We start from the raw sequence: 54,946 nt of genomic DNA, 5'->3' as shown, positions 1-54,946 counted from the left end.
ATTTTAATTTGTGGGAAAGCGCCAAATGCAACCTAAGAGTGAAATTTTCTCGAATAGCGCTATTCGCACTGAAGAGAGTTTACAAAATTCTTTACAGGCGTGATTTATCACGATATATCCCTTGTAATATATCGTAATTTTTTTCACCCTTCTTCTCTTTCTCTCTCCTCGCCCGTCTCGCTGTCGCCACGCCTCTTCTCGCCGCTGCAACCTCACCGCCTCTCGCCGCTAGTCTTTGCCGCATTCAGCAACCGGTGACCACCCAAACCAACCGAGGATGCAGTAGGCGGCGGCGATCGGCAAGCGATAAAGGCGAGAGCGAGGCGGGCGAGAGAGAGATAGATGAAAGAAAAAGAGTTTTGGGTGAGGAGAGAGAGAGGGGAAAGAGAAAGAGTTTTGGGTGAAAAAAGAGAGAAACAGAGGAAAGAGAAAGAGTTTTGGGTGAAGAAAGAGAGAGACAGATGAATGAGATAGTTTTAGGTAGAGATGGGAAATAGGTAGGCAGGGCCGCCCTGCCTGCATCCCGCTTGGCCCACCCATTTGGTGGGCCGAGCTGAATTTGACCTGCAAGGGAGACGGGCTGGGTCGTGGGCCTGGCTGTCTGGGTCGGCCCATTTGACATCTCTACAATTGGATTTACTAAAGAGAGATTTTTTACACCAAATTTGAGGGTAAATTTGTAATTATAACACCCATTCCATTGAATGGGAAGACTTTGTGATGAAAAACTTTTCCCTCAATTTACGGGAATGGATCATTCCATTCATTTATTGCAACCAAACATATTTTGTGAGAATTTCATTCATATTCCAATTCTCTCGACCCTTATTCCATCTAACTAAACATGACCTAATAGCCAACTACTCAATAGTAGGTGATCAAATTTATATTCTATCTCAGAACAAGGGAACCACTAATTGACTACATTAGAATAAATGACCAAGTTTTCATTATGCCACGAAATAGTAGAACATAATAGTAGACTACTCCAATTATAGTCGAACTAATTCAAATTGACTTAAAAGGAAGGAGATTAAATGTAACATCCAGCATTGAATGATAGGAATGACTGAAATAACTTACCCTGATAAGTCTACACAAACTTTCTAGGGGTCACCCATCTTTAAGTTTCCTCAGTTCAAGCACGTTTAATCTGGGAGTTTTTTACCCTACATTCAGCCCAAAAGGTATCAAACTGGTGTTGTTTCATTCCTTACTTATCCTCGATATATACTACCATTCTTTGGTCTATTGGGGTATTATATTCTCCCCCCATTGAGCACACAATTCCTCATCATCGACCTTACAATTGGTCCAAGATCTTCTCCACTTAAGGGGCAATCATCTTAGAAACTTGCCAGGAACCATTCTTTGTACATGCCCTCGAGCCCTGACGCCACTCTCCACCCTCATCGGACCACATTTACCAAGGGTCGGCTCTGATACCACCTGTAATATCCCTCATTGTGCGATAGAAAGGATCGGAACAACTTACCATAATGAGCCTGCGCAAACCTCCCAAGAGTCACCCATCTTTAAGCTTCATCAGCTCAAACACGCTTAACTAGAGAGTTCTTTGTATACATTCAATGTGACACCCCGGCCCCACTAACGGGTGCCACCATAACCTACATTACAACCCCGGCCTGCTCGAAGGACGGTTATGCCCTTACCAATATAAATCTTTAAAATAATATGGGCGCCCTGGGTGGGGTCCAGGCTTCGCCGCCTTCGACCGGACGAGAGCTCGGGAGTTAATTGTGAGGACAACGAAAACTCACCCGAGTCTCGTACCTAATTAGGCCCTTGGAGCATAAATCCAATTTCAAACAAATTATATTAACAAGCCCAATAAATTACTTCAACCACCAAACATAATTAAACATATCTCAGCTTTCGGCTGTAGCCGACAGGTACAAGTTCCCTACCCTATCGGGTTTACTTATAGTGGGAACCTTAACTTGGTTTCGGTTTACTTCAGGTTAAGCCATATCCGACACTCATAGTTATCTCACAGTAGTTAAATTATATTATTAACATTTGGGGTTAACCCACACCCCCACGGTTAACAGTCACTGCCAACTGGCGGCTCATCTATTAGCACCGTCTTTCCTTTCTCGGATCCCGAGCCACTTGTTGGGTTAGTGAAAAAATACAGGAGTGAGTCCCGAGGACTCAGTAAGGGTAATATGAGTTGCAGTAAATTAAAATGCATGACAATTATAGAATAATGTGAAATGCATCATGCATGCTGGCTTGTCAACCTCACCCTAAACCGGATTTTGGTGGCCCCATTGATTTCATTCAGGACCCCATCTCGAGACTCACACGGCCCAAATCTACAGCCCCATGCCTAGACACTTCTCCCACAGTCTAATACAAGCCATGCCAAAATAAATTTACACGCAAACCATATTAAACCTTACCACGCATTAATCTCGTGTTGCGCGTTGGTTTCACATTCTAATTTCCTATACAATCGTAAAATAAAAATAATTTAATTAAACGCGTAGTCAATTTTAATTATTGCCGATACATTACTAATTAATTTAGCTAAACATGCGACTGATTCATAAATAGCATTACTAAATAAATTTAAAACATTTTTATACCTAGTGTACGCACACGGCTAGAGTTTCGAAGCGTTAAAAATTACGGAGCATTCACAGCGATGAAACAATGCTATTTATAGGCGCTAGAAGAAGAGGAATCGGTTAGGGGAGGAAAATTGGCTGCCAAGGTGTCTCCCGCATGCTGCCACGTGGCAGCAAGGGAGAAGGGGTGGGTGGCGCATAGCTACCCACGCGACACGGCCAGGGGGGCGCGCCTGGCGCCCTGGCCTCGTGGCTGCGCGCGGCAAGGAGGCTTAGCCGCGTGCGGCCACGCACATGGGTGCCCCCTAGCACCAGCTGTTACATTCAGCCCAAAAGGTATTTAACTAGTGTTGTTTCTTTCCTTACTTATTCTCGATATATTCTACCTTTTTCTGGGCTCTTATATATAAATACTTGGTACACATTCAAATAAATTGTAAAGAATTCATAAGCATTTAGAAATTAATTAAATAAATTCTTGAATAAATCCATGTGTTGTGAGCATACTTGATATGAGTGGAAAGCTATCCAATATTGTGGGATGGGCAAAAAGTATATGTATAAGTATAACAACAGCTTGTGAGATGAAATGTCATGATGTTTATATATATATATATATATATATGGAAGTGAATGCATGACATGTTTTGCACACATTCAGTATGTTCATGTTATGATGCTATGTATTATTTATCTTTGCGCAACTAATATTTTGCATGGAGGGAAATGGTACCCTAGAGCATCTGGCGCGGGATAAGATGGCCATAGCCCGACAAGTTGACTCTATATTTATTTATGAGATTATATTAAAATGATACACTTTTGCATGTGTTGATTGATAGCTTGAGAGCCTGCAATATTTGATATTGATATTGAAATTTTATGCACAATTGCATAGTGGTACATGGTGGCATGATATATTTAAATTTGAATTGATAAATTCATAAACTATGAATCTTGTATATGATTGTTGAGTTCTTGATTACTCTTTTTGGTATTACCATGTTTTTGGATCCTATTCATTGTTCATTGTTTCTAGAACCCTGTAACATCCCGCATTAAGTAATAGAAATGACCGAAACAACTTACCCTAATAAGTCTACTCAAACTTTTTAGGGGTCACCTACCCTTAAGCTTCCTCAGATCAAGCATACTTAACCCGAGAGTTCTTTGTTTACATTCATCTTAAAAGGTATCTAGCTGGTGTTATTTCCTTCCTTACTTATCATCGATATATACTACCATTCTCTAGTCTCTTGGGATATTATATTCTTCTCCCTTGAGCACATGATGTCCTCGTCTCATCCTCACCCTCATCGGATCGCATTCATCAAAGGTCGACTCTGATACCACCTGTAACATCCCGCATCGAGTAATAGGAAAGACCAGAACAACTTACCTAAATGGGTCTACGCAAACTTTCCAGTGATTACCCATCCTTAAGCTTCCTTAGTTCAAGCATGTTTAACTCGGGAGTTCTTTGCTTACATTTAGCCCAAAATGTATCTAACTGATGTTTTTTCCTTTCTTACTTATCCTCAATATATACTACTCTTCTTTGAACTCTTGGGAAATTACATTAAAATAGTTAACTATTTTAAAAATAGTTAACTACTTTGTTGTAACAACTATTTTTTTAGCGTGTTTAATTTTGTGTTCCTGGTAAACATTAAATGCACTTGTGGCCGTTGGGAATATTCAAATAAAGGTCTTAAACTATAAATATAACTTCATAAACACAAGAGAATGAAATTGAATACAAATTAAAGGGAAATTCTATTTATAACCATAAGTTTTGCTCTTCGCAATCACTATAGGTAAAATATTAAATTTTACTCTTTACAGTCACATTTATTACTTTGTCCAACCATTTATATACCAAATATACCCTCCAAACAATCATCCCTCAAAAAACACACCCCATGCGCATCCAAGCTGTTCTTTTTTGCATCAAATCCTGGTCTTCTTCATGTTCTCATTTTTCGTGCATCAAACCCTGTTATTCTTCTTCTTCTTCAGACCATTCTCATAGACCACCGCCGACCTCTCGTCGTCACCCACTTCGCTTGCTTGGCCCACCCTCTTTGTTGGAGTTCCCCAAAATTGTAGAAAATGCCGATCCGGTTAGGAGTTCCCAAACCGTGGAGTTCGAGAAACCCCTTATCCCTCAAACCTAACTATTCGGGGGTGAGGGTTTCTCTGAATCGAGGGATTTAGGGAAACCCTCACCCCATGAACAGCGAGATTCGAGGGGTATGGGGTTCCCCGAATCTCGCCCTTCATGGGGTAAAGGGTTCCCCTAACTTACCTAATTTCGCACAGTGAAATTTGGATCAGATTAGGTTGAGTTATTGGTATCAAAAATTAAAATTAATTCAAAAGAAAAATTAAAATTAAAGCAATATTAATTTAAGAAAAATAAATATAATATTAATTCAAAGATTCGGGACGATGGTTTAGAATAATTTATATACATTTGAAATAATTTATATACAAAATCATTATAAATATGTGTATAGTTATAATATATATATAATAATATACATATAATACTATATAATAATATAATATCCATATAATAGTATATAATAAATGGATACTATTGCATTCTACGTATATATTATATACTATTATATAATATGTTATATACATAACATTATATATGTTATATAATTGGGTTTGGGGGAATGCATGGGTCCGGGAGAATTGCATTCTCTCATATTCATAGATTGGGAAAAAATTATTTTTTCCGAATTTATGGATTTGGGGTGCTTATCTAACCCTGAGATTCGGGATTCCCCGAACACCCAGAACGCTGGGGTTCGAGCGGTTAAGGGTTTCCCGAACCTTGGGGTTTGGGGCATCCCCAAGCCCCCGAACCTCAGGGTTTCAAGGCACTGTATTTTTTATTTTTTAATTCATTCTATATAAATTATGTGATTAAATTAGTGATAGATGTTGTAAATTGTGTTTTTTCTCACCAAAACAGAAGTACTCTTTATATTCTCTGTCAAACTTTGCATAAATATTTGTGGATAATAATCATCCATCGCTGATAGTAATTGGTAATTGGCTATAGCGAGAAGAATTGGGCTAAGCAATGTTTGATGTTGAATAATAATAGTTGCGTAATGCTCGTTGTTAAATAATAATGGTTACGTGATATCCAGTTATGAGTGAGTAAAGTGGTTGTGACGATGATAGTCGAGAAAGTGAATACACACGTTTGAAGAGTAATGATAAGTGGTTGAGGGTCAAATATTTAAATGAAAGGCAAATATGAATTTTCATTTTAGGATATTTTAGAAATATTAAAAGCGAGTTACGAAAAACAAAAAGTATGACTAGAAATAGAATTTCTCGAAATTAAAAGTTCTTACCTCTCGAGTCTCAAAAAGCCCTCTAGGTCAAATCTCTCAAAGGAAAAGTATTTGTTATTTAGAGTTATAACTTGGTTCATTCATTTTGATTTAATATCATATTTGGTCTGAGTATAGATTTATATTTGTATATATTTTTACATAAAATCTAATCAAATCTAGGTATTTGTAATGAGTTTTTGAGGTAAACTTGTAGAAAACCCTAGTAGAGGGAACAAAACATAGGTTTGCCTTTGCAAAAACCATTATAATTACCTTATACGTGATTAGTGGTTAATTTTGTAAAAATTTTGTTATAATTATACCCTTCTTTCGATCTTAAATATGGTTTAAATTAGATATTAATATATATTTTATGGTTATATGCAAGTTTAAATTGAAAGATAAATGAAATGAAGTTCTAAAGTAAATAATAATAATATATAAAATTATATATAATACATATACATCATTATATGCATGCATGTACTATATATATAATATAATCTAATATATATGTGTGCTATGTGTAATACATATATATAATATATAATTTATTAATAATATTAAATTATTTTTTTTATTTTTAGCCATGAAGCATTCAAGCCCATGAAGAATTCAAACCCATGAAGAAATCAAGTCCATGAAGAATTCAAATCCATGAAGAAATCAAGCCCATGAAAAATTAAAGTCCATGGAGAATTCAAATCCATGAAGAAATCAAACCCATGAAGAAATCAAGTCCATGAAGAATTCAAGCCCATGAAGAATTAAGGCCCAATTTGAGCAACCCATGGAAAATATTATTTGGAGAAGGCCCAAGGATTATTTTTAATCCTAATGAAGATTAAAAACCAATTTATAGAAATCTATTTTTATTTTTTATGTGATAGCTTTATTGGGTGTGTTTTTTAGCTAAAATCCATTTAACTATTAGGTGGATATTATAGCTAAAATCCATTTAACTTTATGAGTGCTTTATTAGGTATGTATTTTAGCTAAAATCCATTTAATATTAGGTGTGTATTGTAGCTAAAATCCATTTAACTTTAAGTGTGTGAGTGCCCATTAGATATAATTATGTCTAATTGAATAATTGAAATTGTGTGGTTTGTATTGCATCTTGTGGCCTATAAATAGCTCACTTGATTGCATTTGTAAGTGTGATTATTATTCTTGAATAAAAGTTTAGTTATTTCCTTAGAATTCTCTCTTTGAGAATTGCTTTTGTTCTTTCTCATTTTCTTTAGTATTTTCTCTTGTGATCTTACTTCATTCCTTTCTTCTTTTAAATTCTTATGTCATTTATTATTACTTTATTATTCACCGCCTAAATGGACGGTTAGTTTATGCCTTTAAATTCTTGCAATTTTAATTCTTATCATTTAATTGTTCACCGCCTAAATGGACGGTTAGTTTATGCCTTTAAATTCTTGCAATTTTAATTCTTGTATTTTAATTATCTACCGCCTAAATGGCCGGTTAATTTTTTCTATTTTAATTCCTGTCATTTAAATTCTGTTATTTAAATTATGTCATTTAAATTCCTGTCAATTAATTTAATGGAGATGAGTAGCTAAATCTAATCTTGGGTTAAGGCAAGGACAGTGTCCAACGCCAATGATTCCCAAAGAAAGATGCGTTTTAAATAAGTAACCTTAATTTAAATTTCAGTATGAGTGTGTATTAATTATTAAAAAATCACTAGGTTTGGATTGGAGCGTAAGCCTAACTTAGAGCTTTCATGCCATGTATGAGAGTTACTAGAACTGGAAACGCTATCATACCCAAACCCGGATGATTAATTTAGTTGTTTTGTATATTAATTGTAATTGGATTTATGGTAGTTGCTTAAATTAGAATCCCGCATATCATGTATGGGGATTGCTTAATCTAGAACTATCATCATCTCTAATTGCATTTAATAACAAACCCTCATATCTGAAATTAAATTAATGTTGCTAATCTTTTATGCTAAACTTTGGGAATCAACGGGTTGGTACTGAAATTGTCTTAACTCAAGCACTATCCAAATTCATATTTTTACGTTTAATGTTTATTTTAATTTTTGCCTTACTTTATTTTCTAGTATCTGTTGTCTAAAAACAAAACCATAAAAAATCTTGTTGTCAATTTGTCCAAATGCGTGTGCGTGTGTGTGACATTCTTTTTCTTTTGCCATAAATAAATCTCTCAGTGGACGACCTGGATTCATCCAGAAAATATAAATTTAAATTTGGACTACAACTGCACTCGTACACTGGCGAGTATAAACCTCTCACTAAAATAAAAAAAAATATAAAAGTTTTATTATGATTTGTTTTTATTGTGTTTTAATTGCAGGGTGAGAGTGCAGCCAATACGTTATCTTATTATTTATTATTATAATCTTGATTTATTATATTGAATATTTTATATTGACATTCAAAAATAAATATAATCGAAGAAGATTATTAAAATGAAAAAGACATTTAAAACGAAAGTATACAAAAGTAGATGAAAAAAAGGAAGTTAAAAAGTAGTTTTAGAGACTTAGAAAAACATGTATGAAATTTATATACAAATCTCAAATTTCAATTAAAAGTTGTTTACAAGTGTGCATGGTAAAAACATATAATGACTTAACTTAGATGTAGCAATTTAACTTGGTTTTGACCAGTCATTGGAGTAGGGTCAAGGCTCTTTGATTGGGTTCAAGGCAAGGATCAAGATTTCTTAATTAAATTTGATTGGAATAAAAATGATATTTAGATATCTCAACGCGATTCGTAAATACATTGTATATGTAATTAAATATGTATGAATTTATATTGTTTGAACTAATAATAAAGACTAGGGTAATCTTGTTGTAGTGGTAAAGTTATACGACAAATTAATTATTATTTAAAAGTTTATAAAAAAGAGGTTGATTACTCCTATGTTTTTAAAAATGTCATTGAAATCCTTTAATTCTCTTATCATTAAGTAAAGATCGTTAATTTTTCAAAAGACTTCAAAATACCCATCATCTCTTTCTCAATTCTCATAAAACACACACACACACACACATATATATATATATATATTCGTGGTGGAGCTAGTTAGCCATTGTCGACCAATACAACTATTAGGTATAAAAGTGATTTAGAAAAGTTTATGTTATGTAACGGAAGCGGGGAAGGGAGATAAAAAAGCCATTGTTGTCGGCTTCACATGGTTGTCATTGGAAAAATAGAATATTGTTGCTTAGAGTTGAGGGAAAAGCAGACTTGCCATCGATCTTCATTATGAAAGATTGTAATTGATGATTATCATTTGTTTTTATGATTCTATCTTGATTTACAAAGAACCTTTTGTAAGTTGAAGAGAAATCAAACCTAATGGCCTTATATTTTGTAGATATTTATCTTGCTATTATCGCCCGCCTGCCTAGTAATATATGCTAGCAACACAAGAAATAGTAGAAAGAATAAGATAGAATGAGACGGAGATAATAGAGAAAAAAAAAGATAAAAAATAAAGAAAAGTGAGATAATATCTTAAATACGAAAGCAAAATAATAATTTTATGTTGTCTTTTAATAATAAAGAAAGTGTACGTTATTTTTAAAAGAGTCATGCTATTGGTACATCACTTATATACACTTTGAGCTATACAATGCATACAAATGACAAAAATATCTCTCGCGTCTCATTACGCCTCTGCACCTCACCACCTCTAATGAGGGATATTTTAGACAGTTTAATATCATTGTGTAGTTTAAGGTATACACAATAATATATCAATAGCATTTTTCTTTTTAAAAATACAAGAAAATTTTATACCTTTTGAACTAACCTCATGGGTTTTATGTGCAATTTATTCTAAAAACTAATAGAAGTGGATAAATTTCATATATTACCCTAACATTGGTCTAAATTTCACAAATTGCCTCTATATTTTTAAAAATGACACCAACCTTTCTTGAGATTAATTACAGCATAACACATTATTATTATCAAATAATAGTATTTTTTTATATTCTCAAAATACCTGTAGTGGCCCACTACCGGATAGTCCCGCTAGCATAGGATATCCGAAAGGAGGTCATCACAAGTGTGATATAGAACAATAACATACAACACCATAATACTATCCTTAGATAAACTCAGCGGAAGCTAACATAAAGGTTTACAACATCTTAGACCATAGTCTAAACAAAATGAAATACAAGGGCACTAACAAATTTTACAACATAAAATTTCCTCACACTTGCCCTCATCACAAATGCTAACATAGACCATCTAATTTGGAAGGTCTCTGTACACTTCTAACCCTGGGCTTTAGCCCCACTGGGCTCGCCCTCAACCACTGCTCTACTTGTACCTAGAATGACATGAGAGTAAACAAGGTGAGCCACAAGGCTCAGTAAGTGTATTTATAAAGCATGGAGATATAGAATCAAAGGCAGGGATAATCAAGATAGAATAAACAACTCTATGAGGAGATATTAGTATAACGCGACTTATAAGTTCTTGGTTTACATTAATTTCCCATGCCGTGATTATTACATATATTATGCACTCGTTCCCATGCTCATGCATATGCACCAATAGTAGGGAATTTTTCTGCATAATTCTCAAGGCTCTCACGGCCTATATATATATATATATCCATTCATGAATATATATGCATCATGAAAATACATCAACAAATGATAACAATTTGAGCCACGCCTTCTGGGTTGATGGCCACCTCACCCGCGTCAAGCGCTCATAGGATATCCTTTCTCATCCACGGACTTAGCCGTCGCGCAAAATAATAGGTGTGCAAATCAGTATAATCATGCATCACATATGCATATCCCCATTTCATGTCAATCCTCAATGATTAAGAAAAATCTCAAATCATGCTTAACATGCACAATTACATAAATTAAAGTGTGCATTATCTTATGATCACAGGGTAAATTTTAATACATTTATTGACTCATACTTATAGAAATGCCCAAACCAATATTTACGGTATATTTTTACCCCAATAATAATCGCAAGGAATCAAAATTTATACATGCAAGAAACACTAAATCTTGCATGATACTAGACCCTAATGAATAAATGTCATTCCTTAAGAAATGTAGGGTGACACAAAACCCTATTTAGATTTTTGCAATGTTCAACAAGAAAACGAATTAATATTGCAAGATTTATCGAAATAAGGAAAATAAAACCCTTTTATCCAACAATGAGGGTTATCAAGAATAATTCAAAAAAACAATGGAAGAACTATACAAAAATCATAATTTTAAACGTAGGAAGGATAGACTACATAGGAAGAGTTGAATAACAACATATTTCAGAAATTTCTAGATTTCAAGCATATTTTCAAAAATCCAATCTGGGCTCAATATTTGGTCAAATACCACAAACGATATACCAAATCAAATCCTAATGAGTCTAGTTTCTGGAACATCAACTGGATTTGAAATCGGAAATAACCACAAGGAGATATTCCACAAAAACCGAAACAAGGCAGAATTTGTAACAGTAATTTACAGAATTCTACATAGAATTCAACAAGGTTGTTATGGGTACAAATCATAACCAAAAATTTCAAATCTTATACCGAATCGAAGCCCATGAAGTCTATTTTATATAAAAAATAAATGGATCACAATTTGGATATAACCACAGAGCATTATACCCTAAAAACCGAAGCAAGAACAGATTATTCAAAAACAGAGCAGAAAATTTCTAGATTCTGGGCAAGAATTTACAAGGATACTGTAGGCTCAAAACACAGCCAAAAATTCTAAAAAATTTACCAAATGAATATTATCAAGTCTAGTTTATATAGAAACAAACGGATCTTGAATCGGATATAACCACAGAGAGTTATACCCTAAAGAGTACAACAAGGTCAGTTTACTCGAAAGCAGTAAAATTTCCAGATCTTAGCAGGGATTTACAAGGCTATAACATGATCAAATCTTAGTCAAAAAATTCGATTCTTGTGTCTAAAATGAATCTTAAGATGTCTAGTTTACAACCCAACAAACGGATCTCAATTTGGATATAAACACAAGGAGTTATAGACCAAAGAACATAACATGGTCAGTGAATCCGAGAATAAGAATTTAAGAGCAACAACTTAAAAATGAAGGAAACAAACCTTCTAAGATGGAAACAAGGTTGAAGAACTTGCATTAAAATATAATCAAGAGAAGAAGAACTTACACAATCATAAGGAGAAGAAGAAGAAGAAGATCTTGAATTTGAAACAAGAAGGAAGGGAACTTGCCTTAGATGGTTGCAAATCCAAAGAGATGAAGACACCCCTTGAAATTGAAAATTCCATAGTCTCCACTTAAAGCTTCAATGAAGAAGAACAATGGAGGAAGAAGAGACAATCGGGAGAAGGAGAAGAAGAAGGAAACAAGAAAGTAAGAAGAAAGAAAAGGAGGGAAAAAATATGGGAGACTTGTCTCCCAACTCCTTTCAATCCATCTCCCTTTTAATTTTCTCTAATTTGCCCTTCATACTAACACACACAATTCACATATCTCTTACCCATTTTGGTCATTTTACCATTTTCTTAATCTTTTTTTCTTTTTAATTAAGATACCATTCTCTATGCCCATAGCCCAAGCCCAAGTCAAAATATATATATAGCCCAAGCCCAAGTCAAAATATATATATAGCCCAATCCAACTAAGGCCCAATGGACTTTTCTTGAGATTTGGGTTCAACCCAATTCATTTACACTTAAGATTTAATTATTTATCAATGGTCTAATTCAAATAAGGCCCAAACCCATTTAACCCACAACTTTGAGACTTTTTCACACCAAATATTATTTTCATTAATTTACCCCATTACCAACTCATATAATATTTTTAACAATTAATTAATAAAGGCAACAACTCTAATGTGCAAACTAAAATACCCATAACACCTAGACCCACTAACTGGTCGTTACAATACCCCTTTCTAATATCTTTCTATTTGTTAAAAAAATTAAAAAACTTAATTGGATTTAAAACCCACCAATGTCAAAGTGGGTTCCAACTAAAGAACCCACAATATCTGGGTTCATTGGAACTCAAATCACATTTAAGTTCAATTGATATATATAGAGTGACCATTAAGTTTAGTATGAGAAAGAAATTAGTGATTGGATTCATAGTGTCAATAGTGATTGGATTCATTCAGAGACATCGTCGGCATAAAGAAAGGTCAGATTACCTTGTTGAATGTGTCGATAGAGAGAGATGTATGTTAAAAAAAAATACTTTTGTCCAAGTGAATGATAGGTTTTTTTTCTCATTGTTGACACTCGACCATAGGGTAACATGACAAAATAGAGATACAAATATAAAGAGAAAGCTAGTGTCATTTTTGAAAATACAAGAATAATCATTATAATTTAGATAAATCTCATGAATAATATGTATAACTTGGAATGTCTTTCTTTACGGGAATTTCTATCGCTCGGTCTCACAATTTCGACGAATAATATGTACAACTTATTCATATAAAAGTATATTTAAATTATAAAAATTTTATTTAAACACTTAACTTTAACAATTAAAAGTGATAGTTTTTATTAATATAATATATATTTACATTGATATAAAATACATTAGTATACCAGTATCACTTTAAATGTTAAAAGTGAGCGTAGAAATAGTATTTGTGTTTAAATTAATTAATATTAATGTTTTAAAAATCGCTTATTAGAAAGTAACTTTTATTCCTCTAAAAATGCGAACAAGGAGCCATTTCCGAGCCCATTCTCGAGTTCAACGCAAAAGACGACTCCATTGTCCGGATAAGAGCCCTAAATCAATCATCTGTTCGAAGGAAACGCGGATTTTGATCAAATGATACGAGCGGTGATTGTGATGAACGACAAAGGCAAGCCTCGGCTTGTCAAATTCTACGATTATCAGGTTCCGTTTTCCCTTTCGATTCCATGCGATTTTTGATTTATCTGCTACGGAAACCGATCAAGAGTTCTCACTCATCGTCAGATTTGTGTTGTTGTTGATTTTTGTGATTTGAATTGCAAGGCTAGCCCTTGGAGAAGCAACAGGAGCTGATTCGGAATATTTACGGAGGTTTTAGTGGCTTCCTCCTCTCATCTCTCTTCCGTTTCCATAGTTCTGACTATCTTCTGTTTTTGACACCTAAATTGCTGAATATGTTCGCATTTCGCATTGACTCTGAGCTTTTACTTTAGGGTTTACGTAATGACTGAAGCCAATTTTACAAAATTCTTATTATATCTCGGTTGTACTTCATCTCATTTCACTGCTGATTTTGTTTTGTCACTATAAAATATCTTGTGTTCAATGTTGTTTAGTGAAATCAACAGAGTCGTGTACATATACGGGTATGCACGCGCGCACACACACACACACACTTGTATGCATGCCTATCTGATCAGGCAATACTTTCTTCTGTCAGAACTATTGCCTTATCAAAAGCGAAGGTGAACGTTTTTTCATCTAAAGAATTAGGATTCAGTATTGGTTTTTATCTTGATCATTTTGTTTATGCTGCAGTTCTGTGTAGCAGGGCTGAGAATGTCAGCAACTTCATTCAGGCTGATATCAGTTTTGGACCGGTACATTGTGTCTATCACTTCTCCTATCCCCCCCTCCCCTCCAAAAAAAAAAAAAAAACACTAAATTCTCTTTTTTGGTTAGATGGTCAGTATTTAAGAACATCATACTTGGCTAGTTCTTGTGTTATGGTTCAAGAGACCATGACATAAAATTTGGTTTGGCATACAAATTACATTAGACGATTTATATTGTCTTTTCCTGACTAGCTCCCATTTAAAAGGGCTCAAAAATTCACAACTGTATTGTCTGTGACGTACAGGATGCCCGACTTGTGTACAAGACTTATGCAACGTTATACTTCATCGTTGTATTCGATAGCTCTGAAAATGAGCTGGCAATGCTAGATCTTATGCAAGGTACACGAAAGCTATCTTTGAATTGTTCACTCAAAATTTGTCATTATAGAAAGATCTTGTTATCTTGTAAAGTTGTTTGCATGCTGAATGCATTAAAATGAGCAAACTGCCTTGCTTAGGGAATACCTTGATGGCCCTAGACGTTGGGGTATATGCACAATAGAAAGGATTTATCCACAATAAAAGCAATGTGGCAAAACTAGGAAACAAAAACAAAGCATTAGGATTATTTATAAAATTATAAATAATCAAAATACTCTGAAGATATTTATAAACTTATAAATCTCTAGCAAACTAGAAATCCTAACTAAACTAGGAAACAAAAACAAAAGCATTCCTAGTTCTTGCCAAACTAAGAATCTAAATTAAATTGAGAAATGGCAACTATTCCTAATCCTTTAAAGTATCATAGTAAGTGAAACGTAATTACTTGAAGAAGAAGCAAGGAAGAAGAGAGCGGAGAGAAGAAATTGATACCACTTTGCTGAATGGAGAAGACAGATGATAGAAGAGAATTGATACCAATTTGACGAATGGCAAAGCAGAGGAGAAGATAAAGGAGAGAAGAGTAGGAATTGATACAGTTTGATGAATGAAGAAGCAAAGAAGAAGAGAGATAGAAGATAAGAGAGATAGGACTCAAGAAGAAAACCCAAATCTTGTATTTAGTAATCTGTAATCCAAATCTAAATAATCTTAATACTTCTAAGGTATATACAAAGTTACAAAGTGCATAACCCTAACTAGAAATCTTAATGGAATTAGGAAAAAAAAATAAAATTTTCCTAGTCTTTGCCAAGCTAAGAGTCCAAATAAAAGTAAAAAAACAACATAAAATTCCTAATCCTTTAAAACTCCTAAATAACTAAAATAAAATAATCTAAACTCTTGCTCTTTATCATTCTTCTGGATTGACTCTCCACCAGCGAGTAAATGAAACATAATTGGTCGAATTACTCAGGATAGAGACAATGGATAATATTTCACAAATTGCCATGGCTCTGTCTAGCCATAATGAGAAAAAAGTGTTTATAGTGAACAAATACTGATCTTTGTTGGTGACCCACAATTGTAAAATCTTGCAAGTTTTATGCACCTAGTGATCTGTGGGCAAAAGCATTGACTGTTTGGAATTGCTATTATACAACAATTGCAATGAAGATTGATCAAAAGAGGTTCTGCCATGGCAAAACAAAACTCATTGCAATTAAAGTCTACAATAAGGAAATATAGTGAAAGCTTGTCAACAATGGCTATGCAATTATAGTAAATGGAGAAGATTCTGAGTGGGCCTGCCAACGGATCAGATCTTGACCCAGAATCGATCTAGTTCTGATCCATTTATTTAGGGTCTGGTATAATTATATGTCTGATTATTTGGACCTGGTTTCAAATCTGATTACAGATATGATAAATGGTCTGTGTATGGATTTTTTAGTTTCAATCCAATTAGGACCTGAACCTGTTTAAAAGTAAATATATAATATATATTACATGATAACTAAAAGAGATGGGCCAACCCATTGAGTGACCCATTTTGTTCAAAGTTAAAACCTAATGCATTACTAGCTCTCTCTCTCTCTCATCAACTTCTCATTCTACAACCTCACTCACCTCTCTTGATCTCTTTTTGCTATGATGCCCCCCCCCCCCCCCCAACACACACACACACACACACACACACACACACACACACTTCTCTCTTTGCTATTGCAATGATGAACCTGTCAACAGATCCGAATTTGATTCTGATCTATAATCTATTGCAGGTCTAATGCTATATATATATATATATATATATATCAGATTACTCAGACCAGTTCCATATCCAATTACAGATATAATAAATGGTCTGGGTACATATTTATTAATTCCTACCCATTTAGGATCTGTTGACAGGCCTAATTGTGAAGCATGTTCCTTGGTGATGATGGAATGGATGGCTAAGAGGACTTTTTAATTGAGATTGGTAGTTGATAATTGTTGAGGCAGCTTCTTTCAATTAAATAAGGTTCTTACACATTTGATGGAGAAGAAGAAGGAGAACAAGGAAGAGCACAAGAATAAAAAAGGAGAGAAGAGAAGAAATTGATACCAATTTGATGAGTAACAAAAAAAGAGGAGAAAAAGAAGTTGTTTGATACCAATAGTACTAATATAAGGGGTTGTTTGACAGAATCTTTATAGTTTTTATTTTTCAATTTTTAGTTATGCTTTTAATTTTTTGTTTGTCTGTTTAATTTTAGTTTTCATGTGAAAATAAAAACTTGATAACTTTATTTATTTTTAGTCATAATACCACATGTAACATCACGGGTCTTCACCCAAAGCCGGTAGCTGAAGATGACTTGTGGATTCACTAGACCAAGCAGTATATCCAAGACCTCCCCAAATCAGTCTCAAAACCATCCTTGCCAGGCGAGTCAATCAAACCCAAATCAGTCTCAAAACCATTTCTTGGCCCGCACCCACACAGTAATAGTCCTGGGTTGGCTTTGTTATCACTTGTAACACCATAGATCCTCACCCAAAAGAGCTAGCTAAAGGTGACTTATGAGTTCATGATACTAAGTAATATACCTAAGACCTTTCAAACTACTGGAGCTGGGATTGGGTCGTCACAAAAACCCTCCTCCTTTATTTGGGCTTGGAACCAGCTGTAGATAGGAATCCACATACAAAGTTTGAAACACCAACATGGTATTTCCATTTTTCCAAAAGTTCTCGAATTTTTTCTCTTTTTTGAAAATGAAAACTAGCAACCAATAGTATTTTCTATTTTCAGTTTTGTAATTTTGAAAAAGAAAAGAAAAAAACTGAAAACCAAAAATGAAATTGTAACCAATTGGGCCCTAAATAATCCGAATTCCTGTAAGATATTTTTAAGCTTACAAATCTCCAACCGAACTAGGGAAGAAAAAAAAAAAAAAAAGAAAGAAAACATTCCTAGTCTTAGCCAAATCATGAATTATATTAAAATATGAAACAAAATCGTAAAATTCCTAATCCTAATTGCTAAATAACTAAAATTCTTAAATAATTCGAATCTTTCTTCTTTATTTATTTATTTTTTTTCCCTGTAAGTAATCTTTCTTCTTTATCAAGCTACCTTAACAGCAAAAACCAAATACATAGTCTAGATTGTAACTAGTTCCATTGAGCAAGAGATTATATGTCCCAATAGATAAACAAAATTGTTCACTTGAATTCTTCAAAATGGATTCCACAACTGACACACACCTCATGTTTTGAATGAATATATTAAGTTATTTTTCAAATCTAAACAAACTGAGTCTTGCTGAATACCACATTGAATACTCAAAAATACTTAAAATCAGATCAGGATTTGTGTTAAGATCTAGAAGGCAACAGCTGGAAATACAAATTTTTCAGGGTAGTTTACTGTTTCCAAGATATTGTTTGTAGTTATGGCGTCAAACGACCAAGCTTTAAGCAGATTTGCGGGCTGGCTGGCACTGGTTTACTTATCCCTCAATCATTAGGCTCACATGTTTACTTATCTCCCAATCATTAGGCTCACATCATTCTACAAGCACTAGATTTTTTAATAGAGTGCATACTGTTTAGCCCTTGTTCAGAAATCTGTCATGAACTGTAGCAGTCATGTGCCACAATAAGTAATGAACTTCAGCTGCCAAGCCTTAACTCTTGAATTGGCATTTCCTAGTTGGATTATTAGACCACATAGAATAGTTCACATTGTAAAATTCTTCAACCTTGTTTTTCCTTATTCCATTCATTTTGGTCTTAGATTAGTAACACGGTCCATTTATCAGCTTTTTTATTGATATCTGACTTTTTGCAACAAGGTTTACACCACCACCACCAAGCGTTAATCCCGCTAGGTGGGGTAGGTTACATGGGTTCTAGCTTGCCAATTATTTTTAAAGCTATTATATTTCATTACATGCCTAAGAGTCTCCCACTAAATTTTATTTGGTTTACACCTCTTCCACTACAAATTTGTTTACATTTCATCTACTTTCCTCTCAAGTGTATCTGTTAAGTCTTTTTTTCATTTGTTCAAAATCACTTTAAACATATCTCATGTGTCTTATTTTCAATCAGCATCATTCTTACCTTCTTATGGATAATCTCATTTCTAATTCTATTTTTTCTTGTTTTTATTGGTTAAATTTTAAAGAGCACTCTACTGTTGCTTAATCCATTTTGTTTTTTTATGGATCTTGGGCCAAATGGAAAGGAGTTGTCAACACCTTGAAAGCACTAGATAACCTAAAACATCTTTACTGTTTTGGATGTCTTCTTGTATATCTTGGAAGAACTAAAGAATCAGTTAAAACCATATTGTGTATTTGCTTCCCTCTGCTGATCATTTTGTTGTCTAAACTTTCTGGTCATTGCAGTATTTGTGGAGACATTGGACAAGTGTTTCAGTAATGTTTGTGAGCTGGATGTGATCTTCAACTTTAACAAGGTTGACACCCCCCCCCCCCACCAAATGCATTATCTTGATCCAAGTTTATGTGGAGGGAAATGGGAAATATCTTTTACAATAATATAATGGACAATTTAGTTGACAGAGAAGCATTCTGGATTGCAATTTGCCTAAATTTCTAAGTTTTGATGTACTGAACAGGCTCAGTTTGATTTCTTTTAACAAAGGGTAACCAAGCCCATGAGCTGATCATCAAAAGCACAAGCATGTTGAGATTTCATTTAACAAAGGCTCTTGGCTTCTTTCAGATTTTTGTCTTTGAATATACAGTTCAAATATTGAGTTAGTTTTAATTTGTTCTATGTCTTGGTTCTGCATCACATATCCAGCACAAGCATGTTCGCATTTGCATGGGCATGTCATATTAACAATCAGTAAATTCAGTGGTACAGTAACTGATTTGGCAGGTTCATACTATATTAGATGAAATTGTGTTGGGAGGTCAAGTACTTGAAACGAGTTCTTCAGAAGTTGTGATAGCTGTTGAAGAAATCTCCAGGTGTTCTCTCTCTCTCTCTCTATCTATCTCTCTCTGTTTGGCCCAAAAAGAAGTTAATGATAGCAGCTAATAATTTTGTGCAGGTTGGAGAAGGCCTCAAATTCAATCCTGCTTGTCCCAAAATCCATTCCTGGCTGGCAGGCTCGATAGGATATGATTTCTATAGTAAGCTCTTATCATTATAACATTTCTGACACAGGTTGATTAGAAGGATTTCTCTTTCATAGTGTCCTTTAGTTTGGCAAATAATATAGTCTATGGAATTAAAGAAGCACAAGATCCCTCATATTACTGGAATACACATTATCCTGGAAGATTTGTGCACCCAAAAACATGATGGAACTCTATTGTCCTTCCACCATTAAAATGCACTACAAGTGCTTGCCCTTTTTGAAAATCAACACAAAAGATATTGTAACTCCTCGTTGCTACCACCAGCCTATGTAAAAACGAATTCTGACAAAGGAAATGAACATTGTTGTTGCTAGCTCAAGGAAAGATTTAAATACTTAGATATATCATCTTTCTTCAAGTGAGTGCAATCTAGCTTGGACTCATTACAGATCTGAGGATAAATATTTTGACCTTTATAATTTAATGATTTCATTTTCATTGCCTTGTTAGAGGCTTGCGTCAGGAAGGGCATCCGGTATAAAAAAAAAAATTGCCACATTGTTCCTTTGCATAGATTTGTATTGCTAGTGTGACTTTTAGGAGCCAATTGACATTATGAATGCCTTTCACTGACCTAACTTGGTTAGGATAAGGTTCAATTGTCGATGACAATGATGAATTTAGTGATTTCATTTCCATAAGAAATGCTCCATTATGCTAATGAAATCTTGGTCTCCATGATGATATTGATCTCCCTAGGTTATACTTGGTGTTCAAAGAGCATGAGTGGGTTTATCTTTTGAACAAATGTACCTTGAAGATCTTAGCACCAGTGTGTGCTAAAGCCATCACCTAACCACATGGCAGAAATAGCTGTTACAATATTTTCTTGTCCTGCTTGAATAGGTGCTGCAAATGAAAAGTTGGTTTGTATATAAAAATTTGGTCTTCATATATATGAATCATTATGCACAATATCGATGCCTAACCTTCATGCTTCTCTTGTATCTGTCCATCAAAATTCTATTAATAAATGCCTATGGCAATTCCCAGTGGGTGGACAGAAAAGCATGGATACAGATAATGCTGGCAGGCAGAAACTGTAATTCTTGTTTTAATCTTTGTTTCCTTATTGATGTCTTTGACATTGATTCTGATGTAGGGTGTGGAGAATGCTTGAAGGAATCTAAGGAAGCATGCTGACGCAGAACAAGGAGCTGTGAGAGTCGGGTTCTGAGTGTGGAAAATCCAGTATAAAGTTTTGGCTACGGTAGTATCCTCGGGTTAGTTTCGTTTTGCGTTTAGGTACCAAAAAAATCCTTAAGAACAGGCGATGCTTAGAAATTTCTGGCCTGTTGAGGCATGGAGAACTTGTCCTCGTTGAAACATTGTTTAAACTAACAAAGTAGTGAAAATGTTGACCGAAGGTAGCTTAAGTAATCGCCAAACTGATTTAATAGCTTGAACTTGGCTTTCGATTTTGCTCGTATTGAAGTTCCATCGTGATTGCAAGTGATGAAGCAATACGTAAACAGGGGAGCGGTTGTTGCTTTGTGACCCGCTGTGTTAAGTTGAGTTTTGCTAAGCGAGCCGAGCTAGGTTTTAGGCTTAAGCTCAACTCGGGCTTGACTCATCAAAAGGTTTGATGAGTCAAGTGTGGGCTCGAGCTCGTTTGTCAGCTTGGGCTTGTCAGAACTATTTAATCTAATTATATTATTATAATAATTTAAAGTTTAATAATTTTATATTAAATAATATATTTATAAATTGATAAATAAATATATTTATAAATGAACTTGTTCATGAGTTATTTGTGAATTTTTAATTGAACATATCAATGAGTTTTTAATTGAATATATTAATATTTATAAGTTTCTAATTAAACATATTGGTGAGTTTTATTAAGTTGAGTTTTTTTTTTTTTTTTTTAAGTATCGAGTCGAGTTTTATTGAATTCAAACTTGATTCGTTTACAAATCGAGATTTAAAATTAAATTAAGCTCAAATTGTTTATCTTAACAAGTGAATTTGAATGAATTTTTGTTGAGTTAAATATCGTGTTGCTTGTGAATAGCTTGACTTATTTGTAACCCTAGATGCAAAGCTAACAATGGATTGGAGAGATGCCCCGGTCAATTGGGGTTGAGTGGCTATGTGTTAAGATTTATTATTATCAACAATACAATGTTACAGTTATATTTTATTAACATTTAAAAATAATTAACTCTCAGAAACAATCTTTTATTAACACTCAGATAAAATTAATTTGTTTGTAGCACCTACAGCATGGAAAAGAAGAGCAAATAAGCAAGGACAGCATAAGGAAATAAATTGAAATAAGTAAGGAACGAAAACAAAGTTATCACAAGAGGTCCCATGGTCTAGTGGTGAGGACATTGGACTCTGAATCCAGTAACCCGAGTTCAAATCTCGGTGGGACCTGTTCTCCTTCATTATTGCTGCTAATCTTCTTTTTATTTTTATTGTTTCTTTCACAAACTCCAAATAAAATTCCAAATTCAAAAGGACACGCTTTTGGGAACCTATATTATCAGTTTAAGCCAATTGCAAGCATTTAGAACTCAACAGGCAGTATAATTTTCCTGTTTGTCTCTTTCCCAAACTCAAAAACGGAATTTCAGTACGGCCACATAAGGTGGTACAATCTATTAATCTTATTTTTGCATTTTTGTTTATTTCGCAAACTCCAAATGAAATTTCAAATTCAAAAGGACACGCTTTGGGGGAACCTATTGTCACTTTAAGCCAATTGGAAGCATTCAGAACTCAACATGCAGAGTATAATTTTCCTGTTTGTCTCTTTCACAAACTCCAAATGAAAATCCATTTATCATCTATGAATAGAAAGACCAAGGCAAGGCTCATCTGCTACAATTTACATGGCACTATAAGGGGGCCAATTACATTTTTTTTTTTTTTTTTAAATTGCAAGCTTGTTTCATCCACAAACAGAACAAGCTGCACAAAACAAATTGAGACTAAGAAGAGCCACCCACCATTGCTTGCCCCTTCACTCCTTCCCATTCTCTTCCTCTTTTCTATCATTTGTCATGAATTCTTTCCCAAAATGCACAAACAATTCCACTTGGTTATCTAGAGAAGAAGCAAAACATGTTCCTCAAACACCGACACTAATTTAATTACTCTCTTTTTTTTTCCAGGGGCCTTTGCATTTGTTTAGGGACAAAAATGGTTTGCAGCCCCAAAATTGAAGGGGGGGTGGGGAGAGGGATGTACCAAAAAGCAAGGCACACAAATTGGGAGCCTGCTCTGTTATTGACAAAGAATCAAAGACCAATTAGCCTCCCTTCTAGTCCCCAGTTGGCCTCTCTACATCTTGCACATCGGATGGTTCGGGGAATATTTCCTTAGACTGCCTTCTGGTTGATGATGAACCATCAGCCCCACCATTTTGGCCGCTTCCCTCGGAAGCCGAAGTTCGCGATGGTTTGAAGCTACTTGGCCCTTCACCTTTGATGGCGGGCGGCCCCGAGACGGCTGCTACATCTGATGAGCTATGACGCCAGCTACCAAACAGAGCGGCGTTCCAAGACCCTCTAGAGGAAGTAGCTCTCAGCCTTGCAGAGCTTGTATGTTCCTCCCTCACCACCTTTAAAGGATTTTCTAAAGCTTTTAGAATGTATCTCATCAGCGGCCGCCTTGAAGGCTTGGGATTCAGGCAAGATCTGGCAACAATAGCCATTGCCCATACTTCTTCTAATAAGTCCTCATCAATGATTAGAGATGGATCGACAATATTTGTAACAAGTTCCTTATCATATATACTTATGTACGGAAGGGTTGCTTCCAACCAGTCCTTCATGTTGGCCTCACCTGATGCACTGATCCCAAGCCTACCTGTCACCAATTCCAGCAGCACCTTCCCAAAACAATAAACATCATAGGTACATGTAGCCGCAGGTGAACCTGTCCATTCCAGAGGAACAACAATAAGGTACAAGAAAAATCTGCACTTGCTGCTAGTAATCATAAGCATTTTCTTATCAAGCTTGCAGGCTGGCTGAGGGTGAGTAACACCTCTGACTGGCCAGAAACGAAACAAACAATAACAGAACCATCTTCAACTAATCAAGATCCTTCAATTAGAAGAGCAAAAAATATAACCCTCTTGAACTAATCAAGATTTTTCTATTAAATAAGGAAAGAATACAATCCAAGTACTGAAAATAGCATAAGCATACCCTATACCTACATGTATGATTAATTATGCAATTAACATGAGCAGAAAATCAATACTTCTTATTATTCTTCTTTATTTTTATTGATGAATATCTTCCTGCACTTAAGTTTTAACTTCAAACTCAACAAATCCAATCTCCCAAAAGAAAATGGCAATCTTAGTAACAGCATATTAGTTAAGTTGTGAAAGGGAATGGACAGTTTCATCAGAACACAAGAAGTTCAGGATAATTTGAAGTCCGTAACTTCATCCAAAAATTAAAAAGCACCTTGGCCAAGGATCAAAATATTGTTTCATGCATTGTTTCTGTGGGCTCGAAAACAAAAATGTATGGAGATAGAAACTTATATTAGTAGAGATGTTTCTATAAGTTAACAATGGAAAGATTAAATATATTGTCACATATATAAACCATTCTACATAAAAGGCTTAATTCAATAATATGGAATTTAATTAAACCAAAATTTATCATATAAACCACAAGTACCTACATTTTAAAATATAAATAATTTCAACAAAATAAGAGTTATGGTTTTTGAAAATATTTGTGAACAAATAACAACATACATATCTAGCCTTTATCCCACTATGTGGGGTTGGCTACATGAATTCTAGACTTCCATGTATTTCTATCTTTTGTCATATCTTCATTGAGATCCATACACTTCATATTAAACTTTAATGTCTCCCTCAAAGTCTTCTTAGGTCTGCCTCTACCTCTTTTTTTGATTAATTGTTCCATTTCATCAACTCTCCTCACAGGAGCGTCTCTTGGTCTCCTTCTCACATGACCAAACCATCTTAGTCTAGTCTCTCTCATCTTCTCCTCTATTGGCACTACTCCTATCTTATTATGAATAACTTTATTTCTAATTTTATCTTTTCTTGAATGGCCGCACATCCATCTTAACATCCTCATCTCCGCTACACTCGTCTTTTGCTCATGTTGGTATTTGACTGCCCAACATTCTGAGCCGTACAACAAAACTGGTCTTATAGCTGTCCTATAAAATTTTTCTTTCAATTTTAATGGAATTTTACCATCACATAACACCCCCGATGCATTTCTCCATTTTAGCTAACTTGCCTTAATTCTATGTGTGACATCCTCGTGAATTTCTCCATCTTTTTGAATCACTGATCCCAAATGCTACAACATTTTTTATATCCACGAGGTACTTCGTGAAACATGGTTAATATTATGAATGCTAAAAACGCGGAATCAAACAGTCACATTCCATTAATTGTCAAATTGAGTTCATGAAAAACTTAGATCATAAGTTGCAGGTGGATGAAAAGAAAAAGGAAAAGAAAATTTTGATTATAGCACATGAGTAGAAAAGGTCCTATATGTTACATTTTGACGATAAAGCAAATTTTATTGCCAGTAACAAAGAATGAGAACAAATAATATCCAATCTCTACTCTATTTAATCTCTCCTATATGTTACATTTTTTCAACTTTCTCAAATATATCTGGAGATTTTTTTTTTGTGTGTGTCTATTCTCAAAATGCATTCATATAATGAAAAAAGAAAAACAAAAATCATTTTCTCATGTTATGGAAATAAGTCACTATTTCAAAATGGCTTGTAAAGTTTCAGTGAGTTTTTGGTGTGTTTCAAAATGTTAATTTGACTTAGAAAAAAAAAAGTTTAATTTGAAACATTAGAGTTTAAATTTTCCAGTAAAGTTTCATATCATTCTCTCAAGTAAATAGGTACATTTTGGCCATTTTGAAGGAAATGGAATGAAAGTTTGCTCCTCAAACCTCGCAAGGAAAAATTTTAGTGATATAGAACTTTCACATTCTCTTCAGGAAACAGGAATAGGATTGATGTTGAAGTAAAAATAATGAATAAGTGTCAACATGCAGAATAGCAGGCAATCTATGGCAAATATGTGGACTTTACCATATCAGCATTTTACTACTACTCAAGACAGGAAAACTTAGTGGAAAAATGAAACAAAATAAATGGGTTAAATCTAAAGATAATAAATTATGCGTACCAGAAGTGCCTTGTTCAGATGCTCTGCAGAAAACCAAGAGAAGAAATTTGTTAATACCTCAATAAATAATATAACTAAAAAACATGCATTGACTTTTATTGAAAAATGTAAAACTTTTTATCCATCTTTGCAGAAAAGTGGCTGGATGCTGAACCAGGAAATATGAATACGGTTCTTCACACAGGCAATTGGCATAGCGAGTCAGTTTGTTCATTGCATGTGATATCTAACAAGAAGTTTCACTTACATGGAGAGAGGGGCCAAAAAAAGTGCAACAAAACCATAAAATATGTATAATAGAAAATACCGCTTGCAACTGATGTTATGAATCTAACAAACAAATTCATTTCAATCGGTAGATGAGCAAATGATAGTGATATTTTTTATAGGTTTCCTATTTTGATTTTACGGATTATATTTAGATTAGGTTTTATCTTGTATTATTTTAGGCAGGTCTATCTTTCCATCTTTATTTTGATTAGATAATTATAGTTAGGATTCGGTTAGTATTCACAGTTCATGTTATAGTTAGGACTAGGTTTTGCCTATAAATAGGAACATGATGTATTCAGAAAATTAAATGCCTTTGATTTTGGATACAAGTGATATTATCTCCCCCATCTCTCTCTCTCTCTCTGATTTACTTCTTAATCTTAAGCTTCTTCTACTTCTCATCTTCTTCCCCTACTTCTTCTCCAATCCTTCTATCATTCCACAACTGAGCAATCTTTTTTTACTGTTCAGCATCAGCAAGCCTTATCCTCGTTTCTCAAGTGAATAATATTCACCATAAAGTTAATAATAGATGACTAGATCTAGTATGTCTACCAGTAAATGTTTCACAACTATTGGAGCTTATTACTTGCATATTTTGCCTTGTTGCAATATGCCAATCAATTATGCTAGAAAGCACTTACCAAAAGATTTCACAGTCTTTGCAGTCACATTGTATAGCAAGTAGTCTGCCCTCCAAAAGTTAACAGTTCAAACACTCTCTTCTTTCACATTTTCTTCAAAGTTGAACAGGTTGCATGGTAATGCACAATTCCATAACCACACATTCTATGTAGTTATACATCGGCAATCTTTGAATTTCCAAGGCACTTTTAGTACTCTGTCAACTAACACCCAAATGGATGAATAGTATCTTCCTGTACATTCTAGGAACCATATTAACTTAAACAAACATCACTCATTTTCCATGACTTGCATTTGGTACTCTTAAACCAAGCACAGGAATTTACACTCTGAAGGGGATGAGTGGTCTCTTGCTGTACACCCTACTACACCATGCTCAGTTGCCCTTAGACACATTAATAATACCAAGTTCTCATGATTTTGTGAAAAACGTATATACCATTCTGTTTGGGAATTAAGCAATAGTCCTCCTACTAATTTTCTAAACCAATACAGCACCTTCATTCTGTTGACCCCACCTAGTGGGATTCAGGCGTGGGATTATTGTTGTTGTAATGCAACACCTTCATTCTACAAGTACAGGAGAAATGAAAACACATTGTTCAATTAAATAGCACATATAATTATGTACTTCCCAAATCCCCATCATCTTTACCAGAATAATATATGCATACACATATATCCCAGGTCAAGAAATATCAGGGCCAAGAGAAAATCCCAGGTGAAGATCCTTGTAAGAGAGTAATGCTAATTTACCACTTTTCAGGGTTTGTTTGGTAGCATTTATCCTTATAGTCATTATCTAACATGTTATTGGATGTTCTTTTTGATTTAGTTTTGGCTTTCTCCTTTTCAGGGCCAGTATTGCTAGTATCATTACAAGGGGCCTACACAAAGATCAACCTTTTTCTAAACTGATAATTTGCAAAAGACAATTTTCTCTGAAGCATTAAGTCTCTTATCTGCTCTAACCTTCTCAAATTTTTGGTCTGACAACCGAAACAATAAATTCAAGTCATAATGTTCCTACTTATAGAATATCTATTGCTACTCATAAATGAACCACTGGCAGTCCTAAAATATTAATTTGACCTTGATCAAAGTGTCCGTATTACCTCAGAAAATGTAAATATTTCTAAAACTTAATTTAGTTATTAAAACATTTAAAACAGCTAGACTTGAAGTTAAATTAGTGATTGGGATATAATGGCATATCATTTGAATTCCTTAGAATAAAGTTAAGTTTATTCATAAAGAGTTGACTACCATATTACAATTGATTATTGAGCAATATTTGAATGAATGTTGAAGCACCTTGGAAGTGGATCTGAATTAGAAACCCAACAAGTGCATCCTCAATAGGTAAGAAGTTTGAAGAATCAGATCCAATACTTTAAGGAAAGAGTAGTACGTTATGTAGTTTCAACTATCCCTCATACAAGTCATACCCAAACCATTGTATAACAAATAACTAGCTTAATTTCTGAGTTTCCCATTTGGGAGGATATATACCATAAAGATGTCCAATATAGAAGATTGGAAGAATAATCAGAGTCTAAAGGCTCTAAACTGTTAGAATTTCTTCAGAATATTATTAGAATATTTTATAGATCTTTTATATATTCTTTGTAATCTTTCCATAGTTGTTTATTACATTTTTAGGCTAGTCATTATTACCATTTTAGGTTAGTCAAAGATCTTATATATATACCCATTGTATACCTTCTAGTACAATAACAAGAATACAATATTCTCTTACTTCAATACTAACATTGTCAAAAAGTAAATAGGTGACTATAATACTTACGATGGCATCCTCAAGAGCCTGGTAATCATGCTTTGATGAGTATCCCCTTCTTGAACACAAACCTCACTTAGGCTTCCCAGCCGTACTTCAAATTTATCATCAAGAAGTATACTGCTTGCTTGAACATCTCTTCAAAAACAAAGAGAATAGGTATAATAACTACTTGTTCCAGCAGTCATAAATTCTTGAAAAGTAATTGTCGTCAAGCATTAAAATTAACAGACAAACAAACACATGATTAAACCACATAGAGGAGATGCAACCATTGAATTCCACTGGTCAGCAACGTAGTTACACCTCCTCACCACATTTTACCTCTCAAACAAACCAAGTAAAGATGCATTATTTTAAAATAAAGGATTATGCAAGAGAGCACATTATCAAATGTCAAAACAAATTTGGGACTAGGAGGCTAAATTGTTATATACATATAAGTCCCAATATTAGGATGTAAGAAAGCATTTAACATGGAAATCTCTTAACAGTTCAACATATAACAACCTATAATCCATTAAAAAAATAACTTCTCTAGTTTGCAGTTTTCTAGTATTAGAATCCAGACCAATCAAGAAAACTATACTGCTTTTAAGCTTTCCATATAGAAGTGGAGCTGTTGACAAAACAATTGATAAAACAAAAAGAAAATTCCAATAAAACTCAGCCTTTCAAAAATTTAGGCTTATTGTATTTTCATAACAATGAAATCACCTGAAGAAATGAATTAAAAAAAAAAAAGGTTCAGATGAAAAACAATTACTAAATTTTAGATTTAGGGAAAAAGTGAAATTCAAGGTGCATTTTAATCTTTAGATCCAAGGATAAGAGGTTTAGTTGAAAAACTTTTTCTTACCTTTTTATTTATTTATAATCAGCAGTTTTTCCCTCAATGTCAAATAGGCTATAAATTATAGCCAAATGTTAATCAGTTATTATTTGTAGAAACTAAAACCACAACATCTCCCCCCCTCCCATTCCAAGAAAAATCATTTCCTAAAATTCCCAATCAGCTCTTTCTAACCACTAATTAGCTGTCTTTTAATAATTTCCATAAACTTAATTTTTTACTTTCTTTTATCAGTCATCTGTTGCTAACCCACTATTACCATAAAAGGAAGAACAAGGAGGACAAGAAGGGGGAAATATTAACACCGGAATTAAAAGGGAACTTTTTTGGGAAAATGCTTTCTTTTATGTTAACTAGCTTACACTAGAAAAGCTATAGGGAAACCAACTCAAACTTTCGAGGCTGATCAAAACAAATTTTTTGTTATGTACTAGAAACAAAATTAGTGTTTCAGATTCTCACACACAAATAGGTGTGTGCACAAAATTCTGAAAAGAACAAAGAAAGAAAGAAAAGAAGGCTAAACTGTTCAAGGTATAGTTTCCATTATTTTTTTTACAAAAAATAACTTTTTGGCAAATGTTTCCCATTGCAAAGGTAGGAGAGTGCACTAGTGGTGGTCGCTTGTGATGATGGCCGGACTTAGATGGCCCCAAGACCGAGTCTACCTATATTTAATGGAGAAGCTCCAGATATGGGACCACCAAGCTGTGAGTGTACAAATCCATCATCGTTGTTGAGACCTTGGTTAGCTTGTGAGGCAGTGACTATGATGAGCAGGTGCCAAGAGTGGTTGCATTCCAACTCTAATGAGGATGCTTGGTTGTCCCTTGAGAGGTGGGTCTCATCAAAGCCATTGATACTTGTCAACTGTGACAGAGTGGTCTCTTTCTCTCCCATTGGAGGTTCAGGCCCTACTCAAGATGCACCTAAGGGGTTGCAAGTGGAGTCTCACAAACCAAAACCACAAACTAGTCTTTGAAGTGTAACTGTAACTCTACGTTAAAGAGATCTCTTCATGGAGATGTGGCTGACGGAAGTTGCAGCTTTAAGTTGAGAGATCAAGCACAAAGAGAGATGCACAGGGCATACCCAAGCCTCGCTGACAAGTAAGCTATGCATGATTCTGTTCCTAAAATCTAGGCAGATCTCTTCAAGGGCACATGTATCGTCTTCATGAGGTTTACATGTCACAAGACAACTTCCATAAGAACATCAAATAGCCTACATGTGAATTCACCAATATGCCTACCCAAAATGTTGCTTAGCATTTTGAAAAGCCAATTTTTGTAAGTTCATCACAAGGGTTTTGAAATAGTTCTAATATGCTTTTTGCTAAGGCAAGTTTTGTCCATATTCTAAAGTAATTTATGGGGCTGCACTTTTACAGAGGTACAAAGTGACAGGGTTACACAAGTTTTCAACTTCAATCTTATATCAACTATTTTAAACAAACACTTCATCATAATGTGTATAGCAATCACATTGACCAACAATACTTGATTTTGCTAATAGAATACATCAGCTGTTTGGCACTCACAAAAAAGAAAAGAATAATAAAAATATAAAAGATGAAGGAACCCATTACTTGGAATTTCTTCATGATCTTCCAAGATTGTACATCTTACATTTGATAATCAATAAGAGGTATAAACATTGATGTCTAATTAATGAGCACACAAGTAAGCTTCATTTTATCCTAAGATGGATTGAAGGGAATTGGTCAAGTTGATACTTCCACCAGGCACCAGGCTCTGATATCTCAAGGCCATTGACCACATAACCTTTCCATTTACAAACCATTCATCACATGAATGTAAAATCCAAGTAATATAACAGGCAGAAACATTCAGCTGATACCAACAAACCTAAGGTCAAAATGTGTCAATTGGACATATGTAGTACCAGAAGATTCATCAAGAATCAGAGATTGAATCATATTGGTATTGCAAAAAAAGGGATACAAGCATTTCTCAGAAGCATTACATTCCCGAGTTTGTTTGATTATGATGTATCTCAATTTCTATTTAAAGCAACAGGATGGAAAACCTCTAAACACATTTGATGTCTATTAAGGTAAGATTTCATTTAATCATTCACAGCAATTATCATCCCATTGTGATTTTGTTAAAAATGGATATATATATATATATATATATATATACTTAAAAAAAAAAGTGGATAAATTTCATATAATTTTTTTCAAACTATGCACTCTCTCCTCTTACCATTTATTCAGGACATGTATTTTCTTCACTAATCAGGGATACTCCATACAGGATCAACAAGCATACAACAGCACCTTGGTCCTTGACCATTGAACATATAAAGAGCAATGTTTTGAAACCTGGACTAGGTTGTTGAACTGGCAAGGGGCAAGGGGCAAGGATCAATGATTGGACTGAGGTCGAATGGGGGTGTAGTTTTATCAATAAATAAATACACAATAATAAAATCTATGATTTAAAAACGAAAAAAATAAGTAAAATACATTATATTGTTCTATAATAACATTCTCCTACATTTTAAATATATATATATATATATAAAATTATATGTACATATAAAAACAATGGCATGGATCTACAAAGTCAGGCACATCCCTACAGGGCTGCAAGGCCCATGAGTTGTGTGGCCCAAAGTGAAAGTGCAAAGGCTAGGGCTTTACTTGGTAATCTATACAATGAGAAGGCTTGAACAGAATTAGAGAGAGTCAGTGACAAGCCAATAGATGCCTGCGCTACCTACAAGCAGGCGGTGCCTTTTCTGACCAGAAAGAACCAATCTTTGAAATTCGTGTCCAAGTTAGGTTTGACACCAAAGAGATGGAAACCAAAGCGGGTTGTGGTGAGGGTTGTAGCTGAGAGTGCTTCAGTAAAGGAGAATGAGTTAATTAGATTGCAAAAGAGATAGAATCCAAAACCCAAGAATCAATGCTTCAAAGTGGAGAACAAGTTGACAAATGAAGAAGAAAATTAAATGAAATCACTGAATAGATTGATTGACAGAGAAAAGGTCATGGGTGAGGGGTTCTGTGCTGTCTGATTGTGTGTGTGTGTAGTGCTTGGGGGGGGGGGACGGTGTTTTCTGATTTTGGGTGTATGGGAGTGTGGTCCATGTTTTTTTATTGATAAATATAATGCATAGAAAATGAGAAACCTTTTTTCCCACCTCATGGATGCAGTAACTTCTTTCTCTTCAGTTTTAATTCAGGATTATTGTATGATTATAGGAAGAATATGCAGAAACAAAAAATTATGACATGCATTGTTTGAGGTGGCATATGGTGGCATTATCAAGGCCAAATGGTGTCTGGATAAAGAATGTATTCATGAACTATAACATTTGATTCATGGATAAGATAACGGCATCTTTTTGGGGGGCAGATATAGAAAAAATAGAAATAAATGTCCCAAACCAAAAAGCAAAACTCTTTAATGAGATATATATATATATATATATATATTGGACTTCCAATAATACCATGAAGAAGGGCAAGGGCATCAATTTTACCCTCCTTAAAATAGAAAGTCAATAATAATGATATTCAGACCCTTCCCGACACAAAACATGTGTACGATGGAATTAAATAATATTACATTCTTGACCAGACAATTAGTCCTTAGCCTGAGCAAACAGGAGCATACAGTAGTCTTTGCTTACATCGTGTTGGTGATGTATGCAACATCAAGTTTAACTTTAGAGAACACATGTGAGTATGTAGCAGGTGATTTTACATGCAAAAGGATTTCATGTTGGACAAGATGTTTGACACTATGAATGTTACTTTGTAACAAGTATCCAACTGAGTTAGTTAAGTGAGAAGTGCAAATTGATGCTTACCGCTATAAATTGCAAGAAACAACATGCAGAAGTCCAGGATTACACCAGAACAATTGGACAGGCACAAGTAGGAAGAAACTAACAAAATGCAGTTTTCGTAATGACGAGCACCAAAATGTAAGTATATCCATTAATACCTGTGCACAAAGGGCGGAGTACATTCATGATGTAGATACGACAAACCCTCCGCAGCCCCAATAGCAATTTTCAATCTCGTTATCCAATCCAGTGACTGCAAACTGTCATCTCCAGAATTTCCTTTTCTATACAAAGAACTAGACAAATCCCCATTTGACATATATTTGTAAACCAGAAACTTCTCATTCTCATTCTCCATGCAGTGTCCCAAGAGGGGAACTAATCGGGCATGGGAAACCTTACTGAAAAAGTCCAACTCTAACATGTAAGCTTCTTTTTTAAGCAAGCGCAAATCAACTTTTTTAATTACTACAGGGATCCCGCCTTCCAGATTTCCCCGGAAGAGATCACCTGAATGACCATGTTTGATAAGGTTAAGATCATTGAAGTTTTCTGTTGCCAGGGCAATCTGCTGATATGTGAATGCCTCCCCAAGTCTCGACAAGTTTAAAGCCATCCCTGGAGGTGGTGCACTTTCACCTGCAGGAACAGGCCCCACACTCAACCCTCTTTGATCTGTCGAAGACCTCTTGCGGGTGCATACAATTAGCAGTGCCACCAGAAATGCCAAAAGTGCAATAAGCCCCAGGCCCCCCAAGACTCCAGCCAATATGATCCAGCGTTTGTGGCTCTTTTGTGCTGGCTTAGTTGGAGGAGTAGCACTCGGGAGTCCAAAATTATCAAATGTCAGACCCCTCTCAGCATAAAATGATGCACATTCTACACCACTCCTCTGACTTGACTTGTTTTGGAGACAATTCATATCCAGAGACAAATTAACTCTAGCAAAATTTGGAACCCTTCCTTCAAAGTAATTGCCAGACACATTGACAAAACTGAACCTCCTGATTACCGAAGTGAGACCTCCATAAAATCTATTCTGAGAAAGGTTCAGAACTGCAGCAGTGACAGCAGCATTCAAACTTATGTTGGGCAGAATACCAGTGAAGTTATTGCTCGACACATCAAGAAAACGCATTTCAGGCATTGACCACAACACCTCTGGAAGACTACCAGTGAAATTATTGTGATTTAGAACTATAAACTCCAACTTAGTCAGAGAAGGAAACAAATTACCCGGCAATGAACCAGCAAGCAAATTGTTCCCAAGAACCATCTTTTGCAAATTCCTTAACCCTCTCAGATCCACGGGAACGGAACCAGTAAAAGAATTTACGCTGAGATCAAGGTCAACCAAGCCAGAAAGACCACCGAGTGGGGCGGGTATCGAAGAAGAGAAACCATTGTTAGAGAGATTCAAGAATTGAAGCTTGGATAGAGTTCCAATGGCTGGAGGAATTATCCCGGACAAGAAGTTTGAAGACATGTCAAGTAAAGTTAGGTTGCCAAGAGAGGTAAAAGATGAAGGAATGGATCCAGCAAGCGAGTTCCGGGAGAGATCAAGAACCAAAAGACTAGACAATTGACCCAAACTAGGCGGAACTACTCCAGTAAGTCTGTTATTAGATAAATACAGAGCAGTGAGACTGGTTAAATTTCCAATACTAGAGGGAATAGCACCAGTAATAGAGCAAGACCGGAGATCGAGCACTTGGAGGGAGTGGAGCCGCTGGCCAAACCAATCGGGAATTGAACCAGGAAGCAAGAACCTAAAGGCATTAAACGACTCCAAGAGAGTGAAATTGGCGAGGGCATCAACCGCGAATTGGGGGTTTCGACTGCCAATTCTGGTCCGCCTAAACCCTGAAATGTTGATCCCAATGACTCGACCATTCCGGCATTGCACGCCGGCCCAGATTAAGCAAGGTTCGGCCTTTATCGGCCACTCTTTGCTCCTCAACCCTAACGACGATCTGAGTCGAATCAAAGCGAGCTTCTCGGCGCCGGAACTGAGCGGCTCCTCCGATTGCTGAAATGTGGAGTGAAACAGCAAGAAAACGACGCCCAAAACCAAAACCAAACTCCGTTGATCTGCCATGGCTACCAACAGCAATGCTGCCTCGCTAATCTTCTTCGCATCTTCACTGTCTCATCAAAACAGTAATCGCACATTGAGAAAAAAACCTCGTCTCGAACACAAAACAAAACCGTGGCTATGAACTCTTACCTCGGAGAGAGAATCAGCGAAGCCTCCCCTCTCGGACTCGATTCTTCTTCTTCTTCTTCTTCTTCTTCAATCTTCGCTACCTACTCTCTGCGTACTTCCTATTTCAGTTTCTTCAGTTGACGAAAGAGAGAGAAGCCCAAGGTACAAATAGAAAATTGGTCAAATGCATATATTTCTATAGAGAGAGAGAGAGCGCTTTATACTCCTCTCTCTCTATAACTATAACCCCAGCAGCAAAGCAATCAGCAACGCCGCTTGCTCTTTGCTTTGCTTTGCTTTGCTTTCTCCCCGTAAAAAGGCCTTCTGAATTTCGCCGCTACTTTTGCCCAAAATAGTAAAACAAAAAGCCGCCTTTTTTATTCACATTATTATTAGCACCCCGAAGAAGTGTTTTCGTGTAAATAAATTACAAAATTCATTTGTTAGTTATATATTCTCTTAATAATAATAAATTAAAATATTATTAAAAGTCTGAATTATTATTATTATTATTATTATATAATTTTATTTTTTTTCCATCAAGGCCCGGCCGGAGGCTCCACTGCACTGGCTGGGTCCGACACAGCCTCGGGTTGACCTCCCGAAAATCCCGCCCATTCCAGCTAAGCTTCAAACCGCTCTCTCTCCATCTCTCTCTCTCTCTCTCTCAATATACAACAGATTTGGGTGTAGATTTTTGAATGATTCTCTCTCTCTCTCTCTCTCTCTCTCTCTCTCTGTGTGTCTCTTATGGGGAAGGAAAGGGGAATCGAGAGATTGACGGTTCAAGAGAGAATAGAGAACACTATGGATGGTGGGTTTTTTTATTTTATTTTATATTTTTTTTCTCCAAAACCCGAAGTTTTGTTTGATAGAAGACAACTAGTCTCGTCTGTTTGGCACAGTAATGGCCCCCCAACTGCTCCAGGCAAAGTTACCAAACAGCCCCCCTTCTCATTTTCTTTTGACATTTTCCTCCCGTTGTGGCCGATCACTTTGATATCTGATGAGTAATGGTGGGTTTGAATTGGGTTTCCAGATTGGGAAAAGAAGAAGAAGAAGAAGAAGAAGAAGAAGAAGAGAGGCGTGTGAGTTGGGAAAGCAACAACTACTTCGAAATCAACATTTTACCAAGTTAGTAACCAACCAATGGGACGTCAACGTCCTTTAGTTTACAGACTGACCTCTCTCTCTCTCTCTCTCTCTCTGTTGCTTGCTGTTGACGTCCATTGCAGTGGCAGCCAAACAACAGAGAGATCATCTTCTTCTAATTAATCTTTCACGTTAAAGCATACGATAATTGGTAGGCCGCATGTCCAAATCTCATGTGATTCCGTGAATTTGATCATTTAACTTAGCGTCGATGCAATAAAAGAAAAAAATCTAGAAGAATCCACACCATCTCTTTGGTAAGGAAAGGATCACCAAAGATAGTGTGAATGAATGAATGAATGAATGATAGAAAATATAATTATATCCTAATTATGACCAAAGTAGTCGCAGCCCACTATATGACCATACAAAATCTTTATATTTTACATTATGTTTAGGGTTTTTTCTTTAAGTTTTTAGCTTACTTTCCTCCCGTTTGATGATTTCTTCGTTTTTTTTGAATAAATTTATAATACTTTTGAGATTTGACAAATAAACACTAATCACCTTTCTATTTTTAAAAGTAATAGAGACCCGTTTCAATTAAGAAATTAGAGAAAAAAACCCATTTTTTCCTAAATAATTGTCACTTTCCATTCTTTCTTTTCATATATATGATTTTTTCTAATTTGCAAGAGAGAGAGATTTGGTAATGCCAACAGGCAACAATTAAGGGGGAGGGGGTCAACGATGTCAATCGAATAGATAGAGAAGAAATGTGGGGTTCGGTCACAAAAAAGTGGGATTTTCTTTGAAAGAGAGGGTATTATTGAAATTTTAAAATTTTTAATATACTAAAGATATTGACCAAAAAAAAAATGTTCTCTAATATATAACAAGAGTTCAATATTATTTCTAAAAATATAAGAGTGTTCCATGCGTTTTATCAAACTTATAACCCAAGATTTTTCGATTTAATCCTCAATATAGGAATGTTTAGTCTTTGCTAAATTTAAAAAATATATATATTTAGTAAATAAATAAAAAAGTATATATATATATATGCTAATCTAATGCCCACTCATTTAATTTACAATCTGTAATGCATAATTAGCACGTGATCAACGTGATTATGCAACATCGTATCCCAGTTGCATTAATAAATGTAGTTTGCCACCATTTTTTTTTTATTTTTTTCACAAGAGAATAAAAATGTTTGGTTGCTAACTTTTTTTTTTTCCTTTTTTTGGCAACCATATGCAAAGAGGATAGATTATTCAATAAATTTGATTATTAAGTAAATTATAAATATTTAATGTTAGTATATTATTAAAAAAATATATACATTTTAAAGTTAATGAATTTTGTAATATTTTTTTCCATTACAATAATAAAATATAAATAAATAAATATGTTTTGAGTTTGTTTTGAATAAAAACACTTAAAACAACTTTTTATTGTTTTGAGTTTTATTTACAATTTTTTTTTATTTTTAAAAATATATTTTTAAAAACAGCAAACAGAATGTGTTTTCATTATTTTAGAAAATTGAAAACCAAAAATGACTTGAAAATAGTAAAGAGAACGCAACCTAGTATTTCGCTTATTTCAATATCTGTATTGAAATAATTGACCGACCGAAATATAAAAGATAGAGCCGTTTTTTTACCAAATTCTTTATTTTTTCTGTTTTTTGGTTTTCTTATTTTTCGATTGGTTAGGTTTTTTATTTTTTTCAAATTTTCAATTTGTTCAGTTTAAGCATCAATTTGGTTTGTCTGGTGACCGTACTGAACAAATGCTCACCCCTTATTTTTGTATTTTAATTTATCTCTGTCATTGGTTATACCTAACAATATAATATTTTTATTATGGTAAAATAATGTTTTGACCTTTTAGATTATAAGCTCCTAATTACAAAAATTATTTAATAAAAAATCTAGCATTTTTGCCAATACAAACCGCACAAAAATACCTGTTATAATGTTTGTTCTAATTACAGAAAGTACCTCTAACATTTTTTAAAATAACAGATACTATCCTTACCTTATAAATGGGTAAATTACAATGTTAATCCTTCAACTATGTAGTCCCTAATAAACTTGTTAGTATATTTTAATTTTTGTTAACACAGTCATTAAATTTTAATTTTTGCTAAAATTTAGTTATTTTTTTAATTTTTTTATCAAATTCTATTAACAAAAATTACATAATATACATATTAATATAAAACCCATAATCATTTGACTTTGAAATTAATTTAAATCCTACTGCCAATAATTGTGTTAAAATATACTAGATTTATCATTTGGTGTTAAAACCTAAATATTAATGGTCTAGAGCCTGCGTTTAAGGTCAACTATAGCAATGAAGGAACTTTTGAGTGACGAGAATATGATGTGCGAAGAAAATTATATTAACAAAATATCAATAATAAAGAGAGAAATAAGAGATTTATCTGGTTGGTGGTCAGACTCACATCAACCACCATAATTAGAAATGAAAAAAAGAGAAATGAACTCTCATGGCATGGCGCAAGTGGTAAAATTTTTAAATTTTTTTTAGAGTGGCGGGAGATCAATTATTGGTAAAGGTAAAAATGTCTTATTTGGTGACAACTGATTGCGTGTCCTCTTAGTAGTGTATAAACTTGCGACTGCATCCGATTTATCCGAAGATTGAATAAGGAGAAAGGCCGATTTTCTTCAAAATTAGATAGGCGAAGCGTAGACTCCTAGTCATAAAAAAAGAGAGAGAGAGAAGCAAAACTTTAGTTGATTTTAGTTAAAAACAAAAACTCAAATTGATACTTACCAAAGAACAGAAGAAGAGAAACTTAAATTGAAAGCCAAGACTGGAAAAACAGCAAAACTGAGTGGGTGGTTGGATTGTTCTGTTATTCAGAGGAACCAAACATCCCTTTGCCCAAGCATGAAGTCGCTGGTGATATTCAATATGATTTCTGGGCCACATTTAACCTTAATTACCGTTATGAATGGTTTAATTTTTGTTTTCATCCAAACAGTTACCAACAAATTCAAATAACAATAATAATAATAATAATAATAATAATGATCAATAATAATAATCAGTCAGGGGCAGGCATGTAATTAAAGGAGGAAGGAGGGTTAAAGTTTCAGAAGTCCAGTTCCATTATCTTTTCTCCACTATGCGTTGTCTGCACTCAGGAGGAGCGGCGCTGAGACCGACCATCAAGAGTCAAAAACATTGCGTGGTCAAAACTCAAAACAGCTCTCGCTTTTCTTTTTGAAAATAATAAATATTAATTTCCTAAAAAATAATATAAGTCTTCTATAATTAATAAAAAAAATAAAATACCAAATAAGACAGTAAGGTCTGCTTCAATAAGGTTTCATTTCATTATTATTATAAATATATAATAATAATAATAAAGATTATAATTATTTAATTGATTAGGTGACGTGGACAGGCACGGCACTGATGCGAGAGTCAAAGTCAACGAGCAGTGGGGCGCCCACGTGGACCACTTGCTTCTGGTGTTCTGCATATGCTGGCCGCTCGCCTCTGTTCTCTCTGACTCATTCCAGACAGACGTGCAGTATACACGCACTGGGTATTTTCATTTTTGTTTTTTTTTAATTAAAAAGTAATTTTTATTGCGTATAACTTTATGTAGTTATATTGTATGTCGTGTCATCAAATGTGTGGTCACTCAATTATTTTCTTGTCACCTTCGTTCACACTTCGAAAATATGTCAATATATTTAATTTTTTATTCATTTTTCGGACCAAAATCTATCGTGTATCACGATCTATTGCCCGACAAAGACAAGAATGGGAGTTGAATGAAAATAATCGGCCTATAAGGGTGTTAAAAAATTTTATTAAGTTATAAAAATCGACCGTATTATATCACATGAATTTTTTTGTAGAAATAGTTTGACACGATTTAAGAAAATCTCAAATCATGTGATTTGTAATTTGAGCAAAATCGATTCGTTTAAAAATTGAACCGTCTAAATAATATAATAATAATAAATTTAAAATAAATTATAAAATATAAAACATTAAAACCTTAATCAACTAACCTAATCTTTTATTTTTTCTCTCTGCCCAACCCCTGCCACACTAGATCGGCGACATCCATTCCTTCGCTTGGCCTTTTTTCTTTCAATCACTACTTTCTAATTCTCTGACATCGTCAACGCTTTATTGACCAAATCTTTTAGACCGACGATATCCATTCCTCTCATTGGACCTTTTCTTTTAACGTCGATCAGATCTCTTGGGTTCACATTTGCGTTGTCATCTCTCATCAATATTTCCCCAAAGATGCCTTCCACGGTGGCAAATCTCGAGAGGTTTGAAGTCTCGTCGATGCTTCGTCAGAGCAGAAGATAACTTATTAAGTTGTGTTTCTCTTATCTTTTTTTTTTTTTTGTTTTGTTTGATTTATGCGAACATGTAACAATAGAAATGCAACTTCGATATTGTTTTGGTGGTTGACTCCAAAATAATCAGTTAATGATAAGTATCATCTTATATGTATATGAACTGTTATTTTTCTTCATTAAAATTCTTATTTATTTTCACTTTCATGTGAGTAATTTTTGTTTTTGTGTTTGAATTGGAGCAGAGGTATTGACATCTTAGGTATAGCATTACTGAACTGTGCTTGATAAATTTAATTTATCATAAGCTTATGCTAGCTAGTTTCTAGTTTTCTTTTGAATAATGTTTATCGGAAGTTATTGCATGTTTTAGACAAATTGTAGAAATCGCATAAACCGCACCACATTTGGTACAGTTTCCACGAACCAAATCAGATCACACAGTTTGGAATAATAAAAAATCTCACATGTAGTTTGGTATATTGAAAATGGTTTAAACCGCCCAAATTATACTGTAAACACCCTTAGCCACAAGAATATTTATGTTTTTGAACTTTTACATTTTTTCTTATATAACTCTAAGTTTTTCATGGTTTTAAAGGTGCCATTGAACTTTGGCCAAAAGTAGTTATACCCCTTAACTTTTATATATTTTTTTTGTAATTTCAAATGTGATATTGAATTGTACAAAATCATTTATTTAAACATCTAAAATGTGCCTCTGATTCACTTGTTGACCATACATTTAAATAAGTGATTTTACAAAATTCACTGACACATTTAAAATTATAAAAAGTTTAAGATTTTATGAGAAATAAATTTAAAAATTTAAGGGTATAAATATACTTTTGGTCAAAGTTTAAAGACACATTTAAAACTATACAAAAATTAAAATTTCACAAAAACAAAAAACGTAAAATTTCAAAGACATAAAATATGATTTTTGCTAAAATAATTAGAGGAGAAAGTCTTCCCTCTAGCACCAAACTTCAATTTTTAAGAGAGCTAACAAATCATAACATATTTAGATTCTATTATTTCTAATGAGACCCACAACAATATCAGAGGAATGGCGCATTTGCATCTCATTTCCATATTATTTTATCAGAAACTATTAACTTAATACTTATGTTTCTGTTAAGTGCAATTGACCTAATATTTTATATTCTTGCATGGCCTTACATCCCTAATTTTAATACGAGACATAGACACCTAACTCGCTTGTACTTGCGAATTTAAAACAAAAATACTAAAGTATGTCTAATTATAACAATAATTAATGTCACATAATTTTATTGCACTAAAACTTTATTATTTTTTTATGGATTGAATATTATTCTTAATTAGCAAATGTATAATAAAATAATTGACACGTCACATGAACGATGAAGATCAAAGTCACAATCATATGCGGGCAGACAAAATGTGAGTATTCTCCCAAGTGTATGTATAAATATATATAATAATGACTCAGATCTCCGAATCACCTTTCTCTTCTCTTCTAATTTCATAATAATAATCAATGGTTAACTTCTTTACACGTGTGACCACAACTATAAGCGGGTTGGGCTTGGGCACACGTTTGACGCAACGAGCGCCTATGTCGCATGGAATCATATCGTAGGAACCATTTTTTCGTTTTCGAAACGTTTCTTATTTCTATTTTGGATCATATTTATGCTTATTTTTTAAAAAAATATTCGTTTTCACGTTTCCACGTTTCCATTTCCTATTTCCGTTTCAATGCAACGTAGACGAGCATTGTGATTGTCCCTTTGTATCTATTTAATAATTTATATATAAATTATTGTTTTTTTTTTTGTTGTTTTTGAATGAATTTGATAATAAGCTTGTAATACCCCAAGAGCCCAGAGAAGTTAGTATATATCGAGGATAGTGTAAGAAAGGAAACAACACCAGCTGGATACCTTTTGGGCTGAATGTTGGCAAAGAACTCCCAAGTTAAGCGTGCTTGACCTGGGGCAATCCAGGGATGGGTGACCCCTCCTGGGAAGTTCGCGTAGGCCCATCAGGGTAAGTTGTTCCGGTTCTTCCTATCGCTCGAGCGGGATGTTACAGGTGGTATCAGAGCCGACTCTTGGCGAAGGCGGTCCGATGAGGGCCGGGAGTGGCGCCAGGGCTTGAGGGCCTGTACAAGAAGCGGCTTCTGGCAGGCTTCTAGGACGGCAGCCCCCAAGGGGAGAAGGTCTGGGACCAGTTGTAAGGTCGCATGACGAGGACGTCATGTGCTCAAGGGGGAGAATGTAATACCCCGAGAGCCCAGAGAAGTTAGTATATATCGAGGATAGTGTAAGAAAGGAAACAACACCAGTTGTATACCTTTTGGGCTGAATGTTGGCAAAGAACTCCCAAGTTAAGCGTGCTTGACCTGGGGTAATCCAGGGATGGGTGACCCCCCTGGGAAGTTCGCGTAGGCCCATCAGGGTAAGTTGTTCCGGTTCTTCCGATCGCTCGAGCGGGATGTTACAAAGCTCGAATATCGCCCGTTTAGTTAAAATAAATTGAGTTCGAATGTAAAAAATTATTTACAAATTGAGTTTAAACATTTCTTATAAAGCTTGGCAAACAAACCAAGGTAGTGTTTGTTAATCAAAATATATATAAAAAAAAGTGGAATATAGAAAATTTTTAGACAAAAGTATTTTTCATTGTACTTGTTAAGATAATGTTTGTTAAAATAAGTAAAATAATGTTGTATCAAAATAACTTATCTGTAAGGATCCAAAATAACATATTTGAAAGGATGAGAGATAAGTTTATTTAAAAAATTTAAAATAAAAAGTTACATGATTTATTTTCAGATAAATTTAACAAATATAATAGAAAATACTTTTGTCCGGGATGTTTTCCATATCACACCTTTTCAGTCTATATATTAGTTAACAAACACTATCTAAATTTATCTGACAACCCTTAAAAAAAAAAAAAAATCACGTGACTTGTTATATTGAACTCTTCAAATAAATTTATCTCTTATCTCTTCAGATAAATTTACTTCCGACCTTACAGTTAAGAAAAATGACGCATATATCTTTCAATGCATTTCAAAAAATTTAACAAGTAGTTTGATACAAAATTTGAAATGCTTCACAATTTTATCTTAACTATTTTATTTCTTGGTCCGAAAAACATTCTAACTTTATTTTAATATAATTTTATCTTACTCATTTAACAAACGCTACCCAAAATGGATATTTTTACAAAGGGTTTTGACAGAGACATCATACAATTTTAGAATATTTATTAACTTATAAAATGTTACTAATGGTCGATAATTCTTCATTGGGACCAATGTCAAGCCTTCTCTTATCTAGAATAATAATTGATCAGATACATTAGTCTAGTATTGTCTACCACCATAGTAGAGAATTACCCTAAAAGGAACTATAAGGTAATATTAATTGATAAAGATCAAGCTTACTTGGTCAAGGTTTACACATGGATGGTGACTCATACTCTTTAAGAGTTTATTTTGAATTTATATATTTTAAAGTCTTCAGATAATTATTACTTGTTTATTTTTAACCAATAATAAAATTAATGTAAGTCAAACACCTCCTTATTTTAATGTAAGTTTGGCATTCATTTTCAAATAATTTGGGCGAGTGGAGATAGCAAAATTAAAATACAAGTCAACGAGAATGAAAATGACTGGACAGCCATGGAATATTCATTCGGTCGACTAATTCTCTATTTTGACCGTTATTATACTCACGTTTATGTACAAACAATGATGGGTTTACATGAAAAATCAAATCATAAACAAAGTATTAAATAGCGGCTACTATTTATCTTAATTGAATCATTTATTTATCTTAATATTCAATTTCCTTCCGAAAGTAAATATATATTAAGAGAAAAATCGCAAAGCGCTTACTATTTACGTTAAAACATATTACGAGCAATCATAATAAAAACTAAACAAATCAAAAGAAAAATCACAAAGAAAATAAGCTAACACAAAACTAACCTTATATCATATTCAGATTAAAATATGCAAAAAATTAGCACTGTCAAGTTAGCCCCGTAATAATCAGACTTGAGTCTTTAGAACCCTTTTGAGCTTTTCTAATTTCGTTCTTCTTCTTCTTCCTCTCTTTCTTTAATTGGGAATTAAATTTAACAAGAACATACTTAAAGTTATTTATTCTATCATATGTAAAATTATCTTTCTCTACACGGCCTCTTTTTTATCTTTATTTTTAATATTCATATCTATTTTATCAATATATCTTCTTTTGGAAAGAATATTCAATTTTTTTGAAAGAACAAATATCTATATATTTTTCCATAAAATAGCAAAATGTATTATCCACCAATCACCTCACCTCAGATGGCCTAAGAGGAATTGATTTAGAAGCACACCCATTTTTAAATGGTGGCATTTTGTGATTGCAGCTTAGTTTTTAACATTTTCGACAAATTTTAATTTTACATAATGGTAAAATTATTCTTATTTCATTATAATTTAAAAGGTGGGTCCTAACTCATTTGATTGTATTTTTAAATAAAATGATAAATAAAAGGCATTTTTGAGAAATGAATATAGGACAATATTTTCTTCCTTTCTCTTGTTTAATAATAATTAATAGTATCGTGTCATAGACAAAGGTGTATTAAAAGACAAAAAAAAAAAAAAATCAAAATATCTATTTGGATTAAAAGACGTAAATTTTCTTATAACCAGAAGGTCTCACATAAACGCGTAAATTATATAAGTTTAATATTCAGAATCTCTTTAAATATTCTAAAAAATAATAATAATTATCCATAAAAAATTCTAATTTAAAAAAAAAATTCAAAATATTGGACAAACATCATTCATACGAATTTTCATTCCAAAAAATGGCAAGATAAATATTATTTTCAAAAATCATAATCCTGTATCACTTTGAATTACTCACATCCCTCTATAAATAAATAAATACTTATTCATGAAACGATACGTCTCTAATACTAATTTTAATATAATCTTCATAATCTTATGTAAATGACTTAAGCATTTAAATGCTTACTTGAGAATCACTCTGTACCCTTTGATTGTTTTCTTTTTTGCAGGTCAGTCGGATTGACGATGACGTTTCTAGTTAAATAAAATTATTACTTATCTCAATAACAACAAATAATATACAGTAATCAAGATTAATCTTTCTCAGCCTTTGACCCGAAGTGTAAAAATCAAATTTCCCTTCTAAAATTTGGACTGGGTCGTTACTCAATAATTAATTAGAGTCACTCTCTACAAACCCTTCAAAACAAACAAAGTTAACCCTATTTTCTCTTCAAAAGAAATAAATCAACAAAGTCTGCAGCCATTCATCAAAAGGGGTATTCAAACTTGGATTCAACCAATTAGATCGGTTACAGCCGCCATTCATCAAAAGCGGTATTTAATACTTGAAGGCTTTTTGACGGAGTATTATATATTAAATATTAATTATTGTATTTAAAATAATAATTGAAATATTATGATTAATATTACTATGCTTAACATGAAATGAATTATAATAAATATACTTTATTTAAAAATAACATGCGAGCTTGGGATAATAATAAAACTAATATTAAGCAACGACTACTTGACCATGTGAATATGATTTTACATGTGATTGTGATTAAAGTTGACAAATCGAATGTTTTTGTCGCCGTGATTATTGACGATTTCCTTTTTTGGAATGTGATTGCCATCACTTGAAATATGGTATGACTAATATTACGCCTAATAATAATTATTTTATAATATAAGATCATAAATTAGTAATAATAGAAAAAGACTCACATTCATCACTCATCTATTGTCATCGTCAACAAAATTGAAAACGTTAGAGTTTAAATAATTTTTAAGCGGGAGACGAATTAATAAATTTTTTGTTTAATTAGATAAAAGGGACATTTTATACTTAGTAACAAATAGAATAGAATGTAACATTGATATATATTATAAAGTTCGATAAGACAAATCCAAAAGTAATATATTTTCTAATGAGTTGATGGTACCAAGGCCTATTATATTTTCTAATTACTAGAGTAAATATAATGGATTTAGAGTTGCTATAATAGAATTAACGATAAATTAGATAATTATTTTAAGAGTAATGGTACGAATCATGATTAATGACGGTATCATTAGTCATGTGTCGCATTCTTATTAGTCTTATTTAATAAAAAGATGCTACATAACTGATGACACCGTCATTATTAATTATGATTTTTAATATTATTCTTATTTTAAACTCGGATAGAATTTGCTTCTCTAACATTAATTGACGACACCCATGGGCCATAGCTTGCATGCAATTGCGGGCAGCCCGTAAAGCACACTCATTGAAGTAATGGGCCCCTTCGGCCCAGCCCACCTAAAAACCTGCGGGCAATAAATGAAACATTTAAAGTTTAGGCCTTAATGAGAAGTTACAAAGAAATCCTCAGGCCCAACCGTCGTATGCAGATGGTTGCGTTTAGAATTTTAGAATACAAATTATTTAATTATAAAGTAAAATAAAATTAATAAAACTTAAATAAATTTGGGTTTTATGAGAGGTAATCAAAAAGGTAAAATTATTAATCTATCTCATTTTGTCACTTGTCTTTGTGGATAAGCAACAAAGAGATGATGTATAATTTTTTTTATCCAGTTTAGATTTAAAAATAAGATCACAAAATTTAACTTTTGAATTCTAATATTAGAGAATCCGACCCCTATCGACACGACACAAGATAACCAGACCCCAAAAGTCATGGAGAAAATGTTGGTGAGAAGGATTCACTGCCAACTTGAGATATCCAAGTGTCAAAAACTTTGGAGATAAATCTAAAAATTTCAACTCACATCGCCAATCTAAGGTAATTAAATTCAAGAATATTTGAAATTAACTCTGAGTATCTTGACTCAATTTTGAAGAATTTGACTCTTATCAGTTGAACCCAACACTATTTCTATTCGACCCGATAGATTTTCTACTAGCCTAAGACAATCAAGCTCAGGAATCTTGGAGATAACATCAAGTATATTGACTAATTTTACCTGTAAAACAGACGAAACCCTAACAGATAAACCAACCAACTTACACATTTATTCTATTAAATTAAAAGCCAAAGGTTATACCAGGAAACCGGCCTTACCCTCTTCCAAGTTGAACTCAAAATCAGTTAGTTTGAGCAAGTGATTGCCCCCACACAATTGTTACTCAAACAAGCATATCTCTTCATAAAAATTTCTAATGACAGTGAGGTCAGATTCATTAGAAACCAGACTTCATTTTTTATGATGTAAAATTTTCTTAAAATTTTTCATGTAATCCAGTATTCCTACCAAGTCACCAAAATACACTGATGCACAACTTTGTTTCAATTCAAACTATTAATTAGATAGGATTATGAGAAAAAATCATAACTAATTGTAAAAGAATTGTTTTCTTATGATTCTTGCACTAAAGGCTCCACAAGACATTCTAGTTTCCAATAAAAATATAATTTAAGACATAATCAACTGATAGTAATTCTGTACAAATCCAAAACAGTAGCAACAAATAAGATATCTCTACTAGATAAATGTAAATGAAAATCTTCTAAGGAGTCTTCCAGCTTGCAACCTTCCCACAGGTATCTAAAAATTATGGAGATGCAATTATGAGCTTTGGAAGCTTAGTAAGTTCAAATATACAAATCATGAAATGTAATCCCCAACTGTTTCCTCTATATTTTCAATATTTTTATGATTAAAGATGTTTGGACTTTTAAAGATGGTAGCTCTTAATCTTAGGTATTCTCGTATTGAAATATTACATATCGAGCTTTTATGAATGGTAATCACTAACTTTTGAAATTTTGATCTCGAGATCTCACCTCAATCTTTATTAACGGTGGAGACTAATCTTAGGTATTATCATATCAAGATCTCACAACATAGCTCAACATATTTCTATGACATTTATATAAAACAAAAAGATAATAATATACCTAATAAACAAATCAACAATGTCATATAAATAAATGCTCCATGCATTAAGAAATAGGGGGTAGAAGACTTACTGAGATGAGTTTAGGAGCTAGAAAACTGCAAACCATGAGATTCCCACCTTTAATTAGATTAATTAATTAGAGAATGGAAGGGTCACCACCTATTGCAACTTCAGTTTTGTCATTTTACCCTTTAACTTAAAAAAAAGGTATGACTTTGATGGGAAGGGACTCAAGTGGTCCCTTTAATTAATTTCTTCGGCCAGTAAAAGCTGGCCTTGCTAGCTACCTGTTGGCTGAAGACTACTAGCCATGCGCATGCCTGGCCCACGCGGTCAGGCCAACTGCTAGCTTTTCCAAACATATATATCCCAATTCTTGTGTTCATACTCCCTTTGTCCCACATACCAATGCTTGGATACTTTTTTATTTACTAATATGACCAATAATTTCACCATCTTATCATCCTAATTTAACTTCACTCTTAACCAACTCAAAATAATTAAATTCTTATGATCTAAAAAAAATTGCCACTCAACATGTAAAAGTACTTAACGGGTCACTTGTACCCATTATGAACCTATTTAAAAAAAAAAAAATCCTCTATTTTCAAATCACTTTTTTTATTATTTATTTATTTAACTTTTTTAATTATTATAGATAGTTAAATATGGGGTCGAGATTGCATCCTTCTGTCTTTTACCATTATCGAGACTCTGGAGCTTAGTTGCTCAATCATCATGACCCAACCATCTTGCACACAAATAGCCGAGAACAACTACATAGTTAGTCATTGTCGGAGAATCCACCTCCCAATAGGAAACCATCCACCGCCTGACCACTTTGCTCGGCTAGAAGGTTGGGTTCAAGAGTTGATTGAGCTACTTATAAGGTAAATCTACTAGAATGAGCGGCATCGTCGACAGAATAAACAATAACAATAACAATAAGATGAAGAACACCATTAAGGAAATCAAAACTCTCACCCCCTTCAATTGCGAGCAACACCACTGAGATAAGGAATCCTTTAGTTTCTTTCCCTTTTGAGAAGGCGACAATTCTTAAGAGAAGAGATTTTTTTTTTTTTGGATCAAAGGGTAAATATATATAAATAATTAAAAGAACTATACAAGTACACTGGGCATACTCAGGAGCAACAAATGACGAATCAAGCTAATGATCCATAACTAAGACCTCATAATGGGATAAAATATGAGAATATAAAGAGAAGATTGCTCTGTATACATGTGTTTTAACCTTATAAATAATGGAATCCACCGATGGCGAAAGACCTTAAAAAATGTGATAGTTCCTTATTGTCCATATGTGGTAAACAACACCAATGAAAGCAATTTTCTTGGCTTTGCTTAGCCAAGATGACCCAAGGGCTTCCATCTTGAGCCATTTTAAACCACTAGCCTGCGATGACATGGATCTTCGGATGCCTATCCAATGTTTAATAAACCCCCAAATAGCAGAACAAACCAAAAAGTTAAAGAAAAGATGTTGGATCGATTTATCAATAGCTTCACATAGGCCACAACTTTTGTCCGAGACCAAAAAGAGAAGTCTATCCTTAGCGAGGAGCTTAGCTTTCACAGCAAGCCACAACATGAAAGCATTGCTTACGAATGATTGTCGAGCTCCAAATGACGTTGGCCCACTCTTTCTTCACTCCTCTTGGCCAGAAATAATCATATACTTTAAAAAGGCATAGATCACCACCCTATTCCCAAGAGGAAAGCATCTGAATAGCCGCCGACACAGACCCTTCAAATTGGCACAAAAGGTCTCTTAAAGAGAATATCCATTTAAGCAACGGCGAGTCCCTTTTTCTAAGGGACCATCCCCAAATTGAGCCATCATTAAGATAAACATGGTTGACCCACAACGAGTCCTTTTTACAGTGAAAGTTCCATAAAGCTTTGATTAGAATGGCCAAATTCCAGTAATTTAAATCCACCAATCCAAGACCACCTTCAAATTTATGCAAGTAGATATCCTTCCATGAAACCAGTGAGTGATTCGAGTTCCATAGAAAACCTTTGCATAGCCGAGTAATCTTATTAATTACAGTAGTAGGGATATTCAACACCGATAACCAAAAACTCTCCACCCTTTGAAAGATAGATCAAATCAACTCGGTCCTACCTATATAAGACATAGAGGCACACTTCCACAACTTTATGTAAGTACCTAAAAGAATGCCCAAGTAGTGAAATGGCATGAGCCCTCTGGGAAAATTAGCCATTGATAAAATCTCATCAAGCTCACGGCTCCCCGAACCAGCAATATACATGTTTGATTTAAGCACATTTACGCATAAGCCCGACTTAACCCCAAAGCTAGCCAAACAGTCCATGACAATCTTCACAAAAGTAACATCACCTCTAGCCATCAACAATAAATCATCGGCAAAAGTTAAATAGGAGATTTTCAACCTGCCACACTTGAGATGAAAATTAAAATCTGTGTCAATTGTAGCAATTTTTAAAGATCTGGAGAGATATTTCAAGTATAAGACAAATAAGAATAGGGAAAGGCGTTCCCCTTGCCTTAAGTCCCTTTTGCTTTTAAAGAAACTGCATAGGCTTTCATTAATAATAAGGGAATAGGATGAGGAAGAAACACATTCCATAACCTAGTTTATAAATCTGCCAGGAATACCTAGACCAGAAAAAATGCTTCTAAGGAAAACCCAACTAACTAAATCATAAGCTTTCCTAATATCCACTGCTAACACCCCGTTTTTTCCTGAGCGTGTCACTATACTGTGATTCAACATCTAAATACACTATACTGTGATTCAACATCTAAATACATATTCTCATTCCATGATACCTCTCTTAACACCTTAAGTACCGTATTTCAAAGAAAATTCCCAACATATCGTGTTTACCTTCTTAGCATAACAAACTTAAAATATGAATAAGCTAAGACATGTAACATTATCATTAATGCAGAAGCAAGATCGAAACCTGATATGGTACATAATCAAATTCTCTTTAATCATAGCATGGAAACCTTACCAATTGTTCAACATAACATTTCTCAGAAATATATATAGAGTTCCATTTATCAACTATAACAACTAAATACCTCCAATGACATTGAAGCATAACAACATTACATGATTGTTTCTCAAACATCATTCGATATACATAATGTTGCGGAAGAACACTTACCAAAACAGAGGGTTAGTAAAAAATATAAAAAATTTAGAGATATCGAAACAACCAAGATCACAGAAGAGTAAACAAGAGAACTCCCTATAAAAGATTTTGTCAAGGCTCAGATTTGGATCTATCCAGTGTGTACCACCTAGGTAACTCCACAAAATAGGGACACCAAGTCTCACGGAAGCACACAAGAAACAAGCCACGAAAACCTCCAAATCGGAGCCCAAAACCTTCTCGGCCAGAACACCAAAACTTCTCCCAAAACCACTCAGGTTATGTTCACAGTAAGATCCACCAAGAACAAGAATGATCACAAAGATATGGGGCGAAGATCAGTACAAGAAAGCTTACCTCAAACGGATATGCCGAGCCAAATAAATAGAGGCTACTCACCGATCGACCAAGGGCTTCCAAAAGGAAAGGAAAGCCACTGCCATGAAAAGGAGATCTGGCCGAAAAAGGGAAGAACCAACTCACGAAGATCGCCCATCAAAAGGAAGAATATCGGGAGAGTAAAGAGAGAAAGAGAGAGAGAGAGTTCGATCGTCAAATGAGGGTAAAGAAGGCATAAAAGGGGCCTTAAATATGACGGTGCTAGGGCACGGCTAATGGGCCATTTGGCTTGGGCTTGGGCTTGGGCTTCCTTAAGCTTTGAGCAAATGGGCTCAGCCCATTTCTCCTCCAAAGGATTAATTAAGGGCTTATGGCCCGACTTTTTAATGGGCTGCCAATGGGTGGTATATTTGGACGATACTTCAATCCCGGGCCGAAGCTTATGAAGATAAACCCGAATATTCGTCATAGCCTTGGGCCTCTTTGGGAAACAAAAAACAATAAATCTCCACCTGATTGCCAAAGAGGCCAGCAAACACAAATAGAAAACATGTGTAGCAGGATGCAACAGAATGCAGATGATGCATAAGCAACTATCAAGTAACCTTACCAATGTTAAGTAAATCTAGGCAGCTTTTAAATTTAGACACAGGCAAAATTTTAGTTCCCATATCAGCAGAATTATATTCAGAAAGCACCTTTTCCAATCTAATAATGTTCTGAGATACAATATCACGAATAACACGCAATCTCACATCTATATGTTTGGTGCGTTGGTGAAAAACAGGATTTTTACATAAGTAAATTGCAAATTGACTATCAGAGAAAACAATCACATTTTCATTAAGAACACATAGTTCATTTAGCAATCCCTTAAACCACAGGGTTTCATTAATAGCCTCTGTAGCAGCAATGTATTCAGACTCAGTGGTAGAGAGGGCAACAATATGTTGAAGTTGAGACTTCCAACTAATGCATGATTCACACAAAGTAAATACATGGGATGATGTGGACTTCCTATTATCTCTATCACCAGTATAGTCTGAATCAGTAAACCCTTTTAATCTCACATTATTGGACTTATGCTTATATATTAATCCTACATTATAGGTGCCTCTTAAATACTTCAATAATCATTTCACTGCTTCCCAGTGATAGGGACCTGAGTTTGTCATAAATCTACTGAGAGTACTAACAACATAGGCTAGGTATGGCCTAGTGCATACCATAAGATACATGACAGAATCTATAATATTTGAGTAAGGGATTCTATTCATATATTCCTTTTCTTCCTCATTATTAGGAGATTTATCTTTAGATAATATGAAATGGTTTCCTAAAGGTAAAGATACTGATTTACTATCATGCATACCAAATCTTTTTAGAATTTTTAACACATATGCTGTTTGATGCAAAAATAACATAGAATTTGACCTATCTCTTTCAATTTCCATACCTAGGATTCTCTTAGCCATTCCTAGGTCTTTCATGTCAAATTCTCCACCTAATGTAGATTTTATGCTATTTATTTTTTTGACATCAGGACTAATAAGAAGCATATCATCAACATAAAGTAAAAGAAACACACAGTCATTTTTATTTTTATGCTGAAAATACAAGCAATGATCAAACTCACTTCTTTTAAAGCCAATTGATTTAACAAAGGAGTCAAAATGTTTATACCACTGTCTTGGGGACTGTTTTAGACCATATAAAGATTTTTTTAAGAAACACACAAAATTTGGTTTTCTTTTGTCTTCAAAACCTTTGGGTTGATACATAAAGATTTTTTCTTCTAAATCACCATGCAAGAAAGCAGTTTTTACATTTAGTTGTTCAAGTTTCCAGTCAAAATATGAAACTAATGCAAGCATGACACGAATAGTAGTGTACTTAACAACTGGTGAAAAAATCTCATTATAATCTACCCTTTCCTTTTGTGTGAATCCTTTGGCTACTAACATAGCCTTAAATCTTATTGGTTCTCTATCAGTTGTACCCTCTTTAACCCTATAAATCCATTTGCAACCTACAATGGACTTATCCTTAGGTCTAGGGACTAATTCCCAAGTTTGGTTCTTGTTGAGGGAACTCATCTCCTCTTTCATTGCTTCTATCCATTCTTTTGAATATTTACTTCTTATGGCCTCCTCATATGTGATAGGCTCATT

General features: G+C 34.1%; 2 protein-coding genes and 1 non-coding gene across 3 annotated transcripts; 2 read left to right on the top strand and 1 right to left on the bottom strand.

The window, feature by feature from the left end:
- The first annotated feature begins 13,687 nt into the window (after positions 1 to 13,687).
- LOC127802610 (AP-3 complex subunit sigma-like) lies at positions 13,688 to 21,451 on the top strand. Its single transcript, XM_052338522.1, has 8 exons — positions 13,688 to 13,862; positions 13,988 to 14,030; positions 14,478 to 14,539; positions 14,800 to 14,896; positions 19,285 to 19,355; positions 19,784 to 19,875; positions 19,959 to 20,040; positions 21,152 to 21,451. The coding sequence occupies exons 1-7, from the start codon at positions 13,794 to 13,796 to the stop codon at positions 20,023 to 20,025; spliced, it is 501 nt and encodes a 166-aa protein (XP_052194482.1). The 5' UTR covers positions 13,688 to 13,793; the 3' UTR covers positions 20,026 to 20,040; positions 21,152 to 21,451.
- Positions 21,452 to 22,359: 908 nt separating this feature from the next.
- TRNAQ-CUG (transfer RNA glutamine (anticodon CUG)) lies at positions 22,360 to 22,431 on the top strand. The gene has a single exon. It is a non-coding gene; the product is annotated as a tRNA-Gln (tRNA).
- Positions 22,432 to 22,768: 337 nt separating this feature from the next.
- Positions 22,769 to 36,080, bottom strand: LOC127802539 (probable LRR receptor-like serine/threonine-protein kinase At2g16250). Its single transcript, XM_052338390.1, has 5 exons — positions 35,840 to 36,080; positions 33,771 to 35,756; positions 28,947 to 29,075; positions 26,222 to 26,244; positions 22,769 to 23,937 (listed from the first exon to the last, which is right to left on the bottom strand). The coding sequence occupies exons 2-5, from the start codon at positions 35,708 to 35,710 to the stop codon at positions 23,321 to 23,323; spliced, it is 2,709 nt and encodes a 902-aa protein (XP_052194350.1). The 5' UTR covers positions 35,711 to 35,756; positions 35,840 to 36,080; the 3' UTR covers positions 22,769 to 23,320.
- Positions 36,081 to 54,946: the final 18,866 nt, after the last annotated feature.

This window comes from Diospyros lotus, chromosome 5 (genome assembly GCF_014633365.1).
Source record: "Diospyros lotus cultivar Yz01 chromosome 5, ASM1463336v1, whole genome shotgun sequence".
NCBI classification, from domain to species: Eukaryota; Viridiplantae; Streptophyta; class Magnoliopsida; order Ericales; family Ebenaceae; genus Diospyros; species Diospyros lotus.
This window is presented reverse-complemented; position numbering and strand designations above follow the sequence as displayed.

Excerpts from the sequence above, each read along its gene's own strand:
- LOC127802610 (XM_052338522.1), top strand. The coding sequence starts at position 13,794 with ATGATACGAGCGGTGATTGTGATGAACGACAAAGGCAAGCCTCGGCTT. Across the intron at positions 14,540-14,799 it reads CTGATATCAGTTTTGGACCG|GATGCCCGACTTGTGTACAA; the intron begins GTACATTGTGTC and ends TGTGACGTACAG. Across the intron at positions 19,356-19,783 it reads TGATCTTCAACTTTAACAAG|GTTCATACTATATTAGATGA; the intron begins GTTGACACCCCC and ends CTGATTTGGCAG.
- LOC127802539 (XM_052338390.1), bottom strand. The coding sequence starts at position 35,710 with ATGGCAGATCAACGGAGTTTGGTTTTGGTTTTGGGCGTCGTTTTCTTG. Across the intron at positions 29,076-33,770 it reads ACTCCGCCCTTTGTGCACAG|AGATGTTCAAGCAAGCAGTA; the intron begins GTATTAATGGAT and ends TTGTTTTTGAAG. Across the intron at positions 23,938-26,221 it reads ATCTGAACAAGGCACTTCTG|GTTCACCTGCGGCTACATGT; the intron begins GTACGCATAATT and ends TGGAATGGACAG.